Genomic DNA, 72,089 nt, shown 5'->3' with positions numbered 1-72,089 from the left:
AATCAACATGGAAAGCACCTACTTTAGCTGCGTACTTATTTTTGTGCTGTTCTTTTGAATTCGCAGTGAGGGGACTGGAATAAACAGCACTGTTGGCTTAGGAAAAGCATTATGCGTCTTTAAGATGAAAAGGAGACCTAGCATTTTAGGTAAGGGCGCAATTATTACTTCCTATAAAAATGGTTAGGAATTTTAGGATATTTGTATACTGCCAAGTAGCTTATGTTGGGTGTTTTTCGGGAATCCAAATCAACACCCAGTATGTGTGTGGACCAAGGATACAGAATGATACAGGTGTACCCAGCGGCATCCCAAAAGACAGTAGATGAAAAATTAAATCCTTCAAAAATAAATTCTCAAAGAACTGCCCCGTTAATAAGTGGGCTAAAGACTTAGAGACTTCGCTGAAGAGGAAATAAGAATGGCCAATAGACACATGAAAAAATGCTCAACTTCTCTAGCCATAAAATAAATGCAAATCATTGTTGGTGGGAGTGTAAACTTGTTCAACCACTTCGGAAAGCAGTATGGAGGTTCCTCAAAAGACTCCACATAGAGCTCCCCTATGACCCAGCAATCCTACTTTTGGACACTTACCCAAACAATTACAAACAAGGCTATACTAAAGCTACCAGCAAAACTATGTTTATCACAGCATTATTTACCATAGCTAAGATATGGAACCAACCCAGATGCCCCTCAGTAGATGAATGGATCAAGAGAATGTGATATATATATATGTATATGTATATATATATATATATATATATATGAATTCTATGCTTCCATCAGAAAGAATGATACCACCCTATTTATAAGGAAATGGAAGGACTTGAAAAAATCATATTAAATGAAGTAAGCTATACCCAAACAAACATAGGTCCCATGATTTCCCTTATTTGCAATAATTAGTATACATCTAGGATAATCTTAGCAGATAAGTAAAAAAGCTCAAAAGCTATGTACATATAACCATATAAGGTGATGCTAAGTGAAATGAACCTCAAGATAAGGACACAGAGGTCTTTCTTTGTTGTTGTTGTTATTTTTGTGGGTTTTTTTTTTTTTGGTTGTGGGGCTTGAACTCTGGGCCTGGGCTTTGTCCCTCAGCATTTCAGCTCAAGGCAAGTGCTCTACCACTTGAGCCACAGTGCCACTTCCGGTTTTCTGATGGTTTATGGTTTATTGGAGATAAGAGTCTCATGGACTTTCCTGCCTGGGCTGGCTTTGAACTGCAATTCCCCAGATCTCAGCCTCTTGAGTAGCTAGGATTACAGGCATGAGCCACCAGCACCTGGCGGTTGTTGTTGTTTTTAATGTACTATGTGATTTGCTTTTTCTTTTGTGTTCCCCTCCTATAGTATATCTCCTGTTGTCACTGTATTTGATTTTGGTACCCTAGGTATTGTATATACCTTTATCTGAATCAGGGAAGGGAAGGGGAACAACAAAATGGCGAGACAAAAGACAAAGGGGAACCAATGCAACAGCGATACTCACAAGACAATATGTTTGAAATGATTTGTACAAATTTGGGGGAGGTTGGGGAGGAGGTTAATTGGGAGAAAAATGAGGGTATGGGTAACAAGTTTGACAAGAAACATACTCACTATCTTACTTACATAACTGTAACCCCTCTGTACATCACCTTGAGAATAAAATTAAAATAATAAGAAAAATGATGGTAGATGATCTAGAGGCTGCAGGCCAAGATGGCTGAGAAAATCCTTAGGAGAGGAATCCTAGCAGATAGATCAGCATGTGAAGAGGTTGAAAATCCTTAGGAGAGGAAGCCTAGCATATAGATCAGCATGTGAAGAGGTTGGGAAGTAAGAGAAAACATGACACAATGAGCTGATGTTCTGTAAATGCTGTAGGAAAGGCATTAGATACTGATTAGGTAATGACGAAAGGTGATTAGAGATAAGTAGGAAGGCATCTTGATCTTAAATGAGCCTTTATGATGGAACATGACTCTGTATTTTACTAGAATGGCGAGTGCTGTTGAGGAAATACTATGTATTCTGTACTATGTGTTTTAGAAGTTAGAAGTTGGAGACCAAGAAAGATAGTAGGATGAAGACAAACATAACACAAAGAATGTTTAATCCTCTCACAAAATGAACAAACTTCATCAATGAGGTCTTATCTAGGGCCAGTGAGCACTTCGTAAAAGGTCCTGTTGCTGTCAATGCAAAGTCTGTACCCACAAAGACAAGGAGCTCATATCTCTGGGTACAAGACAAGGCAGATACATAGGCTGAAGTATCTATACCAGGTTGGAATCAGGCATGTGTCTGAGCAGCTTCCAGTTAATGGCTCTTCGGCTCCCTTGTAGGGATTGCCTCCGTGTCTTCAGGGGCCATTGATAAATAGGCATAGTATAACCACAAAAGCACCTCCATGTTAAGGGTGAAGTGGTCTCTGAATATATGAACCCATGGTTAAGTCTCTCCATCCAACAGGTTGAAAATGAGTTCTATGTGTCAAACCTAACTTTGCCAGTTTGGACTGAAAGTGAATAGGTATATAGACTGAAGAGGTGAAGAGGGCTCAGGGTTCCTGGAAGAATGTCTTACAATGGAAGGCATTGCTAGGCTGCATAGTAGATAGGAGACTGGTGGAAAATGTAAGATTGCTTCCAAAAATCCCAGTGACAGAAAACAAAAATCTGAGCAGTGCTCCTCAAAACTGTCATATTCATCAAAATAAAAAAAAAGGCTAAGAAACTATCACAGCCAAAAAAAAAAGGTTGTCTGAGGAGACTTGTTAACTAAATGTACTACAGTATTCTGAGTGCGGACCTGGAACAGAAAAGCGAAGCTAGGGGCCCATGGAATCTCAATAAAGCAGAGAATTTACTTGATCATCATATACCAATATTGGATCATTAATGATAAAAATGTGCCACTGCTAATGGTAAGGTGTATGGAGCCTTTCTATCCTACCTTTGTACTTTTTCTCTAAGTCTAAAACATTTTTCAAAAAAGTAATTAGGTATTTCCATAAGCCAGTGGAGCAGGAAAAAGAACAGGAAATCTTAAGTAAAGAATATTCTGAATATAAAATTTTTGAGTAATTAACCCCAGGATTAGTTTCTTCAAAGGGAGAAACTGATTCTCATGGTTATGCTTTCTCTCTAATTTTTCTATTTCTCTCTTGGTGTCTATTTCTCTCTCTCTTTCTCTCTCTCTCTCTCTCACACACACACAAACACACACACACTACAGAAAATGGGTATTCACAAAAATGGGTGAAAGGAGAGTCCATTACTGATATGGAGAGAGGAAAATCAACTGATGGAGGGAGAGAATGAGGAGCCAGATGGAAAGATGAACAGAAAAGTGGATTTTCAACAGGCTGAGTCATCTCTCTTTCAACTATAATGACTTACCATTTACTGATAAAATCTATATTTACAAATATATTTATATACACACATTTATTTTGCATAAGATCTTTTTTGTGTGTTTGGGTTTTTTCCTTTTCTTTTTCTTTTTCTTTTTTACTGTCATGGGGCTTGAACTCAGGGCTTGGGCATTGTTGTTGGTCAAGGCTAACATTCTACCACTTTGAGCCACAGCACCACTTCTGGTTTTTGAGTGATTCATTGGAGATAAGAATCTCACGGGGACTTTTATGTCCAAGTTGGCTTCAAACCGTGATCCGCAGATCTCAGCCACCTGAGTAGCTAGGATTACAGCTGTGAGCCACTGGCACCTGGCCTGCATAAGATCTTTTGCAGTGAGGTAGAAGTCATGTCTTTCCATTTTGTTGATTTATTGTAGCATGAACTTAATGGATCAGAGACACTTTTATTGTGTGTTGCTACAGCCCTAATACTTGTGACCATATCTAGCAGAACTGGCCCATAAATATCTAACAAGTGAAAGTATAACAGTGTCTGGGTCATGGTGCTGATGGCATGGAATTCCTTGACTGTGGTCATTCTTGTGGCACGTAGGAACCGTCTAGAGGATTTTCAAGGTTGTTCATCTAGTAAAAAGCAGAAAGAGCTTGAACCAGCTTTCTCTGAATATAAAGTTCATGTTCTTTCAAGACTAGCCTAATACTTTAATCCCTCAGTGTTCTTGGTGTCTAGCAAGTAATAGATATACCACAGATATTTTTTTTAGAAATGAACATCTCCTTTGTGTGACATATTATTTCTGAGCATTCAATAGGCTATTTATTTCAACCTGTGCCCATTGACTCAAAGTTGTGTTTAAAGCTATAAAATCCTTACACATTTGTTCCTAACCACTAATGATGACTCTACCCTTAGACCTGGATGGATGGCTTGGCTTTAACTATTGGCTAAACAGCAGTTTTAGCCCTATGTATATATTTCCTTCTAAAATTACATTCATTTAGTTTTAGGGGGAATAGTACTAGGGATCAAATCCAGAGCCTTGTGCTAGAAGAGCTAGTGCTCTACTATTGAGCCACACTTCATATATTTATTTTGTAAATTAACATACCCAGAACTGATCATTATATATGTTTACATACATACAGACATGCATGCATACATACATACATGTATCTATTTGGCACTCCCCAGAGAGTGACAAATGGTGCTTGTGGCTTAAATCTTGCTATATCCATTAACAATATGGGATGGGGCTACCAGGGTTCCTAGAGGAGAGAATGGAAATTGAGGGATGCGAACAGAGGTATTCCTGAGTGCTCATTCTGGTCCGATGGTAGCTGGTGGGTGGATGAGGTCCTACAGCCATGAAGATGTGGGGAAGGAATATTTGAGGTTTGATATTAATGTTGTTAAGGCTTCACATGGAAAGGAGGCCTGGAAATAGTATGGTTATCGGGATAGCTACCCCCAAATGATTAGTATATGCAAATCTGGAAAATAAAATAATGATGCTAAGGAAATGCCTCTTGACAGAAGGAGACAGTCATGGAGACAGAGAGGAATCGGTCTGCTTGGTTTTGGCTCACTGAGGGTTAGAAGGATTGGTATGATGTTGTCACTGATTTTCTTGGTAGGTGATTGATCACTAGCATTGACAAGGAAGTCTTGGAATTGATAATTTTAGCATTAGGGAAACAGCAATCAAACCTCTATGTACCATTATTTAAAACAGCGACAGTTTCTCATCATTAAGAATACTAGCAGATATTAGGTGGCTCTAATTGTTATTCACAATGTATCTATTTTCTTCAGGTGGTTAGGGAAAAAAGCAAACTAGTTTTCTTCCAAGATCTTAGGCTAAAAGAACTAGATCGCTGGTGGTCACTTATAGTCTGAGCCAAGGAACTTGAGAAAAGGAGTTGAGGGGGAGGCAGAAAGCCAAAAGGAATTTTTTTAAAGACATAAAAGCACATGTATTACATTTAAGAAATTATCGCTTGTCATTTTTAAATCCTTTCTGAATTAAAAGTATGATAAATAGGCTGAGCTTTAGGGAAATGAAGAAGTCTTCAAATTATAGCTTTATGAAGCTTCAAATTCTGCAATGAAAATTGAAGGTAATTTGAATCCAATCAATTCAATTACCTCTTAGCACAAAGTAACTTTGATATTTTTCTGATGCAGTGAATCATTACCTTTGTTTCAATGAAGCATTTCCTTGGTGGTTCAATGGACATTTCCTCCTAGGCAGATGTGTTTGGAAATAAAACTCTTGCCCTCGTCACTGCTTTACAGATGGTGAGAACTTGGAATCTCGTTTGCCTGGGCTGGGTCAGTCTGCTTCTCATTGTTTGCATGCGGTAGGAACTCTACCAAAGAAGCCCAAGAAAATGACGGTGTTTACCTCATGGTCCACAAAGCTCTCTTGTCATCTTCTCTTTCCCTCTTATTTCTAATCTTGGATATCCCTGCACCTGCAAATTGGATTGTTATCCCTGGAAATTCCAGATGTAGCTGATGAATTTTGGAATCCCTGAAGTTCAGTTAATTGATGAGTCATAAGCCTTAGAAATCAAGCATACCATTCATTATTCCACATCCTATCTTGCTACAGATTCAGTCAGGCAGCCTCCATTTTGTTTTTTTTTTCCCCAAGAGCATAAAAAGAAAGAAGCCAAAAAGAAAGGTCAGTAGATACAGAACATGTACTTTTTCATTTATCCAAGAGAAGTTGGATACCTCCCTGACAATCTACATCAAAAGGGAAAATAACTGTGTATGTTGACATCGCTGGACAGTCCTCAGCTTGATTAGCTCACCTCTCTCGAGCACAGTACATTGTCCACAGTGTATTTTTCTTAAGTGTTCTCTTTCATTCTCAAGATAGTCCTAGAAGCAAGTTAATCAGTGTTTCTGGAAGAAATTGAAATTAATATTACTCTTGAGAATTGGGAGAGAGCAGATGAAATCCAGAAAATGCAACAGGCCTCCTATGGCTGGGAATCTAATACCAAACCAATCATGTTTTGGCATCTGAAATGAAACCGTATTGTTCTTATTTGTAATAGTATTTTCTCTCCTATACTGCCTATGTGCTTTGAATAAATGAGAGTGCTCAGAGCTGAACTGATTGCCATGGTTACAGGCAATCTGTGTGTTACATCTTCTAGAAGAAAAAAAAAGAGTAGTTTAAGGTAAACATTATCCTTCTTTTACAGAGAACAATTCTCTCAGTATGGCACCCCTGACTCACGCAGTTGAAAACTCGTGAGGGGCATACATTAAGGTACAAGTTCGAGTCCCGCTCACCAATGTTCGCCTTTGATGGCTGATGCTATTTTCATCTTGGCCAAACTAACTTGTTTTCCAGAGTTTGCGAACTGGGAGTTGGTTCACAGTTGAAGACACAAAGAAACCTGTGAGACTGTAAAGTTATATTTATTATTGTAAGGTGTTTGGTGAGTGCTAGTATTTTCATTGGCACTGCACAATTGGGCCCAAGTACTTCCGATTTTGCAGGAGCCAGTACTAACAGCTATGGTTCACATGTCATACCTTTCCCTGGCTCTCTTCTCTTCCCAGAGCTTTATGGGAAATCAGGTCTTTAAACTCGGTGGGTAAGGGGCTGGCTTCCATCCCTCATTTCTAAGAGCCTACTGTGTGCAGGTGGTCGACTAGAATTCTGAAAACACAAGATCAATCAACTTCTTTTTCTCTGGGAAGGCTAGATCAGGCAGATGGGTTTCTTTCTAAAGATGAAAAAAGTAAACTATAAAAGTAGACTTCTTCAGGCTTTTATTCAGGTTTTCTAAAGAACCCAACCATGGCCCAGAGTAGCCTTTTCTGTTTATCAGGAAAAAGGCTGCAGATGTGGTAGATTCTGATGGTCAACGAATATGTAGTGATTCTGGAGCATATATCCTACTTCCTAAGGAATGGAAACTTCTCTATATTTTTATGTCCCCCTTGGGTCTCCTTTTAGTTTTTTACCTATGTACAATTTTTATCCTAATAATATATTTATAAGTGAATTTTAGTACTCATTTTTCTCTCTTATTTTAGATATTTCCCTTGATAACTAGAGTTCTATTGAAATTGGAATCAAAACAGGGAAGTACGTGTTGCAATTCATTAGCAATGAGTTCATACTTTACAGAAGAAAGAAATTCATGATTGAGCTAAGCTGACAAGTTTGCTCTCTGGGAGGAAGAGGTTTATATTTTTTCATTGTGGGTCCACTTTTGTACAGAGCATGACTTTAAATCAGTCCTGTTGTTTTATAGGACAAGATCCAAGGAAAGCTCAGTATTGTAGGTAACTGGTCATTACCAGATGTTAACTGAATTGTATTCATTAGTTTTCTACAGGTTTAGGGTAGCCTGGTCAGCCTTGTAGCAAAATGGCCATCTTTATACTTGCTTAGACAATTAGACCATCTTGCTGCTTGCTGCTGAACCATTTAGAAATGGACATACATTCCAAACATATAGCACCCATTGGCAGAAGTCAGAGATCTCTGAAGAGCCATCTGTGAAAATTTTAATAATACCATGAGAATTTTCAACACATCCAACATTTGTACCAGTTGTTTTTTTGCGGGCTAGGTTTTTATTTTGTCCAAAGGAAAACTATTTAGTGTTTTGGCTAGTCAGAAGGGTATACCTATGTGATTTTTCTCATCTTCTTTCCATTGTAATAAAGTTCTCTCTTTGATTTTGCTGCATTTAAAATTGTTTGTTAGTTTTAAGTCCACATTTTTCACAATGATGTGTCTAGACATATTTCTTCTCTGATCTCAGATCCTGTCTGCTAGGAGTTCTATATGCCTATACCAGGCACGTGAGATTCTCTCCTTTTGAGATTGGGGATGTTTTCTGTTATTATTTTGTTAAACAGGTTTTCAATGCCTTTGGTTTTGAATTGTTCTCCCTCATTTATCCCAACTGTGCTTTGTAATAGGGAGTTAGAACCTTTCATGCTTACAAGTTCTTTGTTGGTGTGGATTCTCAATTCTTTCTTGAATTTTCTCATGATATTTATATCCTTGTTAATTTCATCTTCCATTTCCTTCACTGAAGTGTGTAAAGTGTCTTTCTTCTTGTTGATGTCAGAATTTTCTTCATCCTTCCCTCCCTATTTGCTGTGTGTCTGTCCTTTCATTTCATTGGCCAATTATCTCATCATTACTTTGATCCTTTGTTTCCCCCTCTCTTCTTCTTTCCTCAGTTGTTGGTTTCTGAGAGTGGCACTTTGTCTTGATCTCCTCCCTTCACCTCTGTAATCTCCTCTTCTCCCCTCTGAGATCTCCTCTCCTCTCTCCTGTGATCTCTTCCCCTCCCCTCTGTGATCTCCTCCTCTCCTCACTGTGTTTTACTAAGAGTCCTTCTTCCTCCTCATTTCAGAGGATGTTGTTTAGGTGACTTCCCTTTGCCAGGGAAGCAGGAATGGAAATGCAGTGCAACCTCAGGCTGCCGTTTTCTCTGTTTGGACACAGTGGCCTGTGGGCCTTCTGTTTGCTTATGGCAGTGTGCATCCACTAACTTAGAACTGACCAAGGGTGTGAGAACGGTACACCCATTCGTGGAATGGAGGAAATTTCTGAACAGTGAGACTTTTGGCTGAATTATTAGAAGTCCGTTTTGAAAAAACAAAGCAAAACTAACAACAAAGACAAACGGGGTGGCTTTTTTTTTTTAATCCTAACTTTTTACTCTGCGGTCTTCTGCTGGCAGAGGTTAATTGCTGTGAAAGGTATTAATCAGGAGTGGGGAGTATATGGCAACCTTGTAGATCTGTCTCAAAGGTCTTTGCTTTGGGGTACTTCCACTCCAATGTTTCAAGTCTTCGTGCATAACAACCCAATACAGGATTTAGTGTTGTTTACTGTAAAAACAAAATTAATTAGTAAGATTCATGCAAATAGTGCCATATAGAGATGTTTACTCTCTGCATAGAAAAAAATTGGGGGAGGTTTGTAATTGGGGATTAGTCATGATGGTTTAATAGGTGCTGGAGCAACTATGAGAAGACATTTAAGATAAAAATAATAACAATATGATAGTACACTATGACTGGAGTGATCTATACTAAGGGACTTGAGTTATGCATTATGGAAGTGGGCTCTTAAAATTCATGTTCTCATTGCATTTTAAAGCAAAAAGAGAAATAACAAATCTTTCCTTCATTACTCAATGGCTTGAGCCAAAAGGACTTAGATTCCTTTCTTTAATAATGAATTTTTCCCCCCTCCAAAGTCTAGATTATAGGTTTGGTGCTCTTGCTAGTCAACCAGCTCTGTCCTTCACAGGATCTTTAAAAAAAGTTTTTTCCCCCGATAGATTTTATTTCTGACTTTCAATTTGTAATGTGGACATTGGCTAGATATACCAAGATTCAGAATAAGAAGTTGAAATATTCTCAAGCAGGCAAACATGAAAGGAGTTCTGAGCTGTTGTTTGTGGGAAAGAAAGGGGATTTTTTTCAGTTTTCACCACTTTTCCATCCTTGTATGTGTCCTCTTCCTGCATGAAAAACAGTGATTTTACTAGGCTTAAATATTTTATCTTAAATCTTAAAAAAATGCCACGCAACAAGACCTTTCATTCTGTTTAAGTGCTTTCTATTTTTTTTCTTTTTTACTCTTTCTTAACTATACACTTTTTTATTTCCTATTGTGACTAAGTATAAAATCATCATCTCAATTAATTATTGATGGTGTCATTTTGACAGAGAGACATAGCTCTACTTTTCATATAATAATTCCTAAAGGGTGAGAGAGAGAGCACGCACATGCACAAAGCTAAGGTTTTAAGTAGCTACATCATGGAAGAGGAAGGGTGCAGTTAAAATCATACTTAGACAATAATCAATTGGCACACTTTTTCTCAAACTGAAGCTTCCATGAATGTCTTACAAGGTGGTAAATTTTTCTAAGTCTTCATTTCCCCATTTTGACAAATGAAAACATTGTGCTAGATGTTTTCCTGGGTGTTTTTTTTAAATTAGCCCTAATAGTCTATGGTTTGAAAATGTATAATCTATGGGTGTTGATTATAGTAATTAAAATTCCCTATACTTGACCAAAGTACTATCTTTATATTAACCAAAATATGAGAAGCACACCTTTATAAAAGGAATATTCTTAATTCAGTTAAATTAAGCTGGCAAGCATGCTATATTTGATATTTCATGCTGAGAAAGCTAATCATTTCCAACTGAAAGGAAGACTTTCTAGAAGGGTGGTGGCAGGTAAGTGTTTGGAATTTGTAGATATTTGCAGACAACCTTCTTCCATCTTTCACTGCCCTTTTACTCTCCTTGGAATCCCAAAGCCAGCACACTCTTACACTTCATTTTTTTTTTTCTGGATCACAACTCATACATAATAGATCTAAGAAATATACCCTGAAATCTCATAGTAATATGACTTTTGAGGTAGAATTCATCACCCCAAAATACTCTACATTAAAAATAATTCTTTGATAATAAACTATAGAAATCTTTTTTTTTTTTTTTTGCCGGTCATAGGGCTTGAACTCTGGGCCTGGGCGCTGTCCTTCAGCTCTTCAGCTCAAGGCGAGCGCTCTACCACTTGAGCTACAGTGCCACTTCCTAAACTATAGAAATCTTGAAGAAGACAAATATCTAAAATAAGGGAATATGAATGGCTAAAGATGTAGCTCAGTAGTAATTACCTAGCATGTGGGATGTCCTGGATTCAATCCCCAGCATCACAAGGGCAAAAAATAAACCAACCAAAAAGATGGGTATGGGGTTATAGTTTCAATGTTAGAAAGTTATGGGGGGCTGGAAACGTGGCTTAGTGGTAGAGTGCTTGCCTTGCATGCTTGAGGCCCTGGGTTTGATTCCTCAGCACCACATAAGCAGAAAAAAAAGCCAGAAGTGGCGTTGTGGCTCAAGTGGTAGAGCGCTAGCCTTGAGCTGAAGAGCTGAGGGACAGCGCCCAGGCCCAGAGTTTAGGCCCCACGACTGGACCCCCCAAAAAAGAAAGTTCTGGGATCTATCTCTAATATTGTAAAATTGATTAATGAAATTAAACAAATGAAGGAGTAATTGCTAAAGATCCCTTAAGGCATGATATTAGAAGACACCTTAGATATATTTTCTAGAAGAAAACTCCTTGAAAATATTTTTTGGGAAAACTTTAGTTAAAAGTTTACGCTTGGACTGGGAAGGTGGCTCAGTGGTAGAGTGCTTGCCTTGCATACATGAGGCCCTGGGTTCGATTCCTTAGCACCATATAAGCAGAAAAAGCCGAAGTGGCGCTGTGGCTCAAGTGGTAGAGTGCTCATCTTGAGCTGAAGAGCTAAGGGACAGCGCCCAGGCCCAGAGTTCAGGCCCCACGACCCACAAAAAAAAATAACATAAAAAAATTTAAAAAACCCCAGCTCATATTCAGAAATCCTTAGCCTGGTTAATCAAAGGTGGCGGTGTATGCCTGCTATCCCAGCCCTGGTTGGGAACTCAAGCCTAGCCTGAGGCTCTGGTGTCATAGTGAGAGTCTGTGCCAAAACAAGAAAGGCAAACAGAAAGAGAGAAAGAAAAGAATGGAGAGTACCTAAAGTACTAAGTACTCTGTGGCATGTGCTTTTTGTTATTGTTGTTTTTTCATAGCTATTTGTTACACTGGAGGAGAGGAAAGGAGAGGAGAGGGGAGAGAAGAGACTGGCACCCCTAGCTTTAGGCAAAGTCCTCCGGTTCAAATGCCTGAGAACTCCTCTCTGATCTTTTCTATTCCCCAGGAAGCACCTGCATCTCCAGTTGGCCCTTTGTTGGCTAATGACAGTGCGTCAAGGGGAAATAGCATTTCCTCCTTGTTGGATGTGTCTTTGTTAGGGCTTTCTCTCACATTCAGGCATTTTGCTTTGCTTTCCTTTGATGGAGTAAAACCTACAGGATGATGAGAAAGCCCTGGCCAAGCAGAAGAAATACCACCAGAAATACCTTTGCATTACACAGCATTCCAGTGGTCACTGGGCTCTCATGTGACTTGGTTTGAGGGCAGACAATTAGAGTCTTGTCTTGCCGAAGCATCACATTTTCTTCGGCAGAGGTAGAGAAGTGGAGCTAACACATTAATAGACAGGTCAGCTTTCCTAAAGAACATTGCATCTAATTTGATTGGATTGCCCATGATATTCTTGAATATCGCTCAGCCCCTTCACATGTGCTCCTCTGTGGTTTCATTGCCTTTGGTGGAGGGAGTGCATAATTCTATTATTAAATATACTTTTATTCCCCTGCAGTGCTTTCCATTTGGAAAGACATTTTGCTCTTATTTTTTTTTCTAAACTCAAGAATGTACTAGCTTTCTGGGGGGAGATGGAGGGGTAATAATACCTGCAACTAACTTTTCAACCGAGTGAAACTTTGTCTGTGTTTCCCCCAAAAGCTCTTGAGGGCATGCAAGAGTGAAAATTTGTAGCTAAGAGTTAGTGCTCTCTCATAATCTTTGTTTCCTGATCTCTGGTCCTCTCCCAAGCCCAGCACCTGCTTTGGTAACAGAATCCCTGATGCCTTTGCTTCTGGCGGCTCTTCATTTGTTGTGTACTCTCTGCATTTTATGCCATAGCCAGGAATCTGGACTTTCGTTTTGTGAGGTGAAGCAGTAACTTGAAGAAGTACCAAGTGGTTGAAAACTACCAAGGAAGAATTAAAGGTGTTTGTGTTAAAAAAAAAATAAAGAAAGAAAGAAAAACAGACGGAATGACTTTTACTCAAAAACCAACTAACTTGGCATGAGCAAAAGGGTCAAATACAAAATTCATGGGTTGGCCTTGAAAACTGAAGTTAGACTTAGAGACTGAATATTAGATCTAAGCTAGTTGAAACCTTTGAATCCGTTATGCATTGAATGTCAAACACTGCACTCCGAGGTTCTGTACACTGCAAGGAAACAGACAGACCTAACTCCCATCTCACGCGGACTGCAGTCTAATTGGGAGAACATGTAGTACAGAAATAACAAGGTAAACAATGGGGCATATACAATTTGCTATGTGCTATAACACTAAATAAAACCCCATTTCTAATGACAGCCCACAAGTGTCTATGTCCAACAAAGACCCCATCAATGTTTCAAAGCATGCAATGATATAAAATCCATCTTTCAGGTCTTCATGTCCGATGATTAATAAGTAGATCACACATGCAAGACGATTACTTGGCAATGCATTTGAGCTCTATAAATAGGCGAGGACATTTTCTATTGGGTGGGGTGGTCAGAAAAAGCAAGTGTCCCCTTGGGTTGACACGATCACAGTTCCCCGCATGGGGATGTGGTGGAGAGGGCAGGGGCAGCTCACTGCGGGACCAGCGTGCTCACTGGGGGACCAGCGTGCTCACTGCGGGACCAGCGTGCTCACTGTGGGACCAGCGTGCTCACTGCGGGACCAGCGTGCTCACTGTGGGACCAGCGTGCTCACTGCGGGACCAGCGTGCTCACTGCGGGACCAGCGTAGCATGCTCACTGGGGGACCAGCGTGCTCACTGCGGGACCAGCGTGCTCACTGCGGGACCAGCGTAGCGTGCCCACTGCGGGACCAGCGTAGCGTGCCCACTGCGGGACCAGCGTAGCGTGCTCACTGCGGGACCAGCGTGCTCACTGCGGGGACCAGCGTGCTCACTGCGGGGACCAGCGTGCTCACTGCGGGGACCAGCGTGCTCACTGCGGGACCAGCGTGCTCACTGCGGGACCAGCGTGCTCACTGCGGGACCAGCGTGCTCACTGCGGGACCAGCATCTGCCCAGAGCCATGCAGCTCACATCTCTGCTGTGTCCTCACATGAGCCAGTTAGTACATGGCTGAAAACTGAGTGTAAGAATGATGGTTTAATATCGCGAGGTAGCTTTGAGGCTAAATTATATTCTAACAACACTTTAATCTATTTGTATTTTAACTCTACAAAGGAATAGGAGTATCCACTCCAGTTTCATTAGAAGTCCTTAGGACGTAGTAACTAAGTTAAAACCTACACCGGAGTCAAGCAAATGCCGAGCTGTTGCTGAGAAAAATCAAGTTGGTGATGCAGAAAAATGTGAGAGAAGGTCCCCAGTGCATAGTTTTGGTGCAAAACAATGAAAATAATGAGTTCAAGTGGTAAGTACAAGAACCGCATTTTAATTTATGGATAATCCTTGAGAGAGTTAGCTAAACAACCAAATAACCACAACAAAAAGGAAATAACTACTCAGAGCCACTGGCTCATGCCTATAATTCTACCAACTTAGGAGGCTGAGATCTGAGGATCTTGGTTCAAGCCATCTAGGACAGGAAAGTCTGTGAGAGTCTTATCTCCAGTTTTGAACACCCAAAAGCTGGAAGTGGAGCTGTGGCTCAATACTTCAAGTGGAAAAGCTCTGGGACAGTGTCTAGGTCCTGAATTCAAGTGCCAATATAGACAGACAGACAGACAGACACACACACACACACACACACACACACACACACACAAATAACAAAAAAGAAAAAATGAATACCAAAATACGCTGGATGAGAAGTTTTCTGAGTTAAAGAAATATCCATTTAGATTACATTTTTCTATTTTCTAGTTCTTCCTGAAACAGTCATATCGTATTTATATTTATTAATTGATTATATTGATTGGTTATATTGATTGATTATATTTATTATTTATATGATTAAGTAAAAAGTCATCATGATTGATGTGGACTTCTGGCTATGCAATAATATGATATAAAGCATTAATAAGTATAACACTTTATAAGTTGGGAGCTGTTAGAATGTTAAAATTTTTTTTTTCCTGTTTGAAAGTCAAGCAAAGCTGGGTGCTGGTGGCTTACACCTGTAATCTTAGCTCATCAGGAGGCTGACATCTGAGGATCACAATTCAAAGCCACCCTGGGAAGGAATGTTCATGAGACTTTTATCTCGAATAAACCACCAGAAAACCAGAAGTGGCGCTGTGGCTCAAGTGGTAGAATGCTAGCCTTGAGCTGAAGAACTGAGGGACAGTGCCCAGGTCCTGAGTTCAAGCCCCATGCCTGACCAAAAAAAAAAAAAAAAGTCAAGCAAAGTTGAGCAATGATTAAAAGAATTCCTAGGTTGACTCACATAAACTAGAACTAAGTGTCCAGATAAAGCATTGATTTTAGTGCCTGTGCAATTAGTGAATAAAAATGCATTTCCCATTTGGGAATCCAAAATATGATCAATGGAGATGATGAATTCTTTAGGATTAATGGCATTCATCTTTAATAACTTTCTCCCTGGCTTGTTTCAAAGCTATCAAGTTGGATGACACAAAGTCCTTGTCATCAAAGGAATTAATACATTGGGTTGGAGAGAAAAATGTATGCAGGAAATCAAATAGAACAAAGAAACGATCATTTGTAGTGCAATCCCCCTCCCCGATTTGAGGAATTAATAAGTTTCAGGTTTTTATATTTGACCATTGAATATATAAAAAGGAACAATTTCAAAGCATGTGCAGAATTATGATTAGTTGAGAAAGTTCCTCAGGTCAAGAGACTGGAGATGAGTCTAGGAAGGAGCTGTTCTCAGTACTATCCCACGGCCCTGTTGCTGGGGTCATTGTAGCTCCGTTGGAGCTAGAATCTGTGGCTGGTGTGGATCACAATCAACCTCTTCTCACTCCATAGTAGCAGCTTCAAAATAGTCACTCTTTCGTGGACTATTTCATAGATTTCAGCTAATATTTGAATAGTTTGAACTATTCAAATGTACAAGGACATTATTTAATAACCGACACATAGTCACTCAATTCTCTGGCTATCTTTATGTCCATTTTACAGATGGGAAAAATGAAGTAAAGAGAAGTTTTAAGTCATTTGCCCTGGGTTTCACCGTATTATGAGCAGAACTGGGGTTTAAATCCAGGCAATCTAACTCTAGATTTGTGTTCTTCATTACTGTGCTCTGTTGTCCAACCCCTGTAATTGTTACTACAGAAATCCTCCTAAGAGCATGACAAAAGAGATATCTTCATTTTTTTTGGGGGGGGGTCAGGTCATGGGGCCTGAACTCTGGGCCTGGGCGCTGTCCCTTAGCTCTTCAGCTCAAGGCTAGCGCTCTACCACTTGAGCCATAGCGCCACTTCCGGCTTTTTTCTTATTGCTTATGTGGTGCTGGGGAATCGAACCCAGGGCCTCAGGCATGCAAGGCAAGCGCTCTACCACTGAGCCACCTTCCCAGCCCCGATATCTTCATTTTTTATGAGATGATTTTTAATGGATTGTTAATTAAATTGCTTAAAGTCACAGCTTAATAAGTGACAAAGCTAAGATTCAAACGAAGGTTTGGGTGTTTTTACTCAGTCCTGGGTGTTTTCATTACCTGACACAATCTCTTATTAAATGTTAGATAGTATATTTTGCAAGCAGAAATCCTATTCACAATAAAACAATTCATGAACTATGAACATGTAACACATTTTAGAAAGGTAATTTTTCTTTTAGGAGGTCTATTTTCGAACATACTTTCAAAAGCAGATTTTTAGGGAGGTAGAAATACATTTAACACTTGGTAACAAAGAATTTTATTTATAAGTGTAGTATAAAAATGTTTCTTACCTTTCTTTCCAAGGAGTTGAGAAGGAAATTTAAAGTAATCTCAACATTTTAAAGTACATTTAACTTCCAGTAATTTTAGATCACATGAACTGTTAGGTGTGCTGTATTTGTCCTTTGTTAACTGCTATTACAAAACTTCTTTGTGTTTGAGACAAATACAACTAAATAGAATTAACATTTAAATCATCACATCAGGTTGAACAAAACATGTATTTATTATTAGGCATGGTTTCAATGAAGGCTATGTTGAATTAGGATGAAAATTGGACCAGTGTTTTGGAATTGGGCTTTGAGGACCATGAGAAGAAACTTGAATGTAAGCAGAACTAATGAGCTCATAAGATGGGCGATTCAAGCTTTTAGCTACTGTCATTCTGGTGTGCAGGCTGCTGGTGTCTTGGACTTCCTACTTGAGAAGCCAGCTGCCTGTGGTAAACTGGATAAAATTGGTCTGCCTATAAGTTGATCCTCTGGTTTCAAATGTCATGTCACCATGTTCTGACTGATCTTTCACCCCAGAATAACTTCTGCTTTAGTTTATTCACCTTGGCTACTAGTATGATTCTCAAAATTTTCAGTCTTTGTGCCACCCTACCCCCGCCCGGCTATAAAGTAAAGAAAGAAACTACTTGGGTTTGTTTTCTGTTTTGAATCGTAAGTTGAGTTAATGCTTTTTAAAAATAATGATCAGGTACAAGTGTTATATAATAAGGTATTCTTTCTGGCTTCTTCTTCTTCTTCTGTTTTTTTTTTTTTTTTTTTGCTTTATAAAGAAACCACAGTTTGCCTGTTTAAGTTGAGCCAACTCAAGTTCTCTCTGGGTAAAAGCCAACTTAAAAATATGTTTCAAGTTCCTGATATGAAAGAAACATATAAAGGCAGGAAATTGAAGACCACCTAGTGATTTTTTAATATCACAGCAAAAATTCAGTTGATCATGGGTATATTCCCCCCCCCACCTTCCTCCTTTGGAAAAATAGATTTAAAATGCTAATAAAGCCTCGTTTCGTCTTCCTTTTGAAAATGAGAAAGGAAGTGGGAAGCAGAGTTCCTTGAAGGATGGATACATGGAAATGATGGCATCCCAGGGAGCAAGGGCACCGCGGAGCCTTTGGAATGAATGATAAAGACTTGCCCTTCACAGGCTTGGCTATCATGTTTCCAGGAGGGCAGCCAGCTGTACTGGTTGGTTGCAATAGATATCATGAAGACTTTTTCTCCCTTGAAATAAATAACTGATTAAGGACCAGCCAAGTGACTGGAAATTTAGCCTATATTTGAAGTATTTAGCCTATATTTGCCAAATATTGAAGACATATCCATTTTTATTTAACAAAGTAGAAACTTTATCAGATGGTTCACTTTGAAGGGATGATGCATTTCTTGTTTCAGCCTTCTCTGGAAATTTCTTTTTTTTATTTATTTTTATTGTCAAGGTGAGGTACAGAGAGGTTACAGTTATATAAGTAAGGTAATAAGTACATTTCTTGTCAAACTTGTTACCCCTTCCCTCATTTTTCCCTCCCCAAGTTGTACAGGCAATTTCTAACTTACTGTCCTGTGTATGTCGCTGTTGCATTGGTTTCTCCTTTGACCTTTGTCCCACCATCCTATTGTTTCCCTTCCCTTCCCTAATTCAAATAAACATACATTCCATACCAGGGTCCCAGAATCAAATGCGGTGACAACAGGGGATATACAATAGGGGGAAGAACATACAAAGGAAACAAAAAAAAATCACTTTAAAAACAACAACAGCGACAAAGAAACACCTCTTGTGTCCCGGTCTCGGAGTTCATGTCACTTAGCGTCATCTTCTGTGGTCATAGGTACATAGCTATTGAGCTATTCTGCTCATCTGCTAAGATTATCCTACAGATGTACTAATTATTGCAAGTACAGGAGCCCATGGGACCCATGTTTCTTTGGGTCTGGCTTACTTCCCTTGAAGTGACTTTTTCCAAGTCTTTGTATTGCCTTACAAACGGCTCCATCTGTCTCGTTCTTACTCATGAGTATCTTCACACATCCTTCTGATGGTGCAGGGAAGCTGGGTGCCCCTCATTCACACCGGAGGCAAATCCCTACTGTGTGTTTTGCATGGCTTATAACTCCTTTCCTAGAGCATTGTGGGTATCACTCCATTGTCCTGCATAGGGTTTCTGAAAGTTATGCTTGTCTAAGAGTAAGGACAACCCTGAAGATGATAAAGACAGTGAAACAAATCAAGGAAAATAACCTTGGATATCATCTCTATTAATAAGAAAACGCAATTCATGTTCACATTTCTTTTTCTTGTGGTGGGATTTGAACTCAGGGCCTCTTGTTGAAGCTAGGCAGGTACTCTACCACCTGAGCCTATCTCCAGCCCTTGTTTTTGCTCTGGTTATTTTATTTTCCACATGTTTTTACAATTCATTGTACAAAGGGACTTTTTTTTTCTTGTTAGCAGGGATGTGTTGTGCAGAAGGGTTATCTTCTGACCTGTGCAGAATGCAGACAAAGGACCTTAGTGAGACTCACTTCCATTTCGGCAGGTCATTTCCAGTTCCTTATCCGTTTTCACACATGTACATAGAGTATTTTGGCCACATTCGCCCTCCTTCATCCATTCACTTTCTGCACTATTTTTCTTTCTTCATTTTGCTTTTTTGTTGTTGCTGGTACTGAGGCTTGAACTCAGGGTCTAGGCACTATCCCTTAGCTTGTTTGCTCAAGGTCGGAACTCTACCACTTGAGGCACAGCTCTGCTTCTGGTCTTCTGGAGGTTAAATAGAGATCCGAGTCTCACAGACATTTCTGTCTGGACTAGTTTCACACTATGATCCTTAGATGTCAGCCTCCTGAGTCGCTAGGAGTACAGGTGTGAGCCATCGGCACCAGGCAGGAAGCCCTTTCTATCCACTTAACCCCATGAAAGCACTCATCGTCACTAAATATCTAGAAACCAGTAATGAGCATCTCTTAATACAAAGGCTCATGGCTAAAATATCATCAATGAACATTTGCAAGTTAGCCAGAGAGATGTTTTCTGGCCTGAGTCCAAGCTTGTCTTCCTGAGCAAAGAGGGAACATTTTGTATTCTTACCTGCCAGGTAAGAATCTGAGTCATACCTTCCTCCAGTGGTGTTTTTGGAGGCAGAGAGCCAATGAGAAATTTAAACTGTACAAGTTCTCCCTTCTTAATATCATGCGTAAAATATTGACAGAGCGTGTAATATGGATGGTTTTTAATTTCAAGATCTGGTTATAAAATTCTAATAAACGATTTAGGAGAACACTAGCTAATTTAGAACATAATTCTTGGAGGAGTTTCTTGCGCCCCAGGGTTTTGGCTTTAGAGAGACCTGTGGTAATATTTAGCATTTCTGCACGAGGATGTGGAGAAGCAGAGGCTGGGAGCTTGTTTCCTTTCATGAAATCATTCCTTTTCTTATTAGCATTCCCAGGCTCTTCTCATGGTGAGAAAAGATGATGTGCTTGCATTCATAAAAGGTTTTCTAGAAGTTGCTTAATTCCTTAATTCATGAAGTGAGATGTTTATGATCAACATGAGCATTTGAAATGACATGCATTAAAGCAATAGTATATAATGAAAGGGTTAAACTGAATTTTTAAAAATAACAGTATGGGTATTTTGAAATTGAGAGCTTGTTGGAAATAATGATAGGTTTGGTGATCCTGTGGTTTAAACAATTTCTTCCTCTTATCGGTACTATGATCTCAACTAATTAAAAAAATATGTCCATTGTTATCTGCCATGATTGGTGGATTTAGTAATATGTGTAAATGCTCACCTTGTTCTCCCCAATTGGTCTGAAGTTTTTCATGCTTCTTTAGACATTTTATTTCAGTGCTAAATGTGGTGGTGCATGTCTATGATGATGTCAAAATAGAATTCCCAAGTAATCATCTAAAGACTTGTTATCCATATAATACCTAAGTATATATATTATATGCATAGAATTTCATGTTTGTAATATATAAAAATCTTCCTTTGAAGATAATTGTAAATATTAATGTGTGTGTTGTATATGTTTGTGTGTTGCCCATACATAATCATTTCTAAGGATGTATCAGTATGATAAGAGTAAGGATAAGGGAGTTATCAAAATAATCGGTGTCTTTGTATAATGATTAATATAAAAATAGACAGTAAAGATCCAGACAATAAAAATCCTGACATATTGAAATACATTTATAAATGATACATATTCTTAGCTTAGTGGACTAGTTATCTCTGTATCTATATTTCAAATATGTTTTTCTGCCTCTGGTGTCCAATGCACCTAGTAAAATGGAGCCTATATCTACCCTTTTGCTTAATGTGTATATTCAAAAAGGTGTTAGGTTTCGCACTGTCTACTCAGAACAACTATTCAGAGATTATCATAGCAATTAGGATCTTCTTACTGGAATGAAAATACGGCTTACACAGTGTGCTAGCAGGCAGTTAGCTCAGCAGGACAAAGATGGTTCTTTCTGTCTTTAAGCTACTCACCTTGTTGCTGAAGCTACAAGCAACACATCCTGTTCGTAACATCAGACGATGATGAGGAATAATTTCTTCCTTTGGAATCAATAAAATATATTAGAAGTGAATAATTATTTCTCAGAAGTCTCTGCACACAGATCTGATCTTCTCCTAATATTGCTCAATTCGAATCTGGGGTCCATGATGGCAGTAATGTTTCTGTTTTAGTCACTACTGCTTCCTCAATGTTCGTCTCTGCCAAGTAGTGGGTACCTACTCAATATTTAAGGGATGAATACATGAATGTATAAATGTGTTATTGGCCAAATTGGATTCCATGCAGGTTGCCCAAACCAATCATGAGACAGGAGCCATGAGACCATCTATGACTGACTATGATACATCAGAGAGAAGTTAAGTTGACTTAGGAGGGAATACAGGCCTAGTGGGAGAGCTGGGGGATAGAGCTCTCACCTGACAAGTGTGAGGTTCTGCGTTTGATTCTGATACTTCTCAAATAAAACAAAATATACTTTTTGGAGCAATGATAACGAAGGTTTACAGGGACAAATGGTAGAAATGCAGGTATGGCAATGCTCATGGGCTATTTTGGCAGAATACTTGTTATTAGATTCCACGGAAGTGTTTTAACCCTCCTGGCAAAGAAAGACTAGTGCAATTGATGGGGCATGTAGTCATAAACAGCCAAGAAAACTTACATATGCATCTCTGAGCTTTGATCTGTGATTTCTGTAAATGCCTGGAAAAGTAGTTGAGGTTTTCTCTTTCTTTCCTCTTTTTCCCTTTCCCTCTCTCTCTTTAAAGGTATTTTTTTCCCCTTAGTCTTACCTCAAATGCCCTTTGGTGTGTTTGATATTTCCCACCCTACCCTTTGACACATTCATTTTTTCTCCTCCCATTCATCTCCTCCCTTTGTAAACATGAACTGTGGATCCTAGCCCGTGTCAAGATGAACTCTCTCCTTGTTGAAAACACATTAAGATCCATGGATCATTAAATCCTTGAAGTCATCTTATTAAAAGTCAGATTCTTAGCAAGTGATAGAGCACTTTCTTAGCAAACATAAAGCCCTGGGTTCAATCCTTAGCACTGGAAAAACAAACAAGAAAGCCTTGCGATGTGTGTTTCGTCCCTCCATAGCACAGTACTCGCTCAACCCTGAGCCCTGAATTTGAGCGCTGGAGACAAACTGAGCATTCTTCAGTTTCAGGTGGCTGATTTGTCTTTTTGGGTAAATGGTGAAAATAAAATTCTCATAATTATATATACACAAAGCTGTTTATTGCAACCCAGCTTATAATGATGAAAAAACTGAAAATAAATCAACTGCCACATTTGTAAGATGGAATTACACTGAAGATGGAGACACTAAGGGGATTAGGCTATCTACACGTAGTAGCATGAAGAATTTTCCATGACATATTGTCAGGTGGAAATAGAAAGCTGAAGGATATTATGTATAGTACAATGCTGTTCTTATATATGAAAACAGATATGTTCATACAAAAATAAAAAAGCAGCTGGGCATTGGTGGCTTGTTCCTGTAACCCGGCTAGACTGGAGGCTGATACCTGAGGATTGAAGTTCACAACCAGCCTGGGTAAGAAAGTCTGTGAGACACTTGTCTCCAATTAATTAGACAAAAAGCTGAAAGTGAAGCTGTGGCTCAGGTGGTAGAGTGCTAATCTTGAACAAAAAGACACACGGGGACAGTATCTAGGCCCTAAGTTTAAGACTCTAGACAGGCACCAAACAAAACACAACACACAAACAACAACAACAGAAAGGACTAAACATTTTCTCCCGTTTAATCTCTCTTTCTCTGTCTCTAGTTTTCTTTCTTTCTCTTTCTCTTTCTTTTCTTCCTTCCTTCCTTCCCTCCTTTCTTTCTTTCTGTCTCTCAGTTTCTCTATCTTTCTCTCTTTCTTTCTCTCTGTCTCTAGTTTTCTTTCTCTCTCTCCTTCCTTCCTTCCTTCCTTCCTTCCTTCCTTTCTTTCTTTCTTTCATTTTCTTTCTGTTTCTCATTTTCTCCCATTTAATCTCTCTTTCTCTGTCTCTAGTTTTCTTTTTTCTCTTTCTTTTCTTCCTTCCTTCCTTCCTTTCTTTCTTTCTCTTTCTTTCTCTCAGTTTCTCCATCTTTCTCTCTTTCTTTCTCTCTGTCTCTAGTTTTCTTTCTTTCTCTCTCCTTCCTTCCTTCCTTTCTTCCTTCCTTCCTTCCTTTTCTTTCTTCCTTCCTTCCTTCCTTTCTTTCTTTCTTTCTTTCTTTCTTTCTTTCTTTCTTTCTTTCTTTCTTTCTTTCTTTCTTTCTTTCTTTCTTTCTTTCTTTCTTTCTTCTCTCTCTCTCTCATTCTGTCTCTCTGTCTCTCACTTTCTCTCTTTTTTTCTTTGTGTGGATCCTGGGCTTGAAATCAGGGTCTGAGAGCTGTTCCTGACCACTTTTGCTCAAGGCTAGCACTCTACCAGTTGAGCTACAGCTCCACTTCTGGTGTGTGTGTGTGTGTGTGTGTGTGTGTGTGTGTGTGTGTGTGTGTGTGTGTGTGTGTTTACTTGGAGATAAGAGCTTTATGGAGTTTTCTGCCCATCCTGGCTTCAAACTTGATCCTCAGAACTCAGCCTCCTGAATAGCTAGAATTATAGGCATCAGCCACCATCAACTAGCATCTGTTGTTATGTTAATAAAGTTAAACATAGATTGACTAAGGATGGAGGATCGTGTGTGTACATGAATGAAAGAGTAGGAAAATATGTTCCAAAGGAGAAGAAGAGAGAGGGGAATAATAAAGAGAGCTACAAGGAGAGAGAGAAGAGGCTGTGGGAGGCGGGAGTCCAGCACCTGTCTCCTCAAGAAAGGAGGAGATGGTCCTTCACTCTGAGTTGGCTCCTTCTTGCTACTGTCCCTGGGTTCTACATTAAGGTTAGACAGGGTGAACACTGAAAAAACCTAGAACATGGAAGATGAGAACAGCTCTCAAAAGGGAAAGCTTTGAAGAGAAAGGAAAAAGATTTAGTCATTCATTTTGAATCGAAGAGAAAATGTTGGGAAAATATCTTGTTATACAACCTGAAAGAATCAGCGGGGATAAAGGAGCTTTGAACCTCAGAACGCTAACTTCCATCTATTAGAAATGTCATTCTGCAACATCTGTGGTCAACATAATTCTGCTTAAGAATTTCTGGCAGCATGAAGAGAGTTCCTTTATTTTGAGACTGAATATTCCACAGCATGGAAGTCAAGAGAAAATGATGGCATGTGTTTTGATCGTTGGTGTCAACTGGCAGAATGAATTCTGTCATGTCATTGAGATTCTTCAGCCCTTATTTTCCTCAACTGTGGGCTGATGTAGGCAGGGCCAGAGGCCAGGAGTCCTATATATTTTTAAAACATGATTTCAGCTTCAATTCTATGTTTACATTTAAAGGGATAGACATGTGGTAAAGGAGAGTCTGGCTATGAAGATTGACTAATATTTTCTTATTGAGTGACCTTGAACATATTATCTGATCTATGATTTTATCTTCTCTGGTCCTTAATTTAGATATCACAGCACTTTGGAGAATGGTACTGGGTATTTATTGTGGTAGTGCTTTTGAAGCACTCAGCTTTGTATTGGGTACATATCTAACAAACATGAATTCTCTCTTCCCTTCTATTTACAATGAGATTAAAGTGAATTGAAAATGGATATGTCAGGTACTGAGGGCTCATAATTTTACCATACCTCCTTGGTTGACATCTGAAGATGTTTGAAACCAGCCTGGGTGTAAAAGTTTACCACACTCCACCAATAAAATAATGAGCAAACATGCAGAGCTGGAGGAGCGGCTTGAGCCGTTGGGAGGCAGCCTTGCAAGTCCAAGGTCCTGAGCTAAAACTCCAGTACCACCGTACACACCAAAACAGAGAAGCAAAATATATATGTTAAAGGGCTGGTATTCACTGCGTACATTTTGCTCAAACTTGTAGAGCTAATTCTTGGATCTAGAAAGAACAAATTTCATTGGAACTTCTTGAGTTCACTATTATGTTACCATGTACTGCTCATAAGTAAAATAGGTATATTAAAACATATGTTTTACCATCGTCGAATTGAAACTAACCTTCTCTTTGGGCCTCTCTTCAAAAAAGGCCTTGGCAAAGGAGATCCTTCATATTTGTGCTCATAGCTCATGAGTATCAAGCAAACAGCAAATATTGTTAAATATTATTTTAACTGTATTCTAAATACAGCTCATATTTCCAAATTTTTAGAAATGAAATTCATTGACAGAACACATAAATTATTTCTTGGGATCAGGAATCAGAGTCCTCATTTTGAACTTGACAAAGTTCAGATATGTATTTGTAATGAAGATCAAAAATTGTGGCTCAGTAAATATGTAGGAAAGTCAGATTCCTCCTCTTTTAAGGCCAGAGAGTTCGGCACAGAAAAATAAAATCAACCTAAGAAAAGCAAAAAAACTCAACTATGGGACACATCGGGAAATACTAATGTTCTTCATGTACTAAGATGTAACACAGACTTAAATAAAACACAGTAAGAAAAAAATCCTTGAAATTGACATCTAGTGGAATAAGCTGTAACAAATAGAATGAGTTGAATGGAAGAAGAAGAATCAACATTTAGTAATACATGAAAGGAGGGAGGACCTGTATTAGAAAAAGTTGGAGAAGAAAGGACTCTCATTGCTTTAGAATAGAAAGAGAACGTGGAGGCAAAATAAGAAGAGTGGACTGTGCCCTGTGTAAGCTCCTGGGAATTCTCCAGAATTTTTCTCACCATACAGAGCATGGAATTCACCCAGACACACCAGACCTCTGAAATAGGCTTTCAGAGTCACGTCACATTTCTATGTCTCTTCACTCAGTTCTTCCAAAAGAGAGTGATCAACGAGAAAGTTGAGATAGTTATAAATAACCAAGTGACGCTTCAACTCATCACTTAAAACCAAAAGAAACTCTCTTGGCAATGCCACCAACAAAACCTCATTTTATCTATAAGCTGCCTTACATAAAAATTACTTTAAAAAATTGACTTTCTGTAACATATATACTACCAGGTTAAGAACTGGACTTTTCACTGATACTTGGCAAAATTAATTCCTTGGTACACAAACAACCCTTATATTCTTATTGCCAAAGAAATAAATTCTTAATCTTTTTTAAAAGAGGAAAGACATGCAGGACATTGCTAAGCTTGTGGTTTATTACAACTTTTCATATTAAAAAAAATTTCAAGATTATCCAGATGTTCACACAGTTCCCCAGAGAAAAGTGAAGGTCATTTCCTGCCAGGATGGAAAGAATTATATATAGTGTGTATGTCACATTTTATTCTGTCATTTAAAAATAATCCCACAAGCTGATCCAATAACAATGAAACATTGTTAATTCTTGGAAGATAGGAAAAGCCACCCGGGGACTTCAGTAATTAATTTATTCCGCACAGAAGGCTCCATTGACATTTTACCTGTCTTCTCTATAGGTCCCTCTTCTGTCCCTCAGGGCAACTTTATCTAGATGGGACTTTGTCGTACCTAACCAAACCAATCTACAGGGCTCAGGTACAAACCAGAGCCCTCTGTGAGAACACTCTGGTCAAATCAGAAGGAAAATATAGGTGATGCAAAGTAAAACTTACATTTAACCCCGGCTTACAAAATATTAATTTTATAAGTACCTGCTCACACTCATGTTCAAACACTGTTTCCTGAAACATATATGGACTCATGACCCCCATTCCCTCCTTGCCTCATTAGACCCTAATGAGGTGGGAATGGAATGGAAGGCGCGCTCCTCATTGAGGCCGGGGAAGTTTCTCAAAACCTGCCTCCATGAGAATCAGCGTTTGAATAGGAGGAGGAAATGGAAGGAGCGTGAGAAATACATTTCAAAAGTTAGGGTGAAAGGTTCCTGGATCCATCACGTGACATAAGTTTGTACACTTATGCACAACGTCTAATGCTGATTGTCTTACTCTTGTGCTACTCTTACAGTAGAACAAGAGTTCTACTGCAGGCTGACCTTACACAAGAACAGAATGAGAGCCAAGAAGACAATGTTTCAGCAAAAGTCATAGTAAAATCCACGTCCCTTTGGGGAAATAGCTTCAGGAAGGTGCAGTGGCTTGCCTGAGCTCACGCTGTTGCTTCGTGGGGCTCCTTCAATCAAAAATGACTAGAGAAGGTAATTGTAGCCCCAGACCTCTGGGACAAGGGTCTCTGACTTAAGAGCCGAAGTTCTTTTCTTCTGAGACCCATTTTCCATCAAAGAGATTGGTTTAACTAAAATAAAAGGAAGTAAAAGAGAGAAAATTATTAGAAATATCTCCAGCCCAATATATCCACTCCTTGTGGACCATCATCTCTCCAATCAATAGGAGCCAATTCCCTCCTGTATTCCATTTTGTAATATAGTGGGGGTGAGGAAAGTTTAAGAAAGCTAAGAAGTGTGTTAATGCAGAGGTTGAGAAAAAGGGGAAAAGTTGAACCAGGTTAGTAGCAAAACCTGGAGATCAAGGAATCTCAGTCTCTTCACTGCCACTGATATATGCAACAGCTGACAGCTTCACCTCCACTCTGTCACCTTGAGAGGAAGGGAAATACGAGTCTCCTCATTCATAAATAATCCAACGCAGGACATTAGAAAAGTTACATTCATGGGATTTCAAGGAGTAACATTTCTTGATTATACAAAATAAAGCTCAGTGTGTTCAGTCATGTAACTAGATGCATCTGAAAGAAAATAGATGATTCGTACATAGTGCCAACTGAAGACACGGGCATATGCGATTTCTTTGTATTTGTGCAATCCTATACATTCTGGGAGGGGAGGTGGCTCATAGCAAACACAAAGATAGAAAAAAAAACAAATCCTTTCCTGGTATGTCTGATCTTGATTCAGTTCACAAAGGAGTTGCTTCTAAATATAATCCATGGAAGCTATAATTTTTCTTTAGAATGAATAGAAGTGTAGAATGGTTCCACCCGCAGCTGGCCCTGCAAACCTTTGTTTCTCGTGGAGTTTACTTTCAATATCTCCCAAACCCTCCTGCTCTGCCTCCAGGTGTCCACCTGTACTTCCCCCTACTCGAGATACCTTGCAGAGGCCAGAGGCTCATAAGTGAAGTTCTATCTATTTATATAATCCGGAAAATATACAAAGCCGGGCGCTGGTGGCTCACACCTGTCATCCTAGCTACTCAGGAGGCTGAGATCTGAGGACCCCAGTACAAAGCCAGCCCGGGCAGGAAACTCCATGAGATTCTTATCTTCAGTAAACCACTCAGAAAACCAGAAGTGGTGCTGTGGCTCAACTGGTAGAGAGCTAGCCTTGAGCTGAAGAGCTCAGGAATAGGCCCCAAAAATATACAGTATACTAATTTTATTTTATTTTTTGTTAGACTTTATTTCTGAATTCTGCGGTCTGGAACTATCAATGCAGTATTAATCTATGTGATAGTCTTTAGGAATGCTTGAAAGATAAATTTATAGACTTAAAAAAATCCTCTTTCCTAAGAAACAATCCAAGCATCATAGGAAGAAAGAATTATAAATTATGTATTACTTTGGTAACTTTTTTCATGGAGATATGTGGTAGATTTTGGATGCCATGTTAGTTATACATATCAAACATTAATAATATTTGCAACCAAATATACTTTTGAAATATGTATGAAATATAATATAAATATATATGAATGAATATTCTTTTATTCTATGACTTCCTTAAGAAAATATTAATGAAAGAGTGAACATAGGTGAAAACATTGTATATTTAATTCTTAAGTTACTGAAAAAGGCAACTACAATTTAGAATCTAAATGAATGTTGTTACTTAGGTTCCTATTCAAAGTGTAAAACTACTTATTTATTGTCTACAATGTCCTAAGATTCCTGTGATGTTACTCATGTTACTTATTGGATGTGATCAAATACTTTACAAGATGGAAACTCATTCATCGTTTCCTTGGTAGCCATCCTAACAGAGTTAATCCTGATGACTCACGTTGGCGCTGTGTGGCTATAATAAGTAATTCCAGGGGAATCCTAATGTAATTCAGTAATCATTAAAGTCCACTAACCAGAAAAACATTCTGGCAATGTCAGAATGCAGAGGTTAGTTGCCTATCATGGCTCAAAACAATGCGAGGTGAAAATGCAGAGACGTACCTGTGTTGGTCTTAGAATTGTGAGGACAAAAGAAGCAGGGTTATTTTAGTGCTCCTTTCAGAAGTTTCATGAGTTGATTACCCCTTAGAAAAATAATGATGATAACAGATACATTTATCGACCACTTGTATGACTCAATGCATTATAGAATTATCTTAATGAATTTTTAGAGCAACCATGAGACATGTGTTTCATTTCATGAAACACAGAAAAATGAGGCTCAAAGGTTGATCGATGCCCCCACATTTCTGCTCTTGGTCAGGCAGAGTTAAAGTCAGAAACCAGACCTGAGTCTAAAGTCCTTTGTTCCAGACAGCTGTAGTGAAGAGCAGGCTTGCCTCATGTGTATCTATCCTGCATTCTGCAAACTTTATGCTTCAAAATGTTTGGGACATTTCTTCCTGTAGCGATTGCTGTTTTCCTCCAAACTCATCTTTGTCCCGATCTGGAAGAATAAGAGGAAACTGAGAGTTACAATTTTAAAAACAAGAAAAGAAGTAGCCTCCTAGAGCTGTCCACTAAAACTGAAATGCCAGGCTACCAATTTTTTTCCCCATTTCTTACTGAAAGAGTAAATTGTCTTTTAACATCTCTAGGGAGAGTGAGCAGTGATGCTGGAAGCGTTGGCTTGGGGTGGAGACTCTGAATGGACGTAAGCCTTTAAGACTGATGCCATCCTTCCTAAAACACTCGAGGGTAGAAGCCGAGTTTTCTCTGCCCTATTTGCCAAGTATCTAAACCAGTGCCTTTCACACTGCTTTTGGATGAGCATTGTTTGGTTAGTGAGTAGAATAATGACGCTCGTCAGGTCAGTTCATGAGGGCAGCATATTTTTGGAAGAGAATGAAAAGGAGAATTTGAAAATCCTGGGTGATTGTATGAGGGACGAAAGTCAGCAAGTGGGACTTGAGGCCTGGGAAGAAGGCAATAAATACAGATTGGAAGTGTAAGATCAGAGAATAGTTTCATATTGGAAAAGGAAAACATTCCCAAACCCAGTGATCTTGTAAAAATTATTTAAAATAGACCTAAGCGTCTTGTCTGTAAAGTGAGAGCTGAAAATTCCATCCATCCATCCATCCATCCATCCATCCATCCATCCATCCATCCATCCACTCACCCATCTATACAGTTACTTAGAGAATAATTGGATACATGGATGAGTTAGACTAAACACAGAAAACATTAACAGCTAATAATGATTTTTTAAAACAAATCTAAATTTTACCACATCTCTACGATGATGTCCATTAAACAAATTAACTAATGTTTAAGAATGACTAACTTTCTTGAGATCACATAAATAATAAGTATGGTGATCTTGTCTAGTCTTCTCTACTACCACATTGCATGGGTTATTTGGAACCTGAAAACTTCAAACCCTTCATGACTAGGAGAAGATCTGGCTTTGTAGTGCACTCAGTTCAGCACACCCATTCCTTTATGAAGGCTATTTAGACAGGTGGCAGTTACTGGTAGTCATTTTCAATTTCAGAGTTTGCAGGCTGTGATTGCATGGCTGTGCATTCTTCCCTTGAGTGTCCTAAGTACATGCCAGGTAGAAGCAGGTTTAGACATTGGCAAGAAACTGCCTCATTACCAGATCCCTATTATGAGAACGCCGCTCCTTGCTTGCCAAGGCATCAGTTGCTCCATTGCTTTATTTGAGGAAGTTTAGCTTAATTTTTCATTATGACAGGTTTTCGTCTCCAATTCCTTATTTAGAGCAATGGTTCTTAAACCTTTTTCCTTCTATAATTCCTGGGAGTGTTTCCACAACCTTCAAACATGCCATGAACCACTTTGCTATCAAAATAAAAGTAGAGAGGAATAACTCAGCTTGTTGGGTAGAGTTGGGGAGGAGCAAATCATTTTTTTTTCTTTGAGGAAAGGAAGCAAGCAGTGACATTGGGGAAAGGTGAGAGGGGAGGGAACCCTGGATGAGCAGCCATTAGGCGTCAGAGAAGAAGCTTGTTGTGAATCTAAAGCGTCTTCTCTCAGCAGATGAGAAGAGCAGCAGCCGCTGGCCTGTGACTCCTTTGGGATATTCCTGGGGAAACATGGCCTCCTCTTTGAGAAATACTGATTTGCAAGAAGTAATTTTGTCTCCTTTGTCCCCAATCTCTGTCTTCCATCTCCGAAGCTCTCCATTTCCCCTGTACTCCTTCCTTTTCTCTTCCTTCTCTGTCTTCTTTCTCCAGCCCTCCTCTCCCTCTGACCCAGAAAGCCTTCCTCTGAAATTCCACTCTGCCTTTCACACCGATTATAAGTGAGCAGCAGTGGGATTGTGGCCTTTTCCTGGTATGCAAATCTTAGTTCCCAGCCAATCTGAGCTGGCTTTCTTTTTATTCCTATCTGGTTTTCCTGAATGGATCCACTGGCAGCTGTTTTTCTCTTCAACTTCCTCCTTCAGTTTCAGCGAAAATAAACTACTTCCTGACTTCAGTGCCTGGTTGTCGAGTGATGTTATCCGGAGAGAAAAGTTTAGCTGAAGATTGAGAGCAAGGGAACTCTCAGCATTGCTTGCCAGTTGGGTAACACTCCTTTGGCACTTTGTGATGAAAGACTTGTGGACTTTGCAGGGGATCTGGCTTAAACGTGGCCCTCATATCAAGACTGTGTGGTCACTGAAGGGTGAATTGTGTGTTTCAGGCTGGCCTCCTGCCCTGGTTCATTCCAGTGGTCTCACTGATGTCTGCTTCTCTTCTGGTCCTTTAGGCTTTTGTGATCGATCCCTGAGATTTCTGTCATCACTTTCTCCATTGTTTCCTATGCAGGGTGGAGCAACAGACTCATGTTCAGTGACTCTATCTTATAGTGAATCAACATTACATACATTTTATGTGGTTCTGTGCTTTTATGCAGTGGGAAGTTGTTTTTTCCTGCTTATCTAAAAACCACTGCGGATTGGCCATACCTTCTATTTCCATCTGCTTGAATTGACCTCTTGGAAAGAAGATTATTTGCCACTCCTCTCTCCTTCAACAGTGAGAACTGACTGTCTCTCAGTTCTCCATCGAAGAGAACAAGACCTATGAGTTGTTGTTGTTTTCTCTCAATCTGACTCATTTTGCAATCGGAAATTGGAGACTGCTGACAAATTTGTGTAACTTTTAAGTCCTGGATCAGCCTGGCCTGGCTGTGTCTTGGGCTTTATGTTTCAATCTGTTAGTACTGTGCCTCTTTCACTCTCCAATTGAGTCTCAATTTGGTTAATGAAGTTGTGATCCTCTACCTAATGAGAGTTTTGATACACAAATCAGCCTCTATCAAACTCTATTTTAAAGATGAAGGGTTTATTTACCTGGGTTTTATTTTTATCAGTAGTTTCCAATCCTTTTCTACTTAGAGCTTTACCAAGATTAAAGATGCTGGCATGTAGAATAATGGCAGTGATAATCATTTATTTATTTACTGGTTAAGTACATTTATTAATGATTGATTTCTTTCAACTTGGTGTTACATGGTTTATATCTGTCACCTCACTTGATAATTATAAAATATGGTAAGCTGGATACCAGTGTTATTCTCATCTCACAGATGACAAATCTGAGATGCATGGATCTTATAGCCCCTTGCAAGAGCGAGAAATTTAGTCTATGTGTGATTCCGAAGGCTAACATTCAAACCATTGCCCTGAAATCTATGTCCCTTCTTTCATGCTTTCTACCAGGGCCAGTGTCTTCCACAGCTTTCTAACCCCTCAATTCTCCTCCAAGTGAAGTAGAGTATTAAGCATGATGAGCATAGAGAAGCATTATATATAACTTGTTGGAAACTTCTAGTCTCCATGCATAATTGTGTCTATAGCTCCAAGAATATTTGTAGAGGCTATAAAATATTCAGCTTAAAATCTCAACCTTTGTCCTAGTATAGACTAACATTCCAGAAGGTTTATATCTTACTCTTCTTCCATATGTTGTAAAATGGCTTGCATTATTTAAAGTCAGTAACTTGGACAGCATGTTTTACAACTTCTAACATTTTGCTTTAATTAAAGCTATGCTTACCTTTTACTATTCAAGTAGACTTCTGGTAAAAAAAATACCTAAGGTAATTGACACAGCTAAAAATTTATTACAAAGTTAGACATGAGTTTGTAGATATCCATATACAGCAGAGGCAAAAAGAATAGTATCCCCACTTTCTAGTATGGGCCAGAAGTGCTAGAAAGTGGGCTGAGGTTTAAACGGAAAAAATATCTCTGAAGTTCTATGGAAGAAGTTCCACACATGGAAAATCAAACCAAAAGAACATGGCTACCATGTAAATCCAAGTAGTTATTTAGCACTCAGGCTGATGGACTCTTATTTGGCATTAAGATTTCAGTCATTACTGAATGTGAATTCTGCCCTCAGGAAAGCAGGGTAGTGGTGAGTGTGAAATACAAAATCAAACCAATGTGTTGTTGAACATTTTGCAATGTTTGAGGCAGTATGTATGGAAAAGGGAATGGACAAAACTTTCTGAACTCAAAGCTTTGAGCAACAATGAAAGTGATGGAGGACGTTTGTGGACTGAAGGAATGTAGCTGTACTTGGAAATTAGAACAGGCCCTTAGATAGCAGTGGCCCACAAATGGAAGCTCACGGATGGAGGAGCTGGGATAATGCAGGGAACACAGATGAACAGTCTCTAGTTCATCTGTTTTGGGGAGTCATTGAGGCTAGTAATAAAGTGGGGAACTGTGACAAGATCTACATGGTTAGTATGAAACATTTCGCTTGTATGGCTTTGAGGATTCTGAAGGTGTTAGAAGACAAAACGAAGATACCACTTGAACAGACCTAGATTAAGAGCTTCTTGTCAGGGCTATTTCTGAGGGAGAATATAGGAGCAAGATGAATCCGGAAGTGCCAGCGATGAACAAATAAGCTGTGGTGTAGACTTCATATAAGTCAGCACAGATCTAGCTCTTCTTTTTACAGAGGTGAAATAGAAAGCAGATTTTTCTTCCATTCAGCCAAACCAAACAGTAATAAAATTGGCCAGCGTGAATACCGAAATAAATCATCCCAAACATGATTAATGTGTACATGTAAGAGGGCTTTTGAGGGCGGGTCCAAAGTATATTTTTCCACTATCACATAAATTCTGTAACATTTCCATAATTTAGGAATCTTAGAATAAGAAAAAAAATCCAACTCTAAATTTTGACTCATATAAGGAGCAGTCATTACAGATGTATTTGGTAAGAAACAAAATAAGTCATCTGGAAATGAAAAGAGACATGTGTATAAATTAAAATAGAATTTAAATCTGCTTGTAATAATAATAATAATAATATACTCTCAATAGATTACTTTTAATACAAGGACAGGTTTTGGGGCTTCTCAAAGGTCCATAAGTATAAATAGGCCTCTCACTGGAAGGCTGCTAAGATATTTGAAAATTTATTCACCAAAAGAAGGCCAGATTGTAAAGTTAAATTTTCCTTTGCTTTTCTCTCACTTATTTCTGTTCTTTCTTCTCTCACATCTATTCCCGGCCAGTCTCTCTCTCCCCCATGGTAGGTTTGTTTCCTCATTATCTCTTGTCCTTCTTGTGTCACACACCTTGGCTGATTTCCTTTCTCCTTTCTGTCTTCAAGAGCACATTTGAACCCTTGACGTCTTTCTCTGAAGAGACTTCTTGCCCGGGCAAATGCCAATGGATGAGTAAGCTCCTAGTGTGTGAAGGTGGGCCCATTTGGCCCATCGATGGGCCCATTTGGGGAGCCTCTTGGGTGTTGTGTGTTTTCATGTTCAATGTCCAGAGTTCTTTTGCCTGAGAGGGAATGTGTTCCTATGCTAGTCTTTAATAACATGGAGGAGCGTGGGCTGTGGAAATCCAGCCTTCTCCTTGGGCCAGGACAGCCCTGTTGGAGGTAAACTGCAGTCAAGTTGGAGCTTGTGCAGATCCGCCCTTTCCTCCACTACAACCCCCTCTCCTTTCAGAGGTCTCACAGAAGAACAGAAACAGACATCACCACATATAAATCTGTGCCCAAGGGTCTGTGTCTAGGTTTCCTGATGTATTTTCTAAAATTACTTACATTTTTTTTTTGGGTCCGGTCGTGGGGCCTGAACTCTGGGCCTGGGCGCTGTCCCTCAGCTCTTCAGCTCAAGGCTAGCACTCTACCACTTGAGCCACAGCACCACTTCTGACTTTTTTTCTTTTTGCTTATGTGGTGCTGAGGAATTGAACCCAGGGCCTCATGCATGCAAGGCAAGCGCTCTACCACTGATCTACCTCCCCAGCCCCTAGAATTACTTACATTTTATACATGTTTTCTGAAGACCCAGTAACCACACTCTACTGAGGGAAAGGAGCCCTGTTGTAGTGATTGCACAAGCAAGGTGCTTCAAACTCTGAAGAGGACTCCTTATTGTCTACACAGTATGCAAGTTGTCCTCAGAAGTATAGGCTAACTGCTGTCTTCAACTCTGAGGTACTGCATTCCTCTACTGCAAAATGAACACCACTGAAAAACTTCCTGGTGAGGTTGTTGTGAAGTTCGAATAAGATAATGAAATTACTAAGTGCTTAGTGTATGCTTAATGCATAGTGATCATCCTCACTGAATCCATTGTGCAATGGCTGAAATAAATAACTTTAAAGACAAATTGGAGTGGAGTGGAGTTATAGTTTATCTGTCCATTGAAGTATGACTTGGAGCAAGTGTTTTACCTTTTACAAATGCCTTATTTACTTGTCTGAAGAACGAAATTCCTCAAAATAGGGAAATACAGTATGATTTAGGCCAGCACATGGGATTATAAGCAGCAAATATGTAACAAAGTATACATTAATTGGGTGTGAAGATTCAAGTCCTGAAATTAATGATTCAAATAAATATAGTATTTATTAATAGCAAATCTCAGCAAACATTGTATGTGAACATTTGATAGAGTCGAGAGACACTCATTAGGTGTTTAGTACAGTGAGTCTAGTTTTTACTGTGTTTCCGCCTAATGGCAAATGGTTAGCTTTATGAATAGGGACATTAATGAGACTAAGTTTACTCATTTGATCTCAGTGTGGGTCAATGAACTTTGCTGTTTTATAATCACAGATTGGAGTCCTAATTTGTGGTCATTATGTGGATTTGTAATGTTCAAAATGAGAACATTAATGAAATTGGTCAGTATGAACACACTATTAAAAGTCAGTGTGTTTTTGTGTGTGTGGATATTTGTGTGTGTGTGTAATAACTCACTGATACAATGATTAGGGTATTAGTATACTTATGGAATGCACTAGTGTCCAAGAGGAGATGCTCACAGTGTATATATAGCTAAAGTGTGAAAAGACTCAATTTCTGAAGGGAAAGATAGTCTGGTTTCTATTTTATCGCCTCTAAGGTCTTAATTCTAGATTTCTAAAATAAGAATGATAATATTGCATCTGCATATATTAAATCATATCATTTGTTTAAAGAGTAAAGAGGAGGAAACCCTTTGGGCTCTTTATAAGAAAGCAACAATACTAAGCTAAGTGGTCCAATTATATTTGTGATTTTCTTCATGCACTTCTTAAATACAGATTAACTGTAAAAACCTGGAAAGTATATTTCACTCTGGGATAGAAAATCACAGAGAAAATCATAGTTGATTTAAGAGTTGCTGTATATATATATATATATATATATATATATGGCAAGGAATTCCTTGGTGTATAAATAGGAAGAACTAGCAGACTGGAAAGGCTGTTCTGGCACTATCATCCTTGATGTTTTTATTATTCTTTCACATATATCAAGTGTCACCTTTCACATTCTACTCATTAGGTTTCTCTTCTATAAAATATTTCATTTTTCCAACCTGCCTCTTTCTGATTAAATTAGTCCTTGATCTTTATTATTTGACTCCTCTACTTCCTATTTTGGAATAACATTGATTGCTCTTTCTGTGTTCTAAAAGTTTTCACACCAAAATATCCCATGTGTGAGTAATGAGGAGGTCATCTTTGCTTTTAGAAATGTCCCAATGTTGACCTTTTCTATGGGAATTCTTCAGTGCCTGTCTTTACCTCTCAAAGAATACTTAGACTGGGAGATATCTGGAATTTCTTTTTCTAGACTGATGAAAATACAGCCTACAATATTAATTAATGTTATCATGAAGAAGTAATTTAAAATTTTAGGAAAGATCATTTAATGAAATCATAGTATGCCAAAGTGAGAAACATTAAACATTAAAAGGCAAGTTACCAAAACATTCTTAAGCAGTATGTCTATTGTATGGATATAAATGGACCACTGAGCAGAACTTCCACTAAAAACCTTTACTATTTAACCACCTCTTGCTTACCTAATTCATATAAATATTCATCTTGTGATGTGACTTGTTCAATTGATGATCATATATCAGTTGTATAGTACAACTGATTTTATTGCGACATATTTATATACACATACCACACACTTCCCTTATGTTCAGCCCTCATTACTTTCTCTTATCTCTGTTTCCATGTCCCCTCTCTCCTTCTTATATTCCTTTTTACTCCCTGCCTGCTGTGATGAACATAGGTATCTGTATTGCATGCGGATTTTGATTTCTTTGCTTACATAGCAGAAGTATGGCTAGGACACATGGATGGTTCTATTTTTAGATTTTTGAGGAATCTCCACACTCCTTTCCAGAGGACCTGGATTTATTTACATCCCCACCAGCAATGAATAAATGTTGTTTATCCTCCTGAAACTACAAGTTTTATCCATTTGTCCATTTGTTAACTTGATTTTTTGTTTCTTTAATGTCTAATTTCTTGACTTCTTTGTGCATTCTAGCTATAAATCCCTGGTCAGATGAATAGCTGGTAGAGCTTTTCTCTCATTCGGTAGGCTATCTTGTCTTTCTGTTAATTGTGTCCTTTGCTGTACAGAATTTTTAATTTGGTGTCATCTCATTTGTCAATTTTTGCTGCCAGAGAAATCTGGAATTTTAGTTCTCCTAAATGCAATTGGTACAAACAAGGCCATAAACAACAAATAGTTTATTGAGCTTTCATTCTTTAACAAATATTTTTTTCTTATGAAATGCAGAGGAATAGAAAAGGAAATATAAAAGGAATTTGGGAAATGAAACACTTTAATATTTCTCTTAAGCGGAAGGGCTCCCAATTAAGAAAATATATGAAGAAACTGACAATTTATGTGCTAGAATTTCTCTTATATGTTTTCTTTTTAAATTGTGTACTTCATTCTGCTCTCTGTCACTATAACATCTACCCAAGACAAGTAAAACTGTAAAGAGAAAAGGTTTGTTGTTGGCTTACAATCTTGGAGATTTCCATCCTTAATCTATTGACTCCATTGCTTTGGTTCTATGATAAGGCCCTACTATTTCTATAAGGCACTAATACTTCCTAGTGGAAGTGCATGGAACAGTGAAACTGCTCACAGCATGTCTGGGAAGCAAAAGACAGAAAGAAGAAGGACTCAGGGTTCCACACTTCCCTTTGAGGTCCCACCCCACCCCCATGATCTAAGGACACCCCACTAGGTTCCATCTCCTACAGTTTCTACCACCCTCCAACAGCATGGGTAAACCATCAAGCCTTAAACCATGGGCCTTTAGGATAAACAAACTACAGCAGTAAGTACTGTCCTGGAGCCTATGAGAACATAGGTGAATCTTAAATTGAAATAGCTGCCATTTTCAGATGCTTGTGCTTCTGTTGGGTGTGGCCACAGTCCTAGCAGACTGATAATTTTAGAAAGATAAAGATAATGGCTTTCTCTACTGCTATATCTTTGGAAAGTCAAGTATCCAGTAGGACAAGAAATGACTTTATCCATCATTCTCATTGTTTCAGAAAGTCCAGTGAATGATGAAAAACCCTAGTAAAATACATCACAAAGGGGAAAACAAAGTATTTTTGCCAGTCTCCTTTTGATTATATTTATTACCAACACAAAGTTTTTAAAAAAAAATATTTAGAGATACACACTTACTGTCTTAGTTTAGAAGTTTTTCACTGGAGACAGCAGCAACCACAACTGCCAAGTAGCTGGAGGAAATGGCTTCTCAAATAGGAGGAATGTTATTAATTCCCAAGATAGAAGTGTGGTAAATTCAATGGAATTACTTTGTAAATTTGACTTGGTAATGAACCACCGAGGCGGGGAAAGTGGCAGAAATTTCCCTAAACCAATACCTAACACTGGATACCCGAAACGCCTTTGACCCTGCTATGCAACATTTCAAGTCTCTGCTGGAAATATCATTAGTCAAGTATATCATTGGACTTGACAATGACAGTCATAATGAGTGAGTCTTGAAAATACACTTAGAATGCAAGTCTAGGGAAAGTGCTCCTTAGAGAGGTTAAGGAATAAAGACCTTTTGTGTTTTGTTTGGAGAGATTACACTTTAATGAGAAACAAAGACCACGAATTCTATCTTATATTCATATTTTCCCAGACCAAACCCCATTGGTCTTCTGGAATATCCAAGAAATGGGACTTCATGTTCATAATAAGACCTAAAATGGAGGTAATCTTGAACAGAAAAGGAACCAATAGAAAAGACAGATGAGAGAGGCATATGACTTTAAACCAATGGGACTCCAGAACAAAAAACAGACGTGGGGCAGAGCCCATGAGTGAGTGTCTGTTTCAGGAACGTTAGTGTTGTGAGCTTACACAATTTAGAAGAGAATGTCTTAGAGAGTGTTTTCTTAAATACAAATGTTTGTTTGGGCTTGCTTGCTTTTGCCTGTGATCCTGGTTACTTAGGAGGAAGAGATTGGAAGGATCATGGTTTTAGGTTAACCTGGGCAAAACGTTTGCACGACTCTTCTTGTCAGCCAATAAAAGCTAGGTGTGGTGGCATGTGTGGGTCATTCCAGCCATGCTCAAATTGTAAATAGGAGGATCATAATCTATGCTGTCCTAAGCATAAATGTGAGGCCCTATCTCAAAAATAACCAAAGCAAAAAGGGCAAGGGGCATAATTCAAGTGATAAAGTACCGGTCTAGCAAGTTCATAGCACTGGATGCACGTATGTGTGTGTACACACACACACACACACACACACACACATCAGTTTTTACATCTAAAACACACAATTATAATTGATGTTTTCTGATATGAAAATGATTTATGGACTATAGATTACTATAGTTGGCAAAGTCAGGTTATCTATCTATCATCTATCTATCTATCTATCTATCTATCTATCTATCTATCTATCTATCTATCTATCTATCTATCTATGTATCTACCATTTCCCCATTTTTTATGAATTAAAGGGACTGTTCCCTTACTCTTCACTTGATCATCTACTACCAAACAAAACTCAATATCATCTAGTGTTCCCCAAGGGCCATTTGGTGCTATTCTGCCTTCTTTGTAGTGCTAGAAAAGGAAACCATTTCCTTTCTTTTTTTTTTGAACTCTGTGCCTGAGCACCATCCCTCAGCTCTTCAGCTCCAGGCTAGTGTTGTACCACTTGAGCCACAGCGCCACTTCTGGTTTTCTGGTGGTTTATTGGAGGTAAGAGTTTCACAGCTTTTCCTGCCCAGGCTGGCTTTGAACTGCGATCCTCAGATCTCAGTCTCTTGAGTAGCTAGGATGACAAGCATGAGCCATTGGTGCCTGGCACTTCCTTTGTCTTAATAGAGAAACAAATAAAGAAGAACGAGCCCTCCAGTGTGGATCATGCTTTGGGTGATAACAGGTCAGAGGTCCTTATCTGTTGGCTGGTAGAAATACTTATTTCCTTGTCATCAGTTCAAAAGGAGAGTTGCATCAGAGGAGTCAAAGCCAGACAGGGAGGCAAAAAAAGAAGGTGATTGGGGAGCATGGTGTGAAGAATTTCATTTCTACAACAGCCAACACTGGGAAGGGGAGCACTGTCCAAAAGCAAGCAAGGTAGACCTTGATGAAGACGAGGGGGGGGCTGGGGGCTGGGGAGGAGTTAATCTCAGAGAATGAGCACATCACTGCCAATTTATACTCTTCAAGCATTTCAAGAGGAGAGCCTATTTGAGCTCAAAAGCTCAGGCCACACTTGTTTGGTGTCTTGCCCTTTTAGCAGTGCGGGGCTGCCATTTGTGCAGTCAGGACACTGGGAAAATGAAAGTTCTTTTTCTATTGGGCTGTTTTATATGTGGCCGCTAAGGTAAACGGTTTAATAAGCAATCCCAGGTCATTTGTGAGGGCTGTTTCTTTTTTATAGGTATGTAATTGTGCTCAGCTCTGGGAGAAGGACAAAGCCTATGCAGAAGGTTTCCAAATGAGTTTTATTGCTTCATTAAAGTTTTTACAATGTTTTCCTTTAGCACTGCTAACTGGATGAAACAGAGAGAAAAGCTGCCCTCAAGGAAGGATCTAGACACTTCCGTAGGTGTGGGGTTTTTGCTGTCCAATTTTTATTCAAAAGCTAAAGCGTCTTAATGTTCATGTGCATTGCTTGATACCTTTCAGCCAAGAAGTTATTTTTCCCCGGATTAAAACAACAATAGACAAGTAAACTTTCTGGATTTTCAGTTCTCAAGCCCAATGCTTTCTCTAACAACAAAGGTTGGCATTTTCTCTTGAATGTGCTTGGTGCTTGTCTATTTTTCTTTAACCTTTGTCCTTCATTTTCCATACTAAACCCCATTGGCAGCAGTTTATAGACTTGTGGATATTTACTGGTAGATGGAGTTTTCCTCTTTGCATATTTCTATTAGTCTTCTTGAATCTTTTTTTAAAAAATGATTTATTAGAAGATGTTCTGAACATTTTTTTCATCTAAATTATAGGCTATTTTGTCCCTCGTTTCACTTCGGCAATGAGCCATGGTAGACTTACTGCTACCCGGGTGATGCAGGTTGGTGAACTGGAAGCTCTGCTCTGAAATGCGGGTCCCAGTGCTTTCTCTTGTGTTATGTTTACTTTGTGTTCATCTTCATCCATGTGAAGCACCCATTTAAAACACCAAGAGAGGCCTCAGAGTCCCAGAATCAGCCCAGAGTCCAGGATCACTGGGGACAACTGCAAAGGTTTCCCCCCTGCAGTTCTAACACACCTGGCTAATATTAACATGCACACAACACACACAGGTCTATGCAGACAAACTACATAGCACACGATATGGATGGAATTGCAAAGTTCATGTGTTGGAAATTTAATCTTCAAACTCCGCTGTCTGTGGTGGGTGAACAGTAGACGTCTGGGTTAGATGAGATCCTAGGCTGGGTCCATCCTCCCCTCCATGATGGGATTAGAAGAATAGGAAGAGCTTTTCCAGATGACTCCTCCTGCTCTCTCATCATGCACCAGAAAGGCCTTCCCGCATGCTGCCATCGTGGTCTTGGACTTTCTTAGTCTCTGGAACTGTGAAAAATAAATCTGTGCTTTAGCCATTAGCCAGTCTATAATATTCCAGGATATCAACCTAAACTGGACTGCTACAGGTGTGGAAGGGGCAGTCCCAGTCCCCATGAACACACACAGGCATCTGCCCCAGGATTGGCACCGTGACAAGAAAGAAGATGACAGCCACCATCACCTGTGTCACCAGGAGAGCCGTGACCGTGGAGCACTGTGGGTCAGCCACCGAGCAGCAGCTGGTTGTCGCTTTGGGCACAACCTTTTCATGGACATCGGATCTGTTCTGACCTGAATACGCAACGTCTGGGAGAGAGGGAGAGTAGGCAGTCCCCTCCATTTGCACCTACAGCCTTTACCTGTCCCTGGGCACGGGGTCCCAGGCTCCAGAAGAGCGCGGGTGACAGGTGAGGAGACCAGGCACAACAACATTCTCATGGAAGAGACAGGCCCAGAGAGACTGAGCAGCCATAACATTCTTCAGTGGAGGCTCAGCCAGCCTGTTCTGTGAGTGCCTGGCGGCTGAGACTTGGAAGACTCTTCCGTACCTGCAGATGATGAGAAGCCTGGACAGGCACCCACCTCTCCCGTGCTGGGTACTGGTGACTATCTGCTTACTTCTCACGATAAACCTTAAGCGAGGCTCTTGTATGATGAGAACACCCAGGCAAAGGATTCCAGCTGTCCCATCCCCTCAAGTGCTCTGAGGGTGGGCGTGGTGAGACCATCCGGGAAACTTGCCTTCTCTTTCTGTGCCCTCTCAGATCTCTGGCATAAGACTGGCAGGGCTTGCAAAGTGACCCCTACTCTCCAGGGGTACCCCAGAACTAATACTGAATACTCATAGGGCCGTGGGAGTGAATTGGTTTCTAGGTTGTTGGGATAAAATTCAGCAAAGGGAGCTGCATACATGACAGTGAAAATCCTTGTAGACAATATTCTTTCGGCATGTGCCAATCTTCTCAATGTGGGAAGGGCTGGGGTTAAAAAGTAAGAGTAAGGTTTCCCAAGGCTCCTGGCACCTGTTTGTAGGGGGTCAGATGGAGAAGGTGTGGCTGGCTGTGGAGTGTTGCGGCTCACTTTATGGGACATGAAAACACACTCTCATTTGAACATATACTCATGGTCACTTTGGGAGGTATTATGTTACAATTCATTCACAAAGCAAAGCACAAGAGGGCAAATAAGAATAATATCTAACCTGAATTTATCACTGACGAGTTTGCCACTGAATTCCACACAGCCTCACCTAATCTTGTTTTTTTTTTTTTGGTCGGGGGCTTGAACTCGGGGCCTGAGCCCTTCAGCTCAAGGAGAGCGCTCTACCACTTGAGCCACACTGCCACATTGGTTTTCTATAGTTAACTGGAGATAGGCATCTCAGGACTTTCCTGCCTGGGCTGGTTCTGAACAGATCTCAGACTCCTGAGGAGCTAGGGTTACAGGTGAGAGTCACCAGCGCCTGACTTCACCTAATCTTGTTTATAGACAAAGAAGTTGGATTTTTACCAAGATTAGATAGCTTTCTTAAAGTCATAAATGTAAAAGGGCAGGGCAGGATTTGAAATCAAACTTGCTCCATAAGTACTGAGTACTCATGTATCTTACGATGTGTGTGGGGTGGTAAGGGGAGAAGTGTGCAGAACAGAAAATAGACAAATACTCCCGAGAACTTCTATGTACTCTGAACTTTAAGCAAAGGATACAAAGATGCAGAAAAGCCCAGGTTGCCATTGGAAATGTCCGTCACAGTTTTGTTTTTAATTCTTTAATTTCCCATCTATGTCTGGTTCAGTGCTTCCTTCTCGCTTTGTTTCACATCAGCTGATTTGATGAATTTTCTTCCAAGTTTGAGTGTCAGTGGGCTTGAGAGTGCCCACAGTAGAAACGGAATAAATAGAAAAAGGTGGATAACATCTTTTTTGTTTTTGTTTTTTTAAAGCAAAAACTCATGGAGAGGGTGGAGTGGAGCGGGTATTGAGAAAGACAATGGTTTTCAGTATTTTTCAGTCCCGCCATAATCTGGGTAACTGAAAAGATATTGCTATGAACGAGTCGCGATTATGAAATTCTACCAGTGGTTGTTATATACAGTGTACTAACGAAACACTGGTGTTGCTAAAAGGATTATTGCAGCTGTGGGAAGAGGAGATGATCAGGCCTACTCTGGGTCATTGCTGTAATTTGTTCTGTAGAGGAGGTGGGGTTCGTGTGGAGCCTTGTTAGCGTATGGTGTTTAGAGCTTGCCTCATAGCCATGGAGAATAGTCAGCCTAGCCATAGGTTAACAGGGGTTAACTTTGTGATGACTGCTCGGGCGGAAGATTAGATGTTTGGAATGATTTAGAGATGAGAGAATGGGGAATGAATGCGGAGCGCATGGGCTCTGATGGGTTCGCAAACACCACGACACCACAGGTTGCATGGCTTATTGTACATGTGAGGGCAGAGGTAGGAGCAGATATTAAGGTCTGGTGTCTCTTTGTTATATTTACATATATTCTGATGATGATCCTGATTTCTGATAAAGCAGGAAATTGTAACATCACCAGATATTTTCCCAGCCTCAGTTCTAGAAGAAGATTTTTCCGTTTCCCAGTTACTTGCAGTGCAGAAGCCACTTTGCTTTAGAATTCAAGTATGACCACTGGATTCGATTTGCTCAGTGGTGCTGTTGTCCTTGTTATTAGATCTCCTCAGCTGGATAGGGCTGGGAAACTATACTCTCTCTCTTTTCCTTTCTCTCCCTTTCTCTGTCCTATTTTTCCATCCATCTATGAAAATTCTGAGTTTGTATTAATGCCTCCAGTTCCAACCCAGTGCCAATTGGACATCCTAACCCTCCTTTTCCATATTTATAACTCTTTCTGGAACAGTGAGTATCTCAAAACTCACCGTTTTTAATTCACTGATTCATTGTTCAGAGTTAGAACTCAAAAGAATTACTTTCAGAACTTCTAGCCCTCACCATACTGGAGAGAAATCCCTACTAATTACACCCTCAAATTAGTTACTGCAATTTTTTTTAATTGTGAGAATACCATACAGAAGGGTTACAATTACATGGGCAAGGTAATGAGTGCATTTCTTATCAAGCATTGTTGCCTCCTCTGTTTCCCCTTCCCATCCCTTCCCATCTCCCCTCCTCCCCCCCCCCACACCAAAGTTGTAAAGTTCATTTTTCAAGCAGTGGGTCTACCTATATTCTTATTTAAACAATTTGTTTTTTTCCTTCCCCTCAACAAATTATACAAATATCAAATATTCACTAAATGATATTTTTATTATCTTTCAGTAGGTGTACAATGGAGTTACTGTGCAACAAATCAGTCTATAAGTACAATGCACTTGATGGATCAATGTTTATCCCTTTCCTCATTTCTTGCATCCCTCCCAGACCAACTCCTCCTTTCATTTTTAATTTCACAGCATATGCATCCAATATTATTTAATCACTGTTTTTAAGGGGGAAAGTTTATACAGTAAAATAAAGAATTACTACCCATAAATTCTCATGACTTTTGATAAAGTCATATCTACGCTGGTCCACACCTCTGGAAAGACACCGACTGCTTCCTTCATGACAGACACTTCTCCTCGCCAATCAGTGTCTCCCTTCTTCATATGTGCTGCCACAGTTCTGGGATTTCCATCATAGATGAGTTTTTCCTGCTGTAGAGTTGCACATGATGCATGATATACACATTCCAGCTCGGCTTCTTCATCTCAGAGTAGCACCTGTGAGATTCGGATGTGCTCTACACATCAACAGTTCTTTTGCTGAGAAATAGCTCATTATATGCATATGCTCTGAAATTTGCTTATTTATCCTCCTGTTGATGGATATTTGGGATGTTTCCAGGTTTCGTTCCTGTGAATAAAGCTGGCACAAACATGCCTGTGTAAATTATTATGTGGACATATGTTTTCATTTCTCACGAATACTCAAGAATGGACTCACCATGGTTTGGGTAGGTGTGTGTGTGTAATTTCATAACAAATTATAAACCTTTTGCCAAAGAGTGTTTGCATATCAGGTCTGTTTTTGACTCCCTCTTAAGGTAATTTTTGTTTCATTACTAGCATGAGGATTGATGGCCTCATCCATTGCATGGCTTTCTCTAGGCTGAGTGCCCTCCATAGCGAGATTTCCAGCACTGGGTGGGTTTGCTGGCCACCAGGAACTTTCAATTTATCTGGATGAGAATAGTTAGTCTTCTAACTAGACTTTAGTGAAGAGGAAATAAGCCTGCATTTTTAATGTAAATTTTTAATTTAATTTAACTTAGTTTTAATCTGTAAATTTTTAACCATTAATTCCTGATTTACTATCCTTCCTACCCTCTCAGCAGGCAGGTTGTCCATTTTTTTTTCTTTTTTTGTCATGGGCCTTGAACTCTGGGCCTGGGCGCTGTCCCTCAGCTCTTTAGCTCAAGTTGAGCGCTCTACCACTTGAGCCACAGCACCACTTCTGGTGCTCAATTGGAGATAAGAGTCTCACGGACTTTCCTGCCTGGGGCTGGCTTTGAACCACGATCCTCAGATCTCAGCCTCCTGAGTAGCTAGGATTACAGGTGTGAGCCACCTGCACCTGGCAGCTGGTCCCATTTTTAACACCTTAGTGAATTTGTTATGATTCTATTGCCACTGCACTACCATGGACTTTGTGGTTTCAGAGTCCCCACTCTGAGGCGATGTAATGCTGAGAAGTGGCTGAGTAACCATGGACTCTGCTGGTTGATTTGATCTCTTTCATCTTTTGGTTATCTCCCAGAAGAGGAATTGGAGGATTCTTTCATGGCTGAACCTGGCTCTATTCATCAAGTCTGGGCTTCATGAGCTCTGTGATTAGCTAAGACTTGTCAGAAACAAAGGGATGAAGGTGTTTGAAATTCTGTTGTCTTCGAAGTACGGTAAAACAGCTTTACCCAAAGCAACTTGTATAATCCTGGGAATTCTTGCTTTCGATACTCTTGGATTCTATTTCTTCCTAACAGCCCATTCTCTTCCCTCATCCCTATCTTTGAATGCAGCGTGCAGTTTTCTTATCAGATCCAGATACATTTTCTCCCTAGCAACTTATTTCTTTGAAACGCAGTTCTGCTCTTCCTTTCAGGTTTATGGATGTCACAGGGCATTCGCATCACATATTGCTCAGCTGTGTCTCTTTAAGTGCAGAAGACATTAAACCCTTGGTAACTACAGTGATTAAAATAGTTTATCATCAGTAGTTGTCCTGTATGACTCTTTGCTAGTGTGACTGGGAAGATGAACTCTCATATTGTGAACAGGACTGTGAGGTTGATCTAAATGAAGCAGGGCAAATGCACTTCCTCGTGCATGCATCTGTTCACTTTAGGTAACAAAGCAAGCTCGGGATTACAGTGCAGATGCAAACAATACAGGGCAAGAAAAGCCTAATGACAGTAACCAGGTACTTTTCTGTTGGCCAAATGAGAATGATTGTGGAACCCCGGTTCTCTTTGAAGAGGCAAACTGTTGTCACCACTGAGTTGGACTATACCACTTGTTTACTTCCTGAGACGTGACATTCTTCTCAGGGAAATCTGAGATCCCGTATTGAGGTTTTTAGCCTCACTCAAACTGACCTTTAGTCCCTCTTGCCTTCCCTGGACCCTGAGTGATTGATGAAGCCGTTCTTTGTTGGTAACTCAACTAGGAACAAGCATAAGTAGAGCTGTAAGCTGCAACATGTTATCTTCCACTTGAGCTTTTCATTGATCTTCCACCAAACATTTGGTGTCTACTTACTACTGTGCTCAATAAACGTGGTAAGCATGGTGGAAAATGATGTGTGAATAAGGAAAGACATAGATCCCTTCTTCCAAGGATGATCATTTAGAAGAGATGAGGACTTGACTCATGCCTGGGTATAATGACTGTAATCAAAGAGAGACAGTAATGGATTGCATAAGTAAAGAATAAACAGAGACTGGGAGAGAAGAGTGGTCTCTAGGCTTTTTGATTGTGCATCCCATTAATAAAACTTTTGCATGTCTATCTACAATATGCAAACTCACATTAATTACAGCTGTAAAAATGGAAATGTTTATGATCGTGTAAAGATGAAATACGTAGTATATTTGAAATGCTTTTAATTTTATTGAACACAAAACCTCTTTTTGCCCTGCTAAATTTTCTATTAATAATTTATTCTGTTAGTAAATGTGGCTTTTATGTCAGATATGGTTCAACCGTCATTGCTTTACATCTAAAATAGCTGAGTCAAAATTCTGGGAATGGAGGGATTGTCATGTCTGTAATTTGTTTTGTTTATTAGAGCTCATAGTATTACTAGTATCTTTAATGTGCTGCACTTTGTAGGCCATGTTAGTAATATTGTGAATAGTAATTCAATTTAACATCTAGATAAGGATATGCAAATGTTGGTATAGCCGAAAAGATGTCACAATATGCTGAAAACAAATGAATGATGCAATAGAGGCATGGGAATGCAGTAGAGGAGAACACTTCCCCTGTAGAACTCTAGACTTCTGAAGGTCTCATTCCACAGTATCCACATCTGACCAAGGCCCATTGAAGGCCTTGGTGTCAGTTTGCATATGAACTGTGAACAACCCTTCACTTATTTCTTAATTTTCAAACTAACGATGAAGAGATTCAAACATGTACTTCCTGTACGCTAGCAGACTCTTTGGGCTTTCTTATAGTAGGCGTAAAACACTTTATAGAATATTGAGGTAAAAACTGAGTTGAATTGAAGTCTTTCATATCTGAACTCATTAGAGGAAACTTCACATAGTGCTGCATTTTGAGTGGTGAGTGGGATTGGTAGCAAGGTTAGCATTTGAAAGAGAGAAAGTTGCATTTATATGCCAAGGATGCACAGTGGTGCTTGAGGAATAATGAAATGTTGATTATGTTGGAGCATTGAAAGAAGATCATGAGGAATTAGGTCTAGAAGAGGAAAGACATTAAATATATTATATAGGACAAGAATGTGAAACTTAATAGAGTATGATTTAGAGGCAATCTAATCTATCTATCTATCTGTAATTCCTCTCAATTAAAATATATATTAAATTGTATGTATTAACTATAAATATATTTTTCTCCCAGTTAAAGAATATATTCTTAAATATAAATACATATTCTTAAAAACTATATATATTAAATATATATTCTTAAGAGACTATATAATCTTAAATATATTGTTAGGAAATTCGTAAAAAGAATATATGCATATATGTATTAAAGGTATATTCTTTAAAAGAATATTTTTAACTGGGAGAAATTTAATAAAGGGAAATAGTGTTTCCATTTTAACATCTCTATCTTCAAGAAAGTGTCCCTGTCCTAATCTACCTACCTTCTTTGTATATTTATTACTGGTATAATGACTGTCTGGTAGCAGATAAAGGCTAGGCTGCATGATAAAAAGAATAGTTTAAGTGAGGACTAGTGAAAATGTAAAGAATAACAGAGGTAATTGAAATAAAGACAAAACTGAGGGGACTTAAAATGGTGAGTTAAACAGTCTACACTTTCTGGCACTTCTGTGACCCCCAACAGATTCATCAGGTTTGTGACTGGGCACGAGGAGAGCCAGGAAAAGCAAAGGAAGGAAACAGTGAGCAGCAGGTGGAAGCCAGATGAAATATGAACTTTGAACTTTCAAAGGAAGTGACAAACTCTAACTTAGAACACTGAGCAAATTGTACTGGAGGAGAGAATTGGTTGTAGTGGTAAAATCAACAGAATGGGTTCTGGTGCTTCATGTTTGTAATCCTAGCAACTCAGGAGGCTGAGATGTGAAGATTGCAGTTTGAAACTAGCCCTGGGGCTGGGAAGGTGGCTCAGTGGTAGAGCGCTTGCCTTGCATGCCTGAGGCCCTAGGTTCGATTCCTCAGCACCACATAAGCAGAAAAAGCCAGAAGTGGCAATGTGGCTCAAGTGGTAGAGCGCTATCCTTGAGCTGAAGAGCTGAGGGACAGCACCCAGGCCCAGAGTTCAGGCCCCACAACCGACGAAAGAAAGAAAGAAAGAAAGAAAGAAAGAAAGAAAGAAAGAAAGAAAGAAAGAAAGAAAGAAAGAAAGAAAGAAAGAAAGAAAGAAAGAAAGAAAGAGAAACCAGCCCTGGAAGGAAAGTCTATGAGACTCTTATCTCCATTTAATCACCAGAAAACCAGAAGGGGAGCTGTGACTCAAAGTGGTAGAGCGCTAGCCTTGAGCAAAAACACTCAGGGACAGTGCCCAGGCTCTGAATTCAAGCCTCACAACCAACCAACCAAACAAACAAAAAAGACTGAAGGCTCTACAGGTGTGCCCTAGCAGACATGTCCCACAAATTAAATCTAAGACAAGAGATTTACACATAGAAGTGTCCAGAATCCAGACCCTCTCTGTACCTGAATCCATATCAGTATCTTGTCTGTATCTATATCTATTCTATGTATGTCTACAGGATATATATGTGTGTGTATGTATACATATACAAATACATATATATATGTGTATATATACATATATATGAATAAAGATATACATATATATATATATATATTTCTCCACTGCCTAAGCCAACAGCTAAATGACTTGGCTTCAGATTAACCACCAGAATATACTTGGGGAGAGCAGGGTAGAGTAGCAATGGGAGCTCAGCTACAAAGCTAAAGACTGAACCTCCAAGACACTAAGATCACAGAGCCTCAAGTAAGGACTCTGGTTGGAGCAGTAAAACTAGATCTGCAACACACCCTGAATTCTGTTAAGAGGAAAGATGTAACGTCATTTATGCTGAATTGGAGAATTAAGAGGATATCACAGTGGTGGCCAATTAGAATCCTACCCTGCCCAGGCAGTGCAAACTGAATTGTCTTGACCGTTTTGTATATTTCCATAGGGCCAAAAGATTGAATAGCAGCCACTATTTTTTAGTGTATTTCCTATGATAACTATCACAGGTGGCGCCATCCATCCTGGGGATCCTGTGCTCACTGACCAACAACTCATTGCAGGCAGTTCTTACATTACCAGGTCTTACTACAAGTAGAAACTGCCTTCAGTCTAACTCAGCAGTGATGGCGAGGCAGGCCTCAGCCCTTAATAGACTCTATCACTCTACCAGCTTACAAAGACAGAATGGAAAAACAAACAAAAACTGCTTTCTAATAGGGAGGTTTATAGCCCGAGTGCCTATTTTTATAAACCTCAAGGCCTTAGGAAAACAAGGACCAGAAAACCCCAACATTAGTAAGTGGAAAGAAATAATAAAGATCAAGTCAGAAATCAATGAAATAGAATTTAAAAAACAACAACAATATGAAGAACCAATGAGACAAAGAACTAGTTCTTTGAATCGGTTAACAATATTGATAAACTCTTAGCCTAACTAACAGCAAAAGGGAGTAGACCCAAAATTAGACTCACAATTAGAGAAGAAAAGGGGGACATTACATCAGATACCAATGAAATCTTCAGGATCATTAACAAATATTTTGAAAATCTATGTTCCAATGAATTGGAATATCTGAAACAAATGGATAAATTACTAGACATAGATGACTTGTCCAAATTGAACATAGTACATAAATAGTTTAAACAATAATGCACAATGAGATTAACGCAATAATAGACATATAACAAAGGAAAAACAAGGCTGAGAAACATACATGGCTGTGTACGCACCAATGATTCTAAAGATTCTAGACAGAAAGGGAGAACATTCCTAGATTCATTCTGTTAAGCCAGGTTTACCCCAGTACAATGAAATAAAAACACCACAATAGACCATTACAGACCAGTTTCCCTGATAAACATAGGTATAAAAATTCACAATGAAATACTTATGAATTGAATTCAACACACATTAAAAATTATAAACCATGATCAAGTTAACGTCATCCCAGGGATGAAAGAAGGATCAAGAACATGTACAAATCAATAAATAGAGATAATTCAGCACATAAAAGAATAAGAACCAAACACTTGATCACCCCCTATTTACAGAAAAGGCCTCTGACAAAAATTCAGCGTCCTTTTATGATAAAAGCTCAGAAGAAACTACCCTGGGATTGCATCTGCATTTATTTGAATTAGGGAAGGGAAGGGGAACCACAGAATGGTGAGACAAAGAACAAGAGGGGAACCAATGCAACAGCGACACTCACAAGACAATGTGTTGGAAATGATCTGTACAATTTGGGGAGAAGTTGGAGGGAGGGAAAGTGGGAGAAAAGTGAGGAAAGTGCTAACACCTTTGACAAGAAATGTACTTTTAGCTGAGTGCCGGTGGCTCACGCTTGTAATCCTCGCTACTCAGGAGGCTGAGATCTGAGGATCATGGTTCAAAGCCAGCCAGGGCAGGAAAGTCCCTGAGACTCTTATCTCCAATAAACAACTAGAAAACCGGAAGTGGTGCTGTGGCTCAAGCGGGAGAGTGCTCACCCAGACCCTGAGTTCAAGCCCCACGACCAACAAACCAAAAAACAAAAAAGAAAAAGAAAAAAATAAATGTACTTTTACCTGATTTATGTATCTATAACCCCTATGTGTATCACCTTGACAATAAAAAAAAAAGAAATGAGGTACAAACTGGGATTAGAGAGAAGCTCTCATGTCAGAATGTGACTGACATTTTTTTTTTTTGTCAGTCATGGGGCTTGAACTCTGGGCCTGGGCTAGTGCTCTACCACTTGAGCCACAGCCCCACTTCCAGTTTTCTGGTGCTCAATTGGAGATAAGAGTCTCACAGACTTTCCTGCCCGGGCTGGCTTTGAACCTTGATCCTTAGATCTCAGCTTCCCAAGTAGCTAGGATTACAGGTGTGAGCCACCAGCGCCTAGCAAGAACTAGAGAAAGCAAAAAAAAAAAGTTTCACCATAACAACAGATATATATATGATAAACCATAGGCAACATTGTTCTAAGTGGAAGAACACCTGAAAGAATTTTCTATTAAAAAAGAAACAAAGTAAGAATGTCCACTATTCTCTCCAATTCAAAACAGTACTGCATTTGAATTTGTCAGGCCAAGCATAAAGGAAAGAGAAAGAAAGAAAAACAAATACAAATGGCAGAAGAAAAGAAGTAGATGATCAGATTATTCCTATTGCAGGTGACATTATATAATACATATCTATATAGATAGAGATATAGATATATAAACATTAGTGGTATCAGTGGTACTATGGACCTGGCACTCATTTGGCTTTGATTGTTCTGGTTATCTACTACTTGAACCATACCTCTAGCCCTGCCTTTTGCTGAATCTCATGAACTTTTCTTCCCAGGCTGGCCTACAATCATGATTCTCCAAATTTCAACCTACTGAATAGCAGTCATGAACCACAAGTGCCTGTGGAGATGATATGATCTTGATAATATAGCCATATATTTTCAAGACCTCAAAGTCTTCACCAGAAACTTTTAGGCCTGAAAAAAAATACCTTCAGAAATGTAGGAGGCTACACAATCAACATTCAAAAACCAATGGCTTTCCTATTCATCAACAATGAATGTTCTGGGAGTAAATTCAGGAGAACAATTCTCACAAAAACAAAAAAAATCAATACATAGGAATAAACCTAACCAAGAAGGTGAAAAATCTCTATGATGAAAACTTAAGACACTAAAGAACAACATTGAAGAAGACGGAAGATGGTGAGATCTCCTCCGTTCATGTATTGGCAGATGTACTTGTGAAATAGCTACACTACAAACTAACCAATGAATTTAACGTAAGACGTATCCATCCCTATAATATTCTGCACAGAAATATGAGCAGAAAATCCAAACTTTCACATGGAAATACAAAAGACTCTAAATACCTAAAACAATCCTGAGCAAAAAATAAAAAAGGACAATTCTGGAGGTATCATAAAACCTGACCTCAAATTCGTGTATATATGTATTTCCTACTTAACCAGGAATAAGAAAAGAATGCCCAATCTCTAATTCAATACAGTTTTTGAATTCGTAGCCATTTATTCTTTATAAATAGGTAATTACACACACACACACACACACACACACACATGCATACGCACACATTGCTATATAATAAGATTTAGGGAGCAAGGCAATCTGAAAGAGTGAAGAAGACTGTTTAGATAATAACAAAATAATGCCACAAACCAGGGTTATAGAGAGACTTACAATCCCAGGTCTTGAGATACAAAGAAAGGAGAATCATTTGTTTAAATCCAGCTTCAACTAGAGTGAGACCCTGTCTCACCCACCAAGTCAGAACAAAACAAACCAATAACAACAACCCCAGAATCCATGTATCAGCCCATAACCATCACCAACAAAACCCATCACCATGTACAGAAGAGTGAAAAGAATTTCCTGAATGCACAATTACACAGGCAATGGAAGTTATTTGGGATGTTATGAGAATATATTTAAAGCTACTGGATCAAGTGATTTGAGCAATACAGACAAATCAATTCTACTAAACCTGTAGTTTCTTTTTTGTCTTACAGAATTGCTCAGTCAAATGGAACTCACAGGGTGTTTTCTGGCTCTAAAAGAAAATGAAGATCCAAGATTTTAAAAAGATTTGTAATTAGTGAAGCTTTCAGAATACACACACACACACACACACACACACACACACACACACACTCACTCACTCACTCACTCACTCCAAGATCAGGGATCATGAAGGAGGATCAAAGGAGGATATTCTTAGTAGAGGATCACAAAGGCTCAAGAGCCGCTTTCCTCTAATCATATAAAATGATGCTTATTGAAATGAACTCCAAGAAATGGAAACAAGAGGGCCTTGGCTATTTTGCTTTTTTCCCCCTCTCCTTTATCACTGTTTTTGATTTCCGTGCCTTTTGTTTGTTAGTGTGTCTGTGATGGGGAGGGTAAGGGGGAGCAGAGAGGGTAATTCAGTAGTGATTCTCACCAGATACCATATTGAAAATGAAGTATACAACTTGTGGAAGAGGGGGGCTGGGAGAGAAAAACTGGGAGAAAACAAGGGGTGACATTGTTCAAAAGCAAATGTTCTCATTACCTGACGTATGTAACTATAACCCCTCTCTACATCACCTTCACAATAACAATAAAAAAATTAAAAATAGTGCAATAAGAGGGATCAAGAAGCAATTGGAGGTAGTGAGGAAAACAGTTCTGGAAAACTGGTAACAATGTTATGCTAAGTAGAGGGAAAAAATAGTAATGGTTGAATATGTATTTTTAAAGTCCAAGGAGAGTGACCTGGATTGTATCCTTTTGTTCAGCTGTGTTTGAAACTTGGGCAGTTGTATGGAATAGTCATGAAGAAAATGATCTTGTAAGACTCATTGATTATGATCGTAAAAGGAAGATTTTGGAAAATTTGATGCACTTTGTTTTGGCTTTGGCCTGTTTTAAATTCTGTCCTATAGGAAACACTCATCAGTCCGTTAGGAAATGAGATTACAGCCATCTTATGAAAAAATAAAATGGACAGAGAATCAGACTTGGAGAAATGGTAATTGCCAACTTGGAAAGAGACTGGTCTGGCCCAAGTGACCAATAATTCAGAGGAAAAGAAAGAAATAATTTATATTCATTCCATTTGATATAGTAACTAATTGTAGATCTTAGAGGGGTTTGGACCAGCATTATGCGTATAGGTTCCTCACAAATGTAGGCAAAGGTAGGAAATTCAGTTAAAATGTGTCAAATGGATGGGGGAAGGCAATAATTATAAAAGGTAGTTCTTGCTCTATGGTCTTTTCTGACTGATGGATATTTAGCAATGATCATCCAGCAATTGATCAGTAAGATGGCCCTGAAGAAGGCGAGAAATGATACAGTTGGAGAAATCACTGGCTATTTTCCATTTATGCCTCCCCCCTAGCCAGATATTCTCTGGGCTTTAATTTTAAACCATGGGTTCCACATACAAAAAGCATTTAGAGGACTTAGAAATGATTTGAGAAAGAAGATTTAAAAAATAATTAGGAAATAAGATCCATGATTATAGGTTTAAAATAACAATTGTAGTTCAACTACACAAGAGATGCCTGGGTTGTTTAATAGTACTTTTATTTTTTTTGAGAAAAGAATTGCTTAGTCATAATTGATGCTAATCAGCCATTCTCCATTTACAAGACAAAGGTCAAAACAAGAGGAAACGCGCCTGCCTGCCGTGTGTGGGATTTAGATTAAACATAAGGAAGACTTGGCTGAGAAGGATGGATTACTATAGAAGGATATGGAATTTCCTACTTGGGAGGTCTTTAAAAATAGTCTCTCAAATGTCAAGGCTAATGTAAAATTAAACTTGGTTTGAATAGTAGGGGTGGAAACTAGTGAATTGGAAGGTGTCAAGGGGTAACACAAACACCAGCTTGAACTTCTGATCTTAAAATGTAATGATTATCTTAAAAATAATACTTGTTATGAAGTAGAATTAGATAATCAGTGAGAACTAATATCTGTGTTGTGATTTATTTTCATTATTTTATCTTTCTTCCTTCTTTAATCTGAGCAGTAGTTTGGGCATTTGCCAAGCAAGTTATAATTATCTATTGTTGAAATTTAAATCTCTTGATTATGTAACAAGCTTTTGGGGGAAAAGAAAATAGAGATGCTGGAAAATGTTTGCTTTGAGAAACAGTAACAAGCAGCTTCCTCTTCCTACCGTTGGTCTAGATAGTCACTCATAGAGTGGAGAAGGAGACTAAGATTTTTGGTCATGGGGCTTGAACTCGGGGCCTGAGCACTGTCGCTGACCTCCTTTGCTCAAGGCTAGTGCTCTTCTATTTTGAGCCATAGCTCCACTTCTGATTTTCTGGTGGTTAATGGGAGATAAGAGTCTTACAGGAACTTTTCTGTCTGGGCTGGCTCTGAACTGTGATCCTCAAATCTCAGCCTCCTAAGTAGCTAGGATTATAGAGGTGAACCACTTGGCACTTGTCAAGAGAGACCAAGAATTTAAGAGTACACAATCTATGTGGGATGATTAGATAATGCCATGTGAAAATTTACTTCCATTTTATAATGTGGGCTATTTACCCTGGACATATTAGACAAGAGGGTTCATAGAGAAGGTAGGTTTTCAAGGATTGGGAAGAAGTTAAAACTAGGAGGACATTTCTGGGAGCAAAGAGATAGAAGTGGTCCATCATCTATCTGTTTCCTGTCATCTATCTATCATCTACAGTGAGAGAAGATACAGATGTTCCATGTACACACATTCTCTAGTTGTACTTTTTGCATGTGAGAGAACCTTGTGTAATGATAGTCTTTAGGATGGATTCACAGTGGTTCATATGTCATACAAGGACGTGATCATTATATGCGGTATGAACGTGCTGTGCTCAAATTCTAGCTCAGCCACTTCATAATCTTGGTGACCTTAAATCCTAGTAGCTTCATCTATAAAGTAAGATTCACAATGGAAGGAGTTGCCATGAGGAATAAGTGAATCTTATTCCATGAGGAATAAGTGTGTCTTACTCAGTTTGTGTGCCAGTGCCCATGAGCGGTCTACTGAGTTTGATGAATGTCTTGGTGAATGAATGAATACATATTTCATAGAAGGATATAAATCAAGGAGTTCATACATTATTCTCTTTGTCCACTACATTCATTGAATATACCCTGCTTAGTTATTAACACCAAGAAGCAATATTGGGATGAAAATATCAGTAGAATACAAAATGAAGGCATGTGGAAAACTTAATTGTTAGAACAGGTCTTATTTGGAACATTTTGCAAAATGGGTTTGATCCATATTTCAAAATTTAAAGACCTCCACTGACTATATAATCTTAGCAGCTTTGTTGTACTTTTTAGATTCATTCGGAGTAATCAGGACATGATAAGTACCCCAGGGCATAATGAGTTTTAACTTATATTATATATAAATATGTAATATATGACACATTATTATTTGTATTATATAATATATAATGTACTATATAATATATAGCATAATATATTATATAATATTATATGTAACTATAATATTATATATTATATATAACATATGATATAATATATAATATAATATATAATTATAATATATTATACATAATATAGTATAACTATAATTTATTATATAATATATAATATAATACATATATATATATATTACATAATAATATATAAAACACATATATATTATTATATAATATATAATAAATATGTATTATATAATATTATACATTATATAATATTATATAATATATGCATATATTACATATTATATATGTTACATATAAAATATATTATATATAATATATGTTACATATATAATCACACATATAATATTCACTTATAATATATGTTACATATAATACATATAGTATATTATATAATCATAACATACCATATCCAAATTATATAATATATATTTTACATATAATATATAATAATATAATAGTATAACATAATGATGTATTATCTAATATGTATTATATGTAACACATATTTTATATACATATTTAATGTAATATAATATATTACTATATAATATAAATGCATATATATAACATATATGTATATAATATACATAACAATATGATATTTATTATAAAATATGATATGTGTTATATGTAACATAATATACATAATGTTTTCTTTGTCTAAGAAATGTCTAAGAACATCAACTGATGGATAAAAGGAGTTGACTAGCAGATTCCAGTATTCCTACTGCTTGGGAGGCTCACTATGGGAGACCATGAGTTTGAGGCCAATCTGAGCTACATAGTGAGATGTTGTTTAAAAAAAGAGAAAGAGAAAGAAATCGATTTCAGTCATATACCACCACAAGTGGTCTCTATGTCGAAAGAGCCAGGCCAGGCCGAGCGCAGACAGGACAGAATCTGACGTCTTCCTTTAGGGCCTTTAATTCTGCTTTGGAGAGATGAGCAAGTCACAGTCCTTTATAAGGATGCTAGAGTTTAGATCGGGAATGTTCCCCACAGGCCCATATGTTAAAGGTTTAGTCCTCAGCCTGGATTGTCATTGGGTAGTGGGACTGTGGGAAGGCAGGGTCTAATGGAGAAGGTTGAGCCCACTCCAGGACAGGCCCTTGAGGTGGATGCTGGGATGCTATCTTTTTTACAGCCAGCCACGAGGTGAACTGCTTTCTCTACCACACACTCCTGCCGCATCACAGGCCCAAGGTCAACTAAGGCAGCTACCCAAGCACTAAATAAAACCGCTAAGACTTTGAGACAGAACAAACCTGTCCTCTTTCTCTGTTGATTACCCAAGATATTTTGTTACAGCAATAGAAAGCTGACTATTGTACCATCTTTCCCTTCCCTTTCATTTTTAAAAATGTCTTCATTCCTTGCTATTGCTTCATCTTGGTAGAGATGACAAAAGATTTGCCAATAGAAGCTCTGACGATGAGGTCTTAGCAGGCGATTATTAGATGAGCCACTGCTCTCTGAGACTCACTTTTGAAGAAAGGAAGAAATGTTTCCTAAGTTTTACAAGGAACATAAGATCTTATAGGACTTCTGAGATGACAAAATGCAATAACAATATAGAAATGTGGAATAAATGTGGGAATTTTCTTTTCTAATATTCTCAGTGCTTTTTTCTTCATTTTTTTACCTCTTTCCTTTCGCCTTTGGAATGCCAAGTAGATGTCAAAAAAGAGAAATAGAACATTCTTTTTTTTTTTAAAGTAGCATCTTATCTTTAAGGAAAGGCTTAGTGACAGAGAAATGGATCTTGGACTCTGCTAGGATTTATTCTAGTCTTAGGAGTTCACAACGAATAAGTCTCCCGCATATTTCCTCCATGGAGTTGTTTATTGCTTTTCTCACTGCCCAGAGTAGACATAGTCCTTTTCTAAGTCTATACTCTGAGATCTGAGAATGAAAAAACAAAAAACCAAGGAAAGAAATTATTTCAGAGGAAAGGCAGAGCTAATGTGAACTGAGCGAAGAACCCAGCTCAGGCTTAGCCCCACCAAACCCATTCAGTACTGGCTGCTGCCGATGTGTTTTACTCCTTCCTGCCTTGAAGAAGATCAGTGAGAGCCATATCCCAGATCACCCTTGAGGTTGGCCAAGCTCAACTTTACCTATACCCACAGAGGTCAGCCCTCTGTTTCCATTGTGTGTGAACCATTTTACCTGGAAAACACAAGGCTGAGTCTCTTTCCTGGGCATTCCTCACTAGTATTACATTTAAAAAATGACAATAAACACAGACTTGGCTCTATTCGAAGCAATGTGTGAGCTCATGTCATAGCTGTGTTATTCATAGTAGCCAAAAGGTGGAATCCAGGTTATGTGTCTGTCAGCCTATGATATAACATATACATACAATGGAATATTGTTTAGCCTGGAAAAGGAAGGAAATTCGGATGCATGCTACAACACAGATGAACCTTGAAGTGACATAACGCTGAGCAAAAAGAGTCCGTCGCCATAAACGGAAACAGCTATCACAACGTGAGTTTCCAGAAACTGGCCAGGCAGAGAGGAGAAGGAGAATTATTTCATGGGTACGGAGTTTCAGATTTGCTAGATAAAAAAGCAGAATTTTGAGAGAACTATTTCACAACGATATGGGTATATCTTACATTGCTGGATTATATATATGCATGATGCGGTTCAGACTTTCACTATGTATTTTGATACAAACAAGTGGAGAGAGGAAGATATCTGATAAAACATTTCCCAAGTTGGATAACAATGCAAAAATTGTGTATGACAATACCAAGAATAGCAAGAATACAGAATTCTCTCACGTCTGCCAGTGTGCATCACTGGTTCAGTTTCCCTGTCCTCCACACAGAGATTTTCCTTTTTCTTCTTTTTGTGGTAGTACTGGGTTTGAACTCAGGGTTTCACCCTTGTGAGTTATGTGTTCTACCACTTGGCTCGTGCCCCCAGCAGGCACCGATAACTTCTTAAGTGGGTAATTAAAATACGATTTCCCACTTCTTTTCACCACCAGCAGCCATTTTCGAATACATATCTTAAACTAAAATGTAAATAGAAAACAGAGGATAAAATAGGCAGGTATAGAGGAAGCAATGGGAGTGGTTTATTATGTTGGGGCAAGCAAAAAGCTGTAAATTCAGGAAGATGAGAAAAAAAAAACCCTGACAGACAAATTGCACATTAGACTAGTTCATATTTTGCAATTACTCTAAGAGAGACAGAATGAGAGAATGAAGGATCTGAATACCCATCTTGCATAATGGCTCAGAAGATGCAGGAATGGAATTTGTGATCTTTAGATGTGCTCTTTAGATGTGCATTTTGGACTGCGAATTTGTTCGTCCATAAAATGGAGTGTAAGTGGAGCTGGAGAGGAAAAAAATATTTTTTTAAAAGCATTATAGGGCGTGGGATGGAAGATTTATTATTGGGAAAATTTATTAGAATAGAACCTAGAAAGTGAATTACTGCAGGGGACAGAAAAAAAGCCCATAATATAATGAAAACCCTCATCTAGGTTCCAGGGGCTCATGTCTGTAATTCTAGCTACAGGGGAGGGTGGGATTAGGGAGACTATGGCTTCTAAAGGCCAGCCTCGGCAGAGATGTTTCTCAACCCACTGTTGTGCATGGTGTGGGACTGTCTTCCCAGATACACAGAAGGCTGACATTGTGAGGATCAAGTTTCTAGGGCAGCTCAACAGAAAAGCCCAAGAGACTCTGTCTTCACAGAAGCAGCCAGGGATGGTGGCATGAATACACCTGTTACCTCAGCTATGATAGAAATCTTAAAATAAGCAGATCATAATCCTGGCATATACTCCTAGGCAGGGACTGAGACCCTATCTCCAAAATAACCAGTAAAAAATAAACTCTGAGTCATTGGCAGAGTGTCTGTAAGAGCCTAATTTGAAACCCCCACAAAAACCACGATGTTAGATGTTATAATAATTTATAAGGAATCATTTTTTAATAAAATGAGCAAAAACTACACTGTACAAATAAACATTGTTGATGGGATTAATTTCGTACAATAAGGTTAACAAATAAGGTGACAGCATAGAAAATATGCCAAGAAAAGGAAGAATTAGCATTATAGGACCCAAATGTTTAGGTACCTGTAATAAATGCTCCCAGTGTGTATGTGACAGGTGACAGTAGAAGGAGAGAATGGGTAATGACAGCAGGCAACAAGAATGTGACAGGAAATTCTCATAGGAATCGAAGAAAAATGTCAAACAATTGGAACAGATGTAACCAACAAAGGAAAATTGAAAAAAAAAAAAGATCTGGATTGGGGGGAAAAAAAGACCTGAGCATGTGGATTGACAAAGCTCAGCATGTTCTAAACGAAATTACATAAAGAAACCTATGCCAAGCCACCTCTCTTAGCCAATCTTTTGAAAAGTCAACAACATCACTGTCTCTACACAACATGGCTGGAGATGCAAACTGGGATAATCCACGCTTGTTTCCAGAGAGATTCATCACAAAAGATGGGGGAGGTGTGAGAAGACCACAGTAGTGAGGGAGGAGGCCAGGGACAAGGCAGTGACCCACTCCTTGATGGGCCCACGGGGAGCAGGGAGGAGCCAGCGCGACGATCCCATCCAAAACATAAGGGTGCTGTGAGCAGCAGACATTGCTGAGGGGACGTCCGGTGAAGGTCACAGAGAAAAGCATTTGCTTGGTTTTTGGTTGAAAATAGAATAATAGCCTTCTTCCAGGGTGGGTGGATGGAATTGGCCGAATCTGACCGAAAACCCCAGGGCCTCAGGTCCCAATGGCATAACTCATGTGACCCCACAGGACAGACAGTAGGACTGAGAAGGGACATGGGAGACAGGTGAAGCCACTTGGCACCGTGATGCAATTGGAACTAATAGACTCTCCCTTGATGCTCACACATTTGATAATGGGATAAAATAAGTAAGTACATAAATGAAGGCTTAATAGATTTTAATATCTTCTTAATATGTTAATAGTTAAAACAACATACGAGTCTAAATAGAGATTATCTATCAATGTGAAATAATTTGAATTATGATGATAGCTCACTTCTTAAGATTAGAGTTGGCTATGACAGATATTGATTGATTTCTGCTCTTACCAGGTATATCGGAAAGATAAAGCCTTTCATTCTTCAGCTGGATATTTAGAAAAACACACACACACAAGTATATGTATGCTGAATACAAACACACTTGAAAGATACTTTCCAAATGACAGGAGTAAATTTAAATTGCACATAGCAAAAGGTAGAGAGTTTGAAAAACGTATAACTGAACTAAGCAAAATTTTAATAGTAAGCAAGTTCACATCTACCTAGTGAAAGATGAGAGACTCAAATTTATGTTAAAAAATGGACAGTATGCTGGCTTAGCAAGCCATAATTTGAAAGGAAAGAATGAATTCAAATAATGGTTCTCAACTTTTGGTCTCAAGATTCCCATAACATTCTTAAAACTTATTGAATTCTTTATAAATATGTTAAAAACAAAAGCAAGCAAGAAAGAAAAAAAACACTTGTGTCCCTGTCTCCCCAAGGACTTTTTGTTTATGAAATTCAGTTATGGACACAGAGAATTCTACAAATGAAAAGAGAAGTTTCCTTTTTGGTTTCAGGTGGATCTGTCTATTCATAGTAAAATCCATCTTAGGTATCTCATTCTATAAATTTTGAGATAAGCCTATGCAGTTGTGTATCTACAACAGCTAAGACAGAATATTTTATGTCCCTTTGAGATCATTCAATTCTTTTTCTTTTTCCAGCTGAGTTTGTGGCCATAAAGTTCTGTCTTTTCCAACTATTGTACCAGTGGAATTCTATATTATTTAATCTGTAAAGTCAGATTTTTTTCCACTTAGTATAATGCTTTTAATCTTCATCAATGTTTTTAAAATGTCAATAGCTTAGTCCCTTTTATTGCTGATGGAATTTCACACTTCCACTGACTGGTTTTTCTGTCCATGGCTATCTGGAGCTTTCTAGTTTGGAGACTTTGTGAAGAAGATGATAAGGAAGCCATAGCAGCTTGGGTGGGTGTGGGGGATGGTCTAGCCACTGGTGCTTTCCTTGGGGGGTAGTTTTTGTCCTATGTAGGTGCTATGTATGTCCTGTTCTTCCTAGATCCTAAAGTAATGGCAGGAGAGAGAGAAACTCCGGATAAAGCAGACAGACACAAACAGAGATAAGAATGTCAAACGTTTCTTATGCTTCTAGTTGATTTGTGGCCCAAATAAGAATGCTGTTGTTTTTTTTTTATTTTCAAAAGCAGTTTAGAACCTGTTAGGAGAATATAATTATTGTGAAACCTATAAATGCCAGTATCAGGTTCAGTATATAAAATGGGATCATTGAAGCTGCTGGCAAAATAAGCCCTAATAAACTGGAAAAGAGGCGTATATTCCTTTATAACACGGGCAAAAAAGCAAGACAGACAGTAGGAACCAGTGGAATTGGGGTGTCGTGGTGCAATTGCCACTTCACCTACCAGTTCTAGGAGAAGGTTTGGTGACATATATACATATATGTATATATATTATTTTTATTCATTTATTTATTTTTGGTCGTGGGGCTTGAACTCTGGGCCTGGGCGCTGTCCCTCATCTCTTCAGCTCAAGGCTAGGCCACTTCTGGTTTTCTGGTGGTTTATTGGAGATAAGAGTCTCACGGTCTTTCCTGCCTGGGGTTGGCTTTGAACTGAGATCCTCAGATCTCAGCCTCTTGAGTAGCTAGGATTATAGACGTGAGCCATCGGTGCTCAGCTGACATATATATTTAATATGCAGAAAAGTCATTAAATATTTTGCATGTAAAACTGCCTGAGGTGTTCAGAAGGATGAAGAGATCTGATGAGAGACAGAGCGGGGGAGGAGGGCGTTCAGTAAGTAGTAGTCTTTAACTGAGAAGCTTCTAGAGCTCTTTAGAACAAAGCTATCCTCTGACTTTCCTTTTCGAACTCACACTTCAATCTGCACAGCCAGGAGGCTTCGGAGCTAAGGAAAATCACTGTAAGCCTCCAACTAGAATCAACCCTGACTCGCAAGCCAGGGGTGTACAAATTGCTATCGGCCATCTCTCCTGGGTTAAAATGTTACCCGGCTTCTCAAACCCTATCTGGAAGATGATCTTTGGCTCGGTTGAGCACTGAACTCACTGGGTTTTCCTTGTACAGAAATAACTAGAATTGTTCTCCCACCCAGGTTCCTGAGAAACTCATGTGTCCACGGGAGAAGCCAGTTCAGCCCCCTTCCTTGTGAGGCTGGAGCCCCGGCTGCTCTTCTTCATCCTGAACTTGCTTCCTTGGTAGGAGGGCATGGGGGGGGGGCTTCATGCTAATGTGAACTGAGAGACTGAAAAATGTGTTATTAGGGGTCACGCCAAAGCCGCCAGGACCTAACATCTCACCCAGAGATGGGGTTTCTCCCCTCTGGTGGCTGAAGGGTTGTGCTTTTTATGTCTCAGACTCAACCCCCAGGGTCTCCTCCTGGCTACAGTGAGGGGCTATCTGTCTATCTTCAGTGTCATCCAGGAAGTGCCTCAGACAGATGTGAGGCCTGTATCTGGCTTACACATAAAGGCTTCTTTCTGATTAGGGCCTTTGAATAAAATCTTATTCAGAATCTCACCTTGGACACACTCACAGGCTTATCTGAAAAATGCGGATTTTTGTGGATGCTTAAAACGTCACTGGAGCTTACCAGTTGCATGCTTTGCTTTTTATAGCCTTCTAATGGCAACAGCAATGGGACAGCTGAAGATTTCATTTGGTTTCAGTATAATGAGAATGCGAATCTACGTCTCAGCACATCTCCGCTGAGAGCTCCCAAAGCTGCATGTGTTAGCTAGGTATGCATTTCCATGCCAACAGCTGAAGATGTAACGTCACGATCAACAAAATTTGACACATTATTTTGACCAACCCTTTGCTACTTTTGGAACTTATCAGGGTGTGTGCCAACTGAAGATTTCTACCCTTTTCTCCTCCTCCTTCGACCTCTTACCATTACAACTTTTGCATCCAATTCTCATAGCAAATGTTAGCCAGACAGAAAACTCTTTAAAGAGACTTTGACATTCCAATAATATTATAAAAGGTACTTTTGCTAAAAAGTATCGACTCCTAACTTGGGTCCATGAGTTAATTAAAATTGGGAGAAAAGTTTGGATACTCTACCTCCATTGTATGTCTGTCTCCTTTACTCTGAGTCTCTCTCCTGCATTTACCTTGGGTCCCAGGAAAGACAGGATGATTGGTGGATGACATATTCTTGATGAGGGACTAAAACTACCCCTAACGAAGAAAAAGAGAAGAGTCTTGTAGGTTGCACAACCCTCAAAGGAAACCTTGCCTGTAATGAAAGGGTGCGGCCTAGAGTAGTAGAAATAATTTCATGGGAATCAGACGGGCCCTCTCAAATGATGTTTGTGTTCACAACCCTCACGAACTCCCTGCAGAAGCAGAACAGAGATAACGACCAGCCGAGCCACCATGTGGCAACCCACACTGCTTAATTATGAATGCCTCTTCTCCCTTCCCCCAACTCTTCTTCTATTTAGCCCCAAAGCTCATGTCTGTACCCTGAAGACGGGCTAGGTCCTTACTCCCCCTCTTCCCAGAGTGAGCTCAGGACTCTCTTTTTTGCCTTTATTTATTTATTTTGGTTTTTTTTTTACAATTAATTCTTCTTTAGTGTTGATCCAGTATTCTCAATTTGCTTTCAAGCATCTATCAGAAGGTGTTGAGTTTGAGTGCAATAAATCTTTAGATTTTTCACAGTTACAGAAGTTTTAGTAATGAGGTCAGGTTGCTAGTGGACGTGTTTTTCTAGAAACCAAAGGAAGAGGGTCTTGGGTGATGATGTCAGGGATGTGGAAGTTCTCAGCTGACATTTGAAGGGGGTAGTGTTGTGTCTCTGGTTAGTCCATTACCATTGCTTGTCTATTGGGCACATTGTGGCTAGGGGCGGGACCTGGACAGTGGAGCCACTGGCCTGCACCTCCAGTTAGATAGCAATTATCATGTGCTTTTCCAGCTGTCCTTTATTTACACGCAGAGCGCATTTTCTTTTGGTTTTGTTTTAGGAGAAAGACAAAACAAAATCGTGGGCAATGTCTGATGCAACATGATTAAGGTAAAACATTCCAAAGCACAAGATTCAAAGAACGTGACTTCATACTGCTCTGCAGTTTGGTGACTCCAGGTACACTGAGGGAGATGGAATTACACTCTCATCACATCACACACTAGAAATCATTACCCTGAATATTCAAAGCTGATTTTATACTATTAGGTGTATAGACGATTTACGGTGTATAACTGACAAATTAGATGACAAAGAGTAGCTGTGGATCTGTGCAAGATCTGACCTGTGCAACAATAGTGCTTCAGTGCTAGTAACACATTGTCTTGAGATTCATGCCTACTGAATATATATTTGATATATACTCTACTCAGCTTTCAGTAGAGCTGAGGGTCTAGAAAGGTAAATTTTAATGGAAGGATTACCAAATATTTATCGAATTCTCTCCAGCTATTCATTCACTCTCTCTGTGCCTCAACTGTGTAATCTGTGAAATGGGTCATTTGGACAAGATTATCACTCCAATAATGTCAGGGAAGATAAAGTAGACTTTTGCCATCAACAGCTTGACTAAATCACCATGTTAATGCTTATGAGGGCAAACTTGTGATATAGGGTTTATTTCTTTTCAAATGTTACATAATAATTGTGTATATTTATAGGTTATTATATATATATATGTATTATTTCCATACAGACGCAGTGATGAGTTAGAATCATTAGCATCTCCACCACCTCAAATGCTTGTCAACTCCTTGGATTGGAAACAATCAAAATCCTTTTCTTTTTCTCTAGCTGTTCTGAAACATACATTGTTGCTGACTCATTTAAGTTATCCTGTTATGCTATAGAATATTAGAACTTACTCTCCTAACTGTATTTTTTTTTTGCCTGTCATGGGGCTTGAACTCTGGACCTGGGTTCTGCCCCTCAGCTCTTCAACTCAAGGCTAGCGCTTTACCACTTGAGCCACAGTGCTACTTCTGGCTTTTTCTGCTTATATAGTGCTGAGGAATCGAACCCAGGGCCTCAGGCATGCAAGACAAGCACTCATCCACTGAGCCACCTTCCCAGCCCCTCTCCTAACTCTATTAAAAAATTTATTTTAAATATCTTTAAGTAGTTGTAAGTAGGGTTACCATTCCACTGTCAATCCCATTTGTCAATGAGGACAATGCATCTCGATCATCATTGCCACTTTCAACGTTCTCCTAATTATACTGTGTCTCTGTGCTCTCTACCCTTATGCATCCTAGCCTCTGCTAACTACTGTCTCTAGGAGATCAACTTCTTCAACCTCTATGTGACTGAGAACATGGGGTCATTTTCTTCTTGTGCCTGGATGGTTTCACTTAAGGTAATGTTCTCCAGCCCCTCCCTGTTGCTACAAATGACAAGATTTCATTTTTGAATCTGAATGATATTCTATTGTGGGATAGATAGATGTATTTTAAAATGTATCCTTAAAAAGTTCTCTGAGGAGCACGCTTTACTGCTCTGCATAGCTGTGCCATTTTCTCGGTACCATTTATATCTCAGTTTTAATTCTCACTCATCTCCAGCTCATTTTCTCATTGCTTCTTTAATTCAAATTTCTGAGAATGGAATCTTATTGGTTCCATTTATTTTTCAGTGTCAAGCCTTGGGTTATATGCCATTAGCCAGCTGGTGAATTGAAGTAGTGTCCTCTCCCTCCCTACTCGCTTAACTAGAATTGGTTCATATGGTATAAAACATTGCACACTAGACAGCAAGAGGCTCTCAGTAGAGACACTTCACTAATAAAGGGCTGTGGGAAAGTGTGCATCGACGGGTAGTCATGTGATTCAGCATATCAAACTATGTCTCATCTCCTAAGACAGACTTGTCTTTCTTTCCTCTTGGTCTTTGTAGACGTAATATTTGCTGACCCAGTCGTGCAATGATTCTTAGACTTCTTTATGAATAAACTCAATCCCTTAATTTGAACCTGGAATGTCCTTTCCAATATAAAATGCTTTCTTGATTTGTACTTTACCTGTCTAATCCATGCATGTCTTAATGAACTGTGGGACAGAGAAAACCGGCATGAGAAAAGTGTGAAAACTTTCTTCTGATTGGGTAAAACCAGTTCCCCAGCAACATCATGCTATTATGTAGCTACTTATTCCATTTTTTTAAATTTGGCAATGTGAAAAAAAATAAAGACCTAACTCAGAAAGAAAGTAAGTTAAAAAAATAAAATGAGGGGGTGTCTGGCCCTTCATTAGTATGCAAAGAATAGAAAGAGCAAGTAGCCCGAGAAAGAGAAGGGAGCAAGTTTAGGAGCAAACTGTTCAGGAAAACTTCGTTAGAACAAAGTTGCCTGTGAACAAGCAACTGAGAGGTAATTTTGACTATACGAAGCAGAACTATTAAGGATATTCTTTATTTTGTTGTTGTTGTTTGGTTTTTGGTCGGTCGTGGGGCTTGAACTCTGGGCTTGGGCACTATCCCTGTGCTCGTCAGCTCAAGACAAGCACTCTACTGCTTGAGCCACAGCGCCACTTCCGTTAAGGATACTCTTGAACCAAGCCTTAGAATTTTTTTTCTTTCAGAAGTGTATCTAAACTCTTTTCTGTGAAATCCTTAAAGGGTTAATACAGTATCAGTTTAATTGTCACTAGTATATGTTATATTGAGAAAGAGAGAGAGAGAGAGAGAGAGAGAGAGAGAGAGAGAGAGAGAGACCTTCTTTCTCTAGGCCAATGAAACTGACCATAAGTTTGAAGCTATACAGAATAGGCATATAACTGATATAATCTACCCACCTTTGGAAAACTCGCCTATAAGTCTTTCAGAGGCACTAATAAACTCTACTCAGATTCTATAAAATTAAAGATAACTACAAAGCAACAGTGTGAGAATGGTAGAAATGAATGTGGTAATGTGAAGAGCTAAAGCTTCATTTACTCCTAAAAAAAAAGAGGGAAAAGCATTGGCTATGATGTCTGAGAGGACTGAATTAAATTCAAATTTTAGTATGTACATCTTATATAATCTTAAGTAACTTTCTACACTCATATATTCATCCATCCACCAGATATATAATGAGCATTCATTATGTGCACACAACTGTCCCGTATGCTAAATATAAAGAGGGGCAAGCCAATAGCGGCTCTGCCCTTGGGAAGTATAATCCAGAGACTGATAATTTGTATTCAAAATAGGTACACAGTGTCATTTCTCTTTCTTTTTTTCAGATCGAAAGAGATATACCTAAGTATTTTAATTCCTTTTCCCAAATGCAAAGAGTAGTTGTGAAGATTTGAGAGGTTTATAAGTTACTAACATACTTAACAGATTGTAAATATTCATAATAAGTAGTATTTATTAGTTCCATTTTGTCTTCCCAAATTTTAGCCAGGGTATATGGTGTTACTGATAATAAACACATTCATATTAAGGGGAATATAATTAACTCAAGTTTTTTAAATTCCTTAAGCCAGAGAGCTAAGAGCACTGGGTAGTGTGATGATACAATTTGCATTGTATATAAGAAGAAAGATTTTCCCATCTGATCATAGATGCCATAAATTCATTTTGGAATCCCTTGGAAGATAAATCATGAAGATGCAGCATTAATTGTTCTAGAAAGGCTTTAGGAAAAATATGTTTTTTATGAGGTGTTAAAAAGAAAGGCAGGAGAAAAGTAACTGGGTTTAGGCAGAGAAGGTGATCTGAGTTTAAGCCTTAACTTGGGCGAAGAAGGCTTGGCCGTGGGAGGGATGGAATGAAAACAGGAAGGGGACTGTTTGCACGTGTGCTGATAGGAACAGAGCTAAAAGCCACCGCGAAATAAAGGCAGCCAGAGGATGAAGGAGCTGAGATGAAGTAAGACTAACTTGGGTCCGAAGTGTGATAGATAAACTCCAAGTAAACGACCGCATTCCATTGGTAAAAACTATCAAAAATCTGTTCACCTTGGAGGAAGGTCACTTCTAAAGTGGAGGCCACCCTGATGGGCTGTGACGGGAGCATTGTATCCCAGAGATGGCAGGGAAAATTATCACATGGTCCTAGCACAGTTTCTGCAAATGCCATCTGGGAGGGTAACAAGTTGACTTGCCCTTTCTGAACCCTTGGAAGAAAGAGAACTCTAACCAGAGACAGTCCCTTCGAAGTGGCTGTGAGTTTCCCTTCCTGGCAAGGGAGGGAACTGGATCCACAAACTGGAT

This window comes from Dipodomys ordii, unplaced genomic scaffold, assembly GCF_000151885.1.
Source record: "Dipodomys ordii isolate 6190 unplaced genomic scaffold, Dord_2.0 Scaffold119, whole genome shotgun sequence".
Lineage (NCBI taxonomy): Eukaryota > Metazoa > Chordata > Mammalia > Rodentia > Heteromyidae > Dipodomys > Dipodomys ordii.
The sequence above is the reverse complement of the archived record's forward strand: the minus strand, read 5'-3'. Positions refer to the sequence as shown.